We start from the raw sequence: 51072 nt of genomic DNA on the forward strand, positions 1-51072 counted from the left end.
AAACATAGTAGTGTGTAGACCAAAAAATCAAACTTTGGTCTTACCTGACCATTGAATCTTCATTTAAACCTTTGCTGTTTCCCCTACATGAATTCTGGCAAACTGCATTTATTATAGCCTTAAGTGTGACTTTCTTATTTTAATTTTTTCATTAAGGCCCGATATGGGTAGAGCACAGCAAACAATTGTTCTGTCATCAGGTTCTCCTACCTGAGCTGTGGATCTCTGCAGCTCCTCAAGAGTTACTATGGGCCTCTTGGATGTCATGGTAGGTCTGCACTAGTTCCGTAATGAGATTTGTTTACCAATGTTCTCTAACAAACCGCTGAGGCCTCCACAGAACAGCTGGACTTATATTGAGATTAAATTATACACAGAGACACTCTATATACTAGTTAGATGACATCTGAAGGCAATTAGATGCATTGTATTATATTTAGGGGTATCAGAGTGAAGGGGGAGGCAAATACATCTGATTTTGATTTGTAAGAAATGTTGAAACCCATGCATCCTTTTTTCAGTTTACAGCAATGCACTACTTTGTGTTAGTCTATCGCACACAACTAATAAAATTTAAGTTTCTGATTTTAATGTGACTGCATGGTTATCGTTGGTAGCACTGTTGCCTTGCAGCAGGAAAGTTCTGGGTTCGAATCCTGGCCTGGGGGTTTCTTGTTGGAGTTCACATGTTCTCCCCGTGCAAGCGTGGCTTCTCTTGAGCTTCCCCCACAGTCCACAAAAAAAGTGTTATTTCATGCCTAATAATTGAGTAGCGCTGACCTTTCAAATAAAATACGGGGCCGCATTGGCCATCATAAATGCTATATTTAGTGACATCATCTCCCATGAGTCATTTATGCTTTTGAAATAGCCTATGGTTTGTTTCCTGTGCATTTTCACCACTTTTCTTCCATGTTTTACATGGTGTCAGCAGGTTAAATGCATATTGTAGCTGACAGATTGCAGTGGACGGCTGACCCGCTTTGCTGTTCGTCATCGCGCCCCCTTTTTTTTTTTAACCCGTGCGTCCTCCTGCGTATGCATATATGCGACGGTCTGATTTCATAACATGGTGAGGAAGACAGGAATGGGGCTCTGAAACACCGATGAATATCAGCCCATCGGTCGGCCCTGTGCAACGCAGCAGTTGCAGCTATCTCTCCCTGCTGTACGCCGGTGCCATGCAGAGGGTGCACTAAAGGGGATGCGCTATAGCGGAGGCTGCTGATGCTGCTGTTCTTTGCGTCTTGAGCATCATCGCCGCGACGGCCAAAGAGAAAGACGAGGCGGGGGGATCGATCTCCGGAGCCAGGGACACGGTAGACAGGACAGCAGAGGATGGAGTTCAAGCATCTGGTGGAGGCGGCGGAGAAGTGGTGCTCCGAGAACCCGTTCGACCTGATCTTCGCCGAGGAAAACGACGAGAGGCGGCTGGACTTCTACGCAGAGCCCGGGGTCTCTTTCTACGTGCTGTGTCCCGGCGGCACCGACAGCTTTGTAAGCGAGCTTCTGCAGGGCCTCAACTTAGCTAATGTGTGTGTGTGTTCTTCTAGGTGTATATGGGCTGGGTAGGAGGTGGTGATGGTGGTATGAGAGAGGAGGGGGGCTGAGTAGTATGATGTCATTTCAATATGCCTTAGCATCTCTTCACACAAATGTGTTTCATATGTTCCTTCTTAATCATTACCAGCAAAAAAAGATCTAAAACAAAAACAGGTATGTAAATGCGTTATGGTTCTCTACTCGGAGCGTCATCGCTTGGGGATTGGCAGGTGCACTAACAAAAAAAGTTTGCACAGGTTAGAGGATAACATGGGACACCACTTGTTTTTGTTAGTTTTTGCACAAAATGGATTATTTTTTATGATTTTAACATCTTTAACATCCATCCATCTATCCATTCTCTTCCACTTATCCAAGATCGGGTTGCGGGGGCAACAGGTCCCAGAGAGAACCCCAGAAATCCCTCTCCCCAGTGACTCCTCCAGCACATTCTGGGGGATCCCAAGGAGTTCCCAGGCCAGACAGGGTATATTGTCGGTCCAGCATGTTATGGGTCTTCCCCTGGGCCTCCCCCCAGTGGGATGTGCCCAAAGCCCTTCAAAGGCAAGCACCCAGGGGGCATTCCGATCAGATGCTCGAACCACCTTAACTAACTCTTTCTGATGAGAAGCAGTGGCTCTACTTTGAGCTCCCCAAGGCCTCTTGTATTCGGGATCTTGTTCTATCACTCATGATTTATATCCCATGACCAATGGTGAGGGTTGGAATGTAGATGGACGAGTGAATCAAGTGTGAATCATTGCTTTTTGGCTCAGCTCTTTCTTCTCTTCAACAGACAGGAGCAGTGCCCACATTACTGCAGATGAAGCCCCAATAGAAAGATACTTAAACTCCTCCCCTTGAGACAAAGACTGATCCCCAACCTGAAGAGGGAACTCCACCTTTTTTAGGGTAGAGAACCCTGGGTTCACACTTAGAGGAGCTGACTCTCATCCCAGCCGGTTCACACTCAGCAGGGAACCACTCCAGTGCACGCTGGAGGTCGTGGCCTGAAGAAGCCAACAGAACAACGTCATCTGCAAAAAGCAAAGATTAGATTATGAGGTTCCCAAACCAGAGACCCTCCTCTCTACAACTTTACCTTGAGATCCCATCCATGAATCTTTAACATGTCTTTAACATGTCCACACACTCAAGTATGTGGTTGCAACCTACTGTGCTTTTACAATATTGCTTGAAATTAAATGTAACAGGTTACTCCACAGGCTGGCTAAGTTGTAACATATGGATTAGTTTTACAACTAGCTAGAAAACTTTATGTTAATGCATTTCACTCAATAGGAATCCATCTACATTCTACACCTCCCTCTTTAAGTCTTTGTCATGCATCAACCATTCAAGGATTGGTAGTTACGCATAGGCTATTGAGCCGGTGCTTTGTTAATTGAAATAAGAGTGATCAAATCCCAGCTATTCAAATCTAAAACAAAAACAACAAAAAACATTCTTTATCATTTTTTATTAAAATATTGTATGCGTACTTTTTCTGTTATTGGTGTTTAATTTTAATTTTCTAATTTGTATACATATTAACAGTTTACTTTTTACTAATTTGCTTACTGTGTATTTTACTATTTCCGTTTGCTTTTCAAATTCTTATTCACTGAAAATAACTATTAAGGAATAGCTTTATATTATTTAGTATTATACAGTAGAATTGTTTAACGCTCAATAGGGTCTGTTTTAGCACTGTGTTACAAATGATGACTTAGGTCGGCAAATTATGGTCAAGTTTAGCATTTGATATAAAATACTTCACATCTGCTAATTTCTAGACAATAAGACAGTTACCGTGTAACATAGGATAGGCTTGAATGGATCAAGCACACAGCTCATTATTTGAAAATGTCACAATAATAACCAGGCTGTAAACGTGAGGTCTAAAATTTTACCCAAAAAACGTTGGGTTTTACACTATCCTGATAAAACTCAACTACTGAGAAGATCTGAGGTCATTGTCTTTGTCACACGTATTGGCTTTCATATTACGTAAAGAATGAAGAAAGAAAACCAGAATTGGTCAAAATCTAAAGCGGCCCACTTCAAAGAAAACTTTCAAGCGCCTGACTGATGCATCTTTTCTTTGTTGCAGCAGCAACATTTAATAATAATTCTAACAAAACAAAGTCTTATTGTGAAGAACAGAATAATTGCTTCTTCCAATCTTAGTCTCATGGGAGATGTTTGCCTACAGATTAATGAAAACCTGCAAAGTTTTGTTTTGATGTCTTTTCCGTACACATTTTTCCACTTAATCAAGACCGTCTGCTAGACCTCTATGTGTAGATTAATATCAAATGCCTTCTTGAACTTATTTCTGATGGCACATATGTAAAGGCCTTAATGTTAAAATCAGCCTCAAAAATACATTACTGATAAGCTTCTAAAATGCACACATCTTGTATAAATTAAATATCCTAATGGTGGATGCAGCACAACTCTGATCAGCAACAAACTGTTTTTGTGCTCACTGTATCCTGCAGCCATGTGATGCAGTGGTGGAGTTATGGGCCCTAAAGTCCCAGAGGCCCGATCTGCCCCTCCCCCGCTTCCCTGCTCAGTAACATGGCCAGTGGGGCGGGAGCAGATGGAGATGACCCAGGAGTCGGGGCGTCTGTTTAGTCAATAACACATTATGTCACACAGACCGTGCCTCTGTTGTGTTTGCACGCCTCGTCTGGACTCCACAGCCTGCAGAGAAGCGCCACAGTGGGACGCTTAGATAGCTGCTGATGAAATTTTGCTAAAACTTTTTGTCTACATTATCCAACTCTCTTAAGGAGCAGATTCTAATCAAACAAACAAAACAACAGCAGATCCTTTCTGTGATCTGTTGTCTCTTAGCACCACTTTCCTCTTCAGTCTTCTCCTCCTCAAGATCTCCCTTCCGATTTGCCGCTTTCTCTTGCTCTGTAATCTAATCCATGTCAGATGTCTTTGCAGCTCATCCTGCGATGTACTCATCGTCTGCTACATGCACAGCCAAACATTTCAGTGCTGTGCAGTCTCAAACCTGCTGCAATAGCAAGCTGTCACTCTACGGGCCTCTTGAGATCAGAGCCGGTCCAAAACTGAATGGAGACCTCAACAGACCCACATCTACCGTCACTCACCAAAGCTCCACTCATGCCAAAGGATGAATCCTAAAAATGCCCTCTTGTTCTATTTTCATTATGAGATTTTAAATATCTCATACTCGGTTTAAAAGAATCTCATTTCAACCTAAGTATCTTAGACTTTGAACTATAGCTGATCGAAAGCAGTCCAGACTAATTGGAAAAACTGTGAAATAGTCCTTCTCTTTGGGGTAGATAGGAGATGCTAGCTTTAGCATCAGTAGCAGCTAACAATTAGCCAGTTGTAATTTTGTATGTTGCTTCCTTTTTTCTACCGGCTACCTAAAATTCTCCCTCAAGAACAAATTAAGAGTGCCGGTGAGCCTCTTTAATGCTAATGCAGTTAAGTATTTTTGGCCAACAACACAAACTTTTTTGTATTTAGTGCATCCCTCAACAAAACTGGGCTACTCAAGATCTACTATATTTTTTACTTCAAAATAAGAGTCTTGAGCATAAGGACACCAGAGTTTAAAGCACTCACCTTTATGTCCCTGAATGGTAATAGCTTAGACTAACTTTACCAGACACAGACACATGCTAACAGCAACTGAACAGCGTTTCCTGGCACAGGCTCACTTGGATGAGAAATATTGCAGGAAAATAAAAATTAAACAAAACAATAAAGTAAATTCACTGACTCTGCAACCAAATGTGTGTTGCCTGAATGCCTCTTATGATAATAGCACTTGAGATAGTTTTTTTTTTCTTTCATGTTTAAAAAGGGTGAAAGTTCCAAAATTCACATGCAAAAGGCTTGCCAGCTAGGGCTGCAACTAATGATTATTTTGTTAATTGATTAATCTGACGACTTTTTTTTCAATTAATCAATTAATAATCGGATAGCAAAAGGTGTTGATAGGAGATTTTTTTACAGAATTTGAACCAGGTGAAGCTAGAGCTAGGTCACTTGAGGAGTTCTGGATAGAGCACATTTACAGACAAAGAAAGTTTTGCATTTTAAATGCAAAATATATACATATTTTTGTACAATTTTGGGGTAATTACTGCTCTGGGTGGGTTGTTCTTTCAGCAAATGGCATGTTTACTGTATACTGTATACTTCAGTTTACCATTATTCCATTACTTAATTTGCTAATGATTATTTCAATAAGCGATTAATCACAATTATCCAATTAATTGTTTTAGCCCTGTTGTCAGCAATTATCAGGAAGGCCTGATTGCTAAAATGCCAATAATAGTTTTTTTTTCTTTGAAAATTGACAGGCTTATTTTTGTTAAATTGAACATGCCTGCTAAGGCATCTTGGGCCCTGGGTGCCTCCTCTTCCATCAACAGAGCCTTCAGCAGAGCATCACACACACTCTATTCACTCACTGTTTACTCAACTCTTACTGTTTTATATTAAGTAAACTGCTTTAGCTAATACGTTTTCAGATTTAATGATTTAATGAGTGTGAATAAAATTCAGAACTAGCTACCTTGAAAGACTGAATGGTATTTGCTACGTATTGAATAAATGTACTGAATGAATCAATCACAAGTTTAAAGTCTAGTGATAAGTGTGTCTAGTTATAAAATGACCTGATGTTCAGATTGTAGATGATGGGCCAATCAGGAGCACCAAACAACATTTCATAAAAACTGAAACTTGAAAACTTAGACCCAATATTGTCCCTAATACCTTTTGATTTTGATCAGTGTTTTCTTATACTTCCAAACTCCTTCCTGGTAAATACATGTGTAAACGGTTTATCAAATTATATTTAAACCTAACTCTAATCTAGTCTTGATCTTATTTTTACGGTGATCCATAAATGTAAAGAAAACTGAATGACTTAATAGGTTTATGACAACCCAACAGCAAACCTTTGAATATGTACCAATAGTTGCTTAGTTGAATTATTGTAGTGGACTCTATAATCAGAGCTCAACATCACCAAGAAGTCAGATAGTAATTAATATACAGTCAAGGATTACAATACACTATTTACAGATAATTATAGATGTTAAATACCTGTTAATGTATTTCTATATACTTTATAATAATTATCTTCAATAAAAATACATTTTTCAAGAGAACATTTCAGGTCTTCATGCTGATAAATCAAATAAGCCTAAAATAAAACTTCAGACGTCATGATAAGTAGGTAACCTGTGACATGGTTCTCCCTGCAAGCTTGACAGGACACCCTTAATACCACTGAGTAATACATAACCTAACAATGTGCCCTTTAGACTTTGAGAGAAATGAAGTGCGCAAAGTGGCATAGCTCCAGTGGCCTATTACATGCAGCAGTTTTTATAAAAGCCTTGACCAATTTCTTAAGGAAGTTCTATTTAATCACAATAGACATCTTGGATTTGATATCAACTCATCTGTGGTTAGGGTGGATACGTTGTGTATATTAGAAGGGGTCACATCTCTCTCAATAGAGAAGCAGATTCAATTGCTGAGCCTTGCAGCACGTCTAGAGACAAACTTGTTTGGCCCATTCTTCAATGCAAACTATCTGGAGCTCTGTCAAATTGGATGGAGAGATCTATGAACATCAATTTTGAAGTCTTCCTTTGCAGCTCTGGCTGTATGTTTTGGGTCCTCGTCCTGCTGGAGGGAAAACCTCTGCCCCAGTCTTAAGTCTTTTTCTGCCTTCCAGGATTGCCCTGTATTTACGCTCCATCCAGCTTCTCATGAACTCAGACTAGCTTCCCTGTCCATGCTAAAGAAAGCAACCCCACAGCATGATGCTGCCGCCACCATCAGGGGATGTTGTTTTCAGAGTGTTGTGCAGCGTTAGTTTTCCACCACACATAGTGGGATAAAAAATTCAACTTTGGTCCCATCTGACCAGAGCACCTCCTTCCACATTAGCTTTGTCCCCTACGTGGCTTGGAACAAACATTAAACCAGACTATTCATGACTTTGTTTCAGCCCTGCTTTAAATATCTTAACAGACTTGTCCCTGACCTATCTGCTATGTTTCTTGGTCTTTATGATCTGGTTTGTTCACTAATGTCCTTCACAGAACAGCTGTGTTTCCACTTAGATTAAATTAGACCTACAAGGACTCCATTTACTAATTTATTTGAATGAGGCAATTCTTTGGACCGGATTTTATTTTGTGGTATCAGAGTAAAGGGGCAGATTATTCATGTCACACTTCTTAGATTTTATTCTTCAAAAAAAAAAAATAAACTTCTGCTTCACAATTAGACACAACTTTGTTGATCAACTGCATAAAATCCCAAATGTACAAATGTAAAATGTTTAATGCATATTAATACATTTAAAATCCACTGTATATGGATTAAAAATGGAACAAAAATGGTTTTGCATAAGTGCAAGATAAAAGTTGATTTTATCCCAAAAACATGTAAATTGCACTATAAAGTTAACCAGATTCTACATTAAGAATAAGAGCAACAATTTTAGGGGAGGTAATTATGAGGAAAAGGTGTATTTCAACAACAAAAGGAACTATGGTATATAATTCAAATTCATGATTTACAGGATTGTATTGTAGTTTTACCCTAAGAATTAATCTAATTGTTTATCAAAAACATAGAATATTCTTGCTTATTTTGCATTCTTTGCTTATTTTGCATTTAGAACAAATGCCATGTTACACTTAATGATTGTCTCATTTGCTTGCTCTTGATGGGAATTATGTCATTAATCTGAGTTTGCCTGTGTGCGTGCAGCATGTTTGGAGCGAGAGCGAGGATTGCCTTCCTTTTCTGCAGCTGGCCCAGGACTACATTTCCTCCTGTGGGAAAAAGACTCTGCTAGAGGTGTTGGAGAAGGTCTTCACATCCTTCAGGCCTGTAAGGAAACTAAAAACTCAAGATTTACTCTGATACAGTTAACTTTGTAACACACTCCTGCAGCCACAGCACAGTCACTTTGTTTCCCTGTGTCATGACCTTTTTGCAACAACATGAATAAGTGTTGCCTTTCTGGCTTTAACCAAAAGTAATGGATCTATAGAACCAGTTAAACATTTTTTGACTTAAAAAATTGTGTTCATACTGCCATTTGGAGTCTCATACTGGCCCATGCCTACTACTAATATTCTTGTGCCCCTCTTGTTCTCTCTGTTAGCTGTTAGGTCTTCCAGACATTGAAGATGACAGCTTTGAGCACTACCATGCTGACATGGAGGGGGAGCCTGGGCCAGACCACCAGCAGATGGGGGTCAGCCAGCAGTGATGATCCACCGAGAGGACGCCCGAGCCTGGGCATAACTGCTCAAGAAGACTTGCTCCTTGATACCTTTGCTCACTTAACAGCACACACTCTTGCAAACTTATAGTTGACATGCTGAAATATTACCACCTTGTTCTTGAATGTTTCAGTGGCTTTGCTTTCCAAAGAGTGCACTTTGTTGACCTCTCCCCTCCCTTTATCAAAGACACACACACAAGCACACACACACAAGTTTGTATAACCACACAAATTAGGAGTTTCTATTCATTTTAGTAACTGCATTTATGCCAAGTCCTACCACCAACCGGAACCATAACTATTACCAGTGTATTTCTAACCTTAAACCTAATGAAAACTGAATTGACATCATTCCTCTAAACCTAACCCCTAACCATGAAAAAGGTGCTCCGCCGCATTAGCGCCAGGATTCGGTCCCTATAAGGCCTGTTGGTCTTCAAAAGGTTAGTAAATATACCAGAAAATGTCCTAATTAGGCAGCATAAATACGTACACACACACACAAATAACACTACACTCATACTTTGGGGCTACGTGAGTTGTGGCCATGTACAAGGCTATAACAAGTGTTATAATCATTCACCATCCAGTTAGTTAAAGTTCCACAGCACAGCAATATTACATTGGCTTTGTTAAGCAGAAAAACATTTTTGATGTTAAGAACCCCCCCACCCCACAATCTGAATGTGAATATTTTTCTGCCCGACATAAATGTCATATAAATAAACAAGAAAAGGGGAAAGTCTGACAGTTTGTGGCTACGTGAGGCATCTGAAACTAAAAGTCTAGCAGGTGTAGGAAAAAGAAGGGGAAGTGACTAAATGTGCAGTTAGTTGTGACACAGATTCACCCAAACAACGCCGAACATACTGCAGTAAAACAGGTTACAGTGATTCCATCAAAGCAGCCGCTCCTTGTGTGGAATAGAAACTCTGAAGCTTTTTCAGTAGCATGGATCATTTTAACGTGTTTGTTAATGTTTGTAAAGCTGTGCATCGAAAATTAGTTAAAAGCCACCCTATGAAGATCTTTTACCACTGTTGCTATGTTAGGCTTGCCACAATAATAGCCTGCGCTGCAGCTTTAATCCTTTCTTATTTGGGTGTCTTATCACCATGTGACACCCTGCCTCTTGGATGTTGTAGTCTTCCTGTTGGTCCAAAGTCTGCCTCTTTTACTGGGCACCATCTGAGGAGAAACCCTTGTAAAGCTTCCCAAAATTCCTCGTTTCATGAAATGTTTTGAATTTGTTGTCTTATTTAGGGGTTCATCTTAATCATAGGTAAACAAAGGACACCCCCCCAAAGTGCATGGGAGGAAGGTGGCTCTAGATGCTGTTGACCTCCCAGTCTAACCTGTGTTGAACAATAATCAGGCCAAAAACCTGTGACTTTGATGTGTCTTTGATCCGTGTTGTTTGTACGTTGTTTACTGGCTGGTTTTAGGAGGATGTGGTCTCCTGAGCCAGTTTGGTGCCCTACCCACACATTATAACAAAACATTTATAGTTAGGTTCACGTCAACTTCAAGGTTTTTAGGCTTTCAGTATTTTCCGAAATGATTTTTGTATGTGCAAATGTCTAAAAGGTTCCTTAGAAACACAGCATGTCAGGCCTGTATTTGGGGTGTATGTGGGAATGGGGTTGAAGATTAAATTAGAGGTGGTGGCCATGACATCGTTTTAGAATACTTGCGTATTGGTTTTCTACATGAATGTCCGTTAAATTGAACATCACACAGTAATATGGGCTTAAACATATAAAGTACTATGTTTGCAAAACATACCTTCATTAGAGAAAAAAATACATAGTTTGGTTACCCCAAAACGTTGGGGCCCCTGAGCTTCCCTAGTAAGCAGTTTCGTAAGTCCAACCTAGTGATTATATGATTCTGTGCTGATTGGTTGTAGGATAATGTTGCTGATGTGTACTTCATGTACAGACAATGCACAAACATGCTGGTTCACGCAAACAATGCATACTTTGCGTGCTGAAGACACATGAAAAGTCCTGTGTTTTTGCTCCCTTCGGCCTTCCATAATACAACTTTGTCCAATTCTCAGTCAGTGCACTGCAAGGCTTCCTTTTGCTTTCTATGACTAGGTCAACTTAACGGACTAACTACTCCTTTGCCAAATTACTTTGGCTTGTAAATGTTTTGTTATTATTATTAACATCATTTGCCTGTTTGAATGTTTTTCATGCAGTGTATCCTCTGTTTGTCTTCTGACGTGTGTGCCATTGGTCAATAAACGGTGTGAACTGAGAGTTTCTTGCCAGTGTGAGGTTATTGCCACTAAAACGGCCCACAGACACAGAACCACTTTTCGGTTTCGCTTGTGGACCCTCGACCTGGTGCTCTGCTAACAGCCTGCAAGTGTTACTGGAGCTGACTCACGTGACACCTGACGTGCAGCCACTCAGAGCTGCATCAAGGTGTAGCAATAACCGGAAAAAGTCTTGGCTTTCAAAGTAAAGGCATAATGGCTGGAAGGGTATCTAAGAAATGCATAGAGGATTCATTATTTTTACTACAATTACTTTACACAGATTCAGTTTTCCAAACATAACATGATGAGCACCTATTTATATAATTAGCACAATTTATATAATTGTTCCAATAAGCTATTAGTCATAATAAAGAACTTTAAAGTGGTGCTACTTTTACCAAAGTTGGGGCTCTGGATTCTTACCCTAAATCGGCTTAAGTCCTTCTTATAATATTTTTCGGCTGGCTTTTAATTATTGTTTATTAATTATTTTTTTTTATTTATAACTGTACCTACTGGTGTTTAACCAACTTTGATAGTCAACCCATTGCAGCATGCCTTTCTGCGACATTTGCCGATGTTAAGCTGACATGTCAGCACAAAAATGCTTGAATAGTAATTTTGTAGTTTATAAATCTGATGTGATAAACATGTACTTCATCGGGACTTAATTAAAACCTAAATGGACAAAGGACAAGCAGAGCCAGCTTGAGGAATAAGCAGAATGGGCGGTATAAAAGATAAATTGTTCTCAAAATGTTCTCAAGGAAAGATGTAAGAAAATTCAGCCCCATTTACTCTGATACCCCAAAATAAAACCTAGTGCCTTCGAAACTCTCCTAAATAGTAAAGAGAGTCCATCTCTGTACAATTTAATCTGAGTATAAATCCAGCTATTCTGTAAAGATTTCAGATGTTTGTCAGAGAAAATTAGAGAAGAAAACGACATTATGGGGACCAAGGGACACAGCCAAGAAGGCCCTGACAACACCGTGAGAATCTGTTGCCAGGGCAAGACCTAATTGTGCATTCCACAAATCTGGCCTTTGTGGAAGAGTGGCAAGAAAATGGCAATTGTTGAAAGTTTGCCACAAGGTATGCAGGTAAACAGCAAACATGAGGAAGAAGGTGATCGGGTTACATAAGACCAAATAATAACAGAGAATTAATTATAGAGAAAAGTGGTTCTACAAAGTATTGACTCAGGGGCCTGAATACAAATACACGCCACACTTGACCTTGAGATTTTTATAGTTGACGCTTTTACTTTGAAAGGGCGAAGCTTGTTTATCTGATTTACATTTGTGAGTTTGACCTAAGCGCCCCACCAGAGGAGGAGGAGGGCAATCCCTGCTTTTATTTTTTCTTGCTGACGGCCGTAGTTAAGCTCAAAAACAAACTTGGACCAGAAGAGCTTAACGCAAACATTTGGGTTTCAGTGTTCGGCTGCAGAGGAGAGAGTGGAAGAGTGGAACTAAGAAGAGTTTTTTCCTCTTCATTTCTTCTTTGTTAGAAAAAAAGGGGAAGGGCTCCGTTAAGGGGAAAAACAGAACAATTGAATATCAACTTTGTGCGCTGAGAGTGCGCACTTTACGCACAGAGCGCACCGTAAAACTCTTGAGATGTTGGATCATCTCGACGGTCTCGCCCTGCTTCAGCGTGTCTTTATTTCCTTTGTTAGTGTCAGCTCTTCGGAACTCACCGTGAACATGTGTCGTGGCTGAAAAAAGCCAAACTTTCCAGCGCAAAAACAACAACAATAAAACCTTAAAGCCTGTACGGGTACAGCATGGGGGCCAAGCAGAGCAGCCCCGTGTTTGACGGCAGAACTCGGGCTTATTCCAGCTCAGATCTCCAGTCTGGGAACTCCGCCGCGGCGGACGGAATCGCGGGGTTTAGGTATACAAACGGGCCCGATGGCCCGCTGATCCGGTACACGGGTGGAGGGCCAACTAACTCCGGGCTGAGGATTCCGACCGGCAGAAGGTCAGGGTCACACAGTCGGGGTCTGAATGGCCCAGGTGGTGATGAGGGCCAGGTCTCCCCAGAGGCGCACAGGCTGTTTATAGGGTCCTTACCGTCTCACCTGTCCCCTCGCCTGCTGGGAGGTAAGATCCTAAAACACAGATTACACAATCATAACAGCAACACCTGGAAAATAGGAAAAGGGTCATTTAAATGAGGGTGCTGAATGTATATTTGTATGTAATTTTTTTTTATCAGTGTTACACAGAAATGAGAAGCCTAGACATGGAACACCATTTATTGTTAATTATTTGATATTTTTCACTCGAATCTTTGCTTTTTGCACACATGCCTCACAACACTGATTTTTTATTTTTTATTTTATGAGAAAGAACTGCATTTACTTCCTGTTTTTATACTGGCTAATGACTGCAAGTTCAACATATTATATCAGATGTTTTGACACGTCGCATACCGCCAGGGGGCAGTATGTGATTCTCACTAAACACCACGGCTTCACTGTAATGAATACAACGATTTAAAACAAGTGTATAGCATGCTGTAACTGCTTCTTTTTAAGCAGCTCGCCAGTCGGATTGTAGTTTGCCGACCCTGGATCTGAGGAGCATTACCTTTAGTAGAAGCGATTGGTGACGTTTCATTAGTTTACACACTTTGATTCTCCACCAATATTTCCAAACTGCTGAATTTTACTTTCTTGTAAGGGAGGGGAAACAGTTAACTTTCTTTCAGCCAGCTGACCCAGCAATGCGTGGCAACAACGTTTTTCAAATGTGGCTGATTAGCCACATGTATTGTAAACGGACTGAACTTATATAGCGCTTTTCCAGTCATGCAGACCACTCAAAGAGCTTTACACTAGAGCCACATTCACCCAATCACATTCACACATTCATACACCGATACGCAGATTGGTAGGCAACTTGAGGTTAAGTACCTTGCGCAGGGGCACATTGACATAAGGCAGGAGGAAGCTGGAATCAAACCCACAACCTTCTAATTGCAAGACAACTACTCTTCCTACTGAACCACAGTCGCCTGTCTTACTGATTTTTAAAGCATACCTTTACTATTGTTACAGTCATTATTAGTCCTCATTAAAATATTGAGATCATTTTATTGCCGGGACTATCTATGGAAACAAAATAAATAACCTGTTAGAAAATCAGCAAAACTTAAGATACAAGACTACTTTATTTAAGTAAGTAGGACCTCAAACATCCAGACACTTTTACTCAAAAGCAGACTGGGCCGATCCGTTTATTAAGCTTTACTGAATGTAGCAAGCGGTTTTTCAAAGAAACCTACGTCCCATTCTTGTTGCTGAGCACAAACTGAAATATTTTTAAGACCAAGAAAATATAAAACAATCGTCTCCAGAAAATAAAATGTATGTCTAAATTTAAATTCGAGACCCATGCATGTTTGTGGTTGAACACTATTATAAAGTTTGCATGCATGTATGATTTTTATTTTAAACCGTTTTTTGTTTTTGTGGGATACAAATTGTTAAAACTTGGAGATTTTGGCCTGCGTGGTGAAGTGAAGAGTTTGGACACGGCTGATTTGGACCAGGACCAGATAATTCTGCATTGTCATTATATCATGGTTTGTGGATTTTTAGTTTACCCAAAGATATAGTCAAAATCTTTTTTGGTTCTCGTGAAGTCACTGTCGTGTATTGCCTCGTCTTGTGGCTCCTACTCAGGATCATTAGATGTTACAGGTGCAGTCAGGGCTGCTTAGTGTTTTTCCATTTGAAACGCGATACCTGGATATGTTTAATAGCCGTATGATAACTGAGGCTTTGTTCAGATCTCCTGCATATTTATCGTAGCCACAGGTGGCTCTGCTGCCGCTGCGCTGCTTTGCCCTTTGTCTTCCTTCTTCTGCTTTTCTTCTGTTGTGACAAACAGGCCTGCTTTTTTTTTTTTTTTTTTGCACTGAAAGTGAAGAGTGCACTATGTAGGTCAACAGATAAGCGCTTCCTGCTGGTTACACATTCCCTGACATGGACACACACAAACACAGGGTGAAACGCACAGAACACACTCAAACTTCCTGAATCTGCAAGTCCAACAATTTCTTCCAAACGGGTGGGAGTCTCCAGATCCGAGCACAACAAAACAGGAGTTGAACCAGGAGGACGGGGGGAGCTGTAACGCTCATGGGGCTAAAAGAAGAAACACTGCTGCAGCTTTATAAACAGGATCCATACAAATCTAACTGATTCCTTCTTTCTTTGAAGTTTCTGGTGAGGTAATGAGGAAGTCTAATTACTGATAAACTCATCTGCAAACTTTGCCCCATGGGGACCATGTGACTTCGCGGGTCCCACACTGACTTTACAGAGTCCTTCATAAACACATGACAGAAGCATGATGTAGACACCAGGCATGGTGATAGTTGGACAAATGCTGCATTTCTTTATCTTTCTTTAGACTGAACTCTTACTGTGTTCGAAAGGAGGCCAGTTAATCTCAGGTTGAGAAGCTTTTGATTTAATAACATTTGGAAGGAGGAGAAAATGCAGGAGGCTGTGTGCTGTTATAAACTTGCAAAACAATGCGTACCTCTTGAACTGGCAGACAATTTGTCACTTTAAAACCACAAACTTTAACATTGTTATTTATTTATATTTTATGTGACAGAACAACACATTGTATAATTGGAAAGTGAATACCCCTAAATAAAATCTAGTGCAACCTTTTGCCTTTAGATCTCACCTAATTAGTAAATACTCTGCCTGTATTAAATTCTGTCATTCTATAAGCAGAGCTGTTCTGTGAAGGGCTCAGTTTTTTTAAGGGAGCATTATCGCATAAATAGCATCCTGAGTACCGAGGAACAGCAGACAGGTCAGGGAGAAGGTTGTAATGAGTTTTAATGCAGGGTAAGGCTGAAAAACAAACAAATTTTCCAAGCTTTGGACATGCCATGGAGCTATGTTATGAACAGACATGAGGAAGAAGGTGATCTGGTCAAATGAGACCAAAATGTAACTTTTTGGCCTTCATGCAAAAGACACAGAACATTGCCCTGAATACATCATCCCCATGGTGAAACATGGTGGTTGCAGCATCATGCTGTGGGAATGACTTTTATTTAGCAGGCATATGAAAACAGACAACAGTGGACGGGAATATGGATGAAGGTAAATACAGGGCAATCCTGGAAGAAATCCTGATCACCTTTCAGTAGGCAGCATCCCTAAATTTACAAGTCACAATATATTTTGTAAAAGCATATTTATGGCCCAGTCTTAGGTCCAGCACATGCTAACAGTCACACGTCTCTTGGGTATAGTACATCAGTAAGATTCTATGACAGAGCCTCAACTCTGAGCGTCTGCTTCATCAGACTGTCATACAACAACAGTGTCTTCATTAAGAGGCTTCTTCAGATTTGCTGTGACACAAACGGTTACAGGAGACACATCCTGTCCATAGCCGTCCCCACTGATAAGGACGCTTTGAAGAAACCTGCATAATTTGAGTTACTATCACATTGTAGTTCCCTTTCTGAATAATGAAGTGTTTTTTTTTATTGAATATGGGTCCTAATGTTCTTTGTGTTTTTAAACTTCCAGGGTTCCACTGTCCTGTTTGCTCCAAGTTTATGGCAGCGGATGAAATCGAGAAGCACCTGCTCATGTGTTTCAGCAAAGCACGCCTTACCTACAACAGTAAGATCAGTTGTATGATATGATGCAGAAAACTGACATCAGAAAAGACCAGTTTTTACCTGCAAAGCTGAAACATAGACTACAAACCAAACCAAAGACGGCATTATGGATTATAGGCTTGTTGCTTTTGGTTTTATTACTAAAATAAAAGAAAAATACTGTCGTTGTGTGTTTTTAATGTTTTTAAAAAACAAAATCATAGATAATGTTTGAGTTATTTTGAACAGCATCAATTTAAGTTCTGCAGAGGCCTGGTGAGGAAATCCAGACTGGAACTATAAAAAAAGCAGAAGGTGACTGTTGAGACAATAAGCAAGTATAATATATGTATGTTATTAATATTTTGGCAGGGGAAAAAAATCTTCAGCACTGTAAATTCTATTAAAGGCACATAAAGCAAGGCTAATGATTGTCTTTTCAAATTAAATAATAAGAATAATAGAGATAATAATAATACATTTCATTTATAGGCACCTTTAAATACTCTCAAGGTCACCTAGCAATTTGAAAAACACGTTCTCAAACAGAATCCCTGCACACATATACAGAATAAACGACATCTTGCCAAAATACAAAATATAATCATTTAAATAATCAAACTTGCAGTTAAAATACGTTTGTCAGCAAACTCTTAACTAGGTTAGTTCCATTCAACCAAACTACTAAGTGAATTAATGAGATAATAAGGTAAACTAATAGTGACTAATAGTGACTCTTTACCAGTCATCAACTTTCTAAACTTTTTCGCTATTTAGCACAACAAACAAAGCAAACATAATGAGAATAATCAACTGTTGAATTGTTTTTCCCTACATTAATTTTCTCTGCCAAGACACAACCTCTTACTGTGACCCGTTCCGATGAACAGTGGAGCACGTCGGATGGGTCATTGAGTTTAACAGTCCCGATGGGGTGAGTTAGTTGCGTGGCGGACGGCGGCTCTACGCCTATTGCCTCGGGAGAGCATCTTCTCAGGCTAGGACAGGCATGCTGGGCTGGGATGACCGTCTGTTCGGACTGGAGCTGCGGTTTTAGACCTTCTTCTTCAGGCATGGAGGGGTAAAACTGCTTCGTCAACGTAATTAGAGACACAGTCTCCTTCTGGAATCTTTGATTCAGATTCTTTTCTGCAGAACATCAGAAAGAAAGGTTAAGACAGCTATTTTTTTTCATTTTCGGCTGGGTTATTGTCACTGGATGCAAATGCAGGGTGATGAGGAAGCGTTTTGCTGGGTTTCAGAGTTTTGTTAATCCATGACTTCACAGGGATTCCAGCTGTGATTCCTCCTTCCTGGTAGTTGTGCAAGAGGATGGGTTAATGCTTTGCATTCTGGGATTCAGAGTTTTTACCAGTCTCTTTTGTTTTCTGTAGTTTAGTCGTTTTTTGTCTTGTCATGGCTGGACCCCAACATGCTCCTCACTAAAATTTTATTGTTCCTAGTCTACCTTCCTTATAGAGGATCTCATTTTGTTTGGTCAACGTCTAGAGAATAGGGTTTCATGGCGGATTTACGCAAAAGCTCAACCCAGTGTTGTCACATAAAGTTGGATGGGGACGTGATTGTCGATGGAGTACCAAATAAACCAGCCTTTCAAGATGTTTTTGTCATGCACCCCAGTTTTTAGCTTCGGGCACTTGCAGGCTGGAAAACTGTAAGATTCCTTTAAAGGATGTCCATGGTCCTTACGTGCAAAGCACATCGTCATCTGCATATGTGGAATTTATTGTCTGCATGCTATATATTTAGTACATGGAAAAACTCTTCACAAAAAGTCTGTCTTTTGACCCACACATTTGGAAACCCTCAATTTAGACATACATTTTAAAAGATAGCATCACTTGCAGCTTTATATTCCAAATGATTAAAATCATCACCTTTTTTGAGTATGAACTTTACCTGCACACTTATCTGACAGAAGAAATTTGACTAAAATATGCACTTAGCATTTTGCCAAACCACAAAATACGGCAACGGGAAAGATAAAAAAAAAAACTAATACAAATGTGTGATGCAGCTGCATATCTACGCAGCGCGAGCACCTGCACTTAGCAGACAAACAGGAAAGATTTGCAGGCCTGTGGAAAACAGAAGCAGAAAGTTGTCATGAACAAAATTCGGTGCAGACTTGTTTCCTCGTCACTATTGTATTAAGGCCAACGGGAGTGGATTCCTCTTTGTTTTTAAGTGTTGCAATTGTGCATTCGTGCACACACCTACAGCAGTGTGCATGTTGCTGATAAATGTGCAAATCCAGGACATCTGCTGGACAGCGTCAGTTGGCTTATCACAACCATGCAGATGTGAAGGATCAGCACAACTACTACTCTATTCTTTACTCTTGCTAGACTTTATATATAAGTAGTACTTTTGATTAAGTCTGCGTTCTGTTTTATTTTGATAAAACCCAAAAGCAGTTTTTAAAATCTTTCGCTTTTTGTATTTTCTTGAATATGTTTCTAGCTTATTTATAGAATTAATTACATTTAAATATAAAACTTATTCCAAGATTTTCATATTAAGAATCCTACAATTGAAAGTAAAGCTAAGTTTTGTACGTAATACAACCTATTTGGAGTCTTCCATATTCCTCAGGGTGTTCCAAAAGTATTTACCGTCCTTTAAAGTTTTTTCCATTTTGTTATCTGGAGTTTATTCAAACAGAATACAGTTATTTGAAAAAAGTAGGACTGTACATTAAATATTCAGTTCTTTCAAAAGAGCTACTCTCCATTTATTTATCTGGAAAAAATTGATTTAATTAAAGGTTGACATCAAAACTTAACTTTGTTTTCATTAAGCAAAAAATGTAAAAACAAACTTATTTTAACTATGTTAAAGAATCTATCAATAACCCGAAAAACTATTCTCATTTGGGCTGAGGTTTGTGCTTTAACTGGGCCATTCCGAGACAGTTATTTGTTCCAGACTCTGCTGATGCTCATCCCCAAAGCATTTGGTTTGGTCGATGATCTCCTCAGCAACTTGAGAAAAAGCTTGGTTCCATCTGAACAAAAGTAAAGTAACCGCAAAGCATGATGCTGCCATCACCATGTTTCATTGTGGGTATGGTGTTCTGTTGGTGATTTATTTCTCCTTGAATTGTGCAGGATATATGTCACAATGTCATTTAAAGGACAATGCCTTGAAATGATTTAGCAATCATGAATACACGCTTGTATTCAGCTTTATACCCTCATTTAACTTATTTAGTATGTTGTAAAGGACCATTACATATAATACAACTAAGAATACATTTATATTCTAGACTATAAGGTGACAAAACACAGATAATGCCAAGGGGTTGATTACTTTTTGGTGTGTTAAGCAGTTCTTTGCTCAGTTTGCTTCTGTGTGTTTTGTTTCTTTCTCAGAGGACATCCTGTCAAGAGACTCTGGGGAATGTGCAATCTGTTTAGAAGATCTGGAGCAGGGAGACACCATTGCCAGGCTGCCTTGCCTCTGCATTTACCACAAAGGGTAAGCAACATTCTCAAATAGACTCAAATTAGCGTAAGTGAAAAGGAGAAAGTGTCAAACCCATTAAAGGAACACGAGTCAGTCATTTTGATTGTTTATTGCATGCATAAGGAATGCACGTTGTAAAACAAAACGCTTGTTTTTGGTGAAAAATTAACACATTATTTTGGATGTTTACATGAGATTTGAACTGAATACATCTACTGTGTTCCGGTCTGTCAAGTAAAGCATTATAAATCTCTGAAAAGATAGTGGTACAAACAGAATCACACCTTTTTACTTGGCCCTGAACCGTTAAGCAACGTTTAATAAACCTTGTACATACAAATAGAGCTGCACAAAATATCACAAATATATCATCTCAATATCAGTGTACGCATATTTATGATCCAAAAGGATTATTGTGAATGCAGTAATTGTTTGCCAAGATCTTCCAAGTATCATGACTTCTCAGGAGCCCTGGAGTCTCAGAGCAGCACATCTGATACATATTACGGTGCTCAAAGTGTAAAGGCGAGAATTAGGGTTTTAAGCACAGTTGATAAAGACGGACATGAGGAAATGTGGATCTATAACAAACAATACGTTCGCCTCTGGATGATTTTCTAATATTGCACAGCCCTATTCACAAACATACTTCTGTTTACACATGTCAGAAGCATAAGATATTAATACATTTTTTTCACAGCAAACATTATTTAGCAAAAACCTTCTAATTGAATTTCTTACATTTATAGCAGATGTTGAGCATTGTCAAAGATTAACCCCTTACATTGTATCTGGATTTATTTATTTCAACCTGTGAGGTATGGCTAAAGCTAATGCTACAACACATGTTGGAGAAAAACTAAAGGTCAGTAATACTCTTGTAACTGCAACACTGAAGTAGAAACCTCCGAGACGATGTAAGCTAATGCTATCTGTTCAAATATTAGCCTTACGGGCACAAACAGCCCTGTGAAGGTGCTCTGTCGGTTTGAGCTCCCATGTTGAGATGAGTTTCCCAGCTGCAGAGTTCGAACAACGCAACCCTCTAGTCTTTCTTTTTGACTTTATTATGATCAGCAAAAGGGAAAATAGTGCACATCAAGTTAATTAGAATACAGAAAGAAGTACGAAAAAAATTTACGAAAAGGATACAACTTAAGTATACCATAAACACAAAACGCCAGGGGTTTCAAATTGTTCAAACACAAAATTAAAGAAGTATATTAAAATGTTAAAAAAGATGAGGAGTCTTTAAAGCCTTTTTATTCTTGCTGTCCATTATTGAGAAAATATAATGCTTTTGTATACAAAAGTACTTCCATGAAATTTGGCTTACGATTTGAGAACTTGGATTTATGAATATAGAATGTAGACAGTAGAAATAGAAGGTTAATAACAAAAGTTAAAATTTAGTTTACTGTCAATATCTGTGTAACCAAACAAGACATTCTTTAAGCGTAGTGAAAAATTTGGGTATGCATGATCAGAAATAAATTGTGAAAGTTTTGTAAATTTGTTTTGTAAACGAGCAATACCAGAATAAATGAGTCATTGTTTCCCTATTGGCTTCACAAAAAGTTCACAAAAAATGTACATCAATATCACCTTTTAAGTGAAACAGACCAGTTAAATGGTGGAACCAGACCGAAGATACCAATTAGAGCAGAAAAAGTATGAACCCGTAGTAACCTACCCTGCTATCGGTTATCGAAAATGGTATGGAGTATTTTCTTAGTATTGATCACTATGGAAAATATTCTGCAGAATTTGTGGAAAGACAGAAATGGTACAGGGCTGCACCTGCATACAATTGCATAGACCAGATGCTTGTTAACACTATAAAAATGTTTTGTATGCACCAGATGCATGTTTGTTTCGAAAAACAATTTATTTTAGTATAGAATGATTCATTTGGCCCTCAGTGGTAACATTTATTTGTGTCAACATCAAATTGACAGGCAAATGGAATCATACAGTGGCCCAAAAAGGATAAGCATTTATAATAAAATAAAAGGTACACACTTCCATAAAGGATATGGTATCTAGTATCGAGTATTTTCTTAGAATCAGTATGAAGTTTGATATTTTAGTATCATAGCAACCCTAGACCCTCATCAGATTCAAGGCAGCACCCTGTCTGAGCCACTCCAAACATTACTGTCACTTCCAGTCAGGAGATACATGTTGTAAAATTTCAAATATTACTTGAAGTCTAGGGGGATGAATTATTTTGTATAGTCATTCCAGGTAAAACAACAAAGACAAAAACATCACCAATTGGCTCTCTAAGACCCAACAATAACCCCTGAGGCACCCCTCAGGGGTTACTATTGGGACTCCAAACCAAATTCTCTGGCCCGGTCATTTGCTTTCAAGTCAAATTAAATTCAGAAGTAATTTATTAATCCCAGAACAATCTGACACACCTTACATCCAAGATTTTGGACTGTTAGGAAGCCGAAGTACAGCACAGTGCATCCCACAACTTTCATAGTAACCTTGTTAATTCCCTGCAACCGGATTTAATGTTAAATAGGTAGTCAGGTTTCTTGTAATATGTAAGCTTGAATGTTGTTCCTCCCTTGTAAATCAGCTTAGATTGAAGTATCTGCTAATTAATGAGAAAGTACTGTTTTTTTTATTAAACTTAAAAAAAAAGAACAAAAAAGAACCAGGTGTGTTTCCAGAGATCCTTCTTGTCCTTGATCAGAATCAGACCACATTTTTTTTATCATGTTTCTAATCTTTATGCTAAGATAGGGTCATAAAAGATTGGGAGTGACAACGACATAATTCTCTAGCAACAAGCAACTGTTTTGCAGATTTCAATCACAAGATCCAGAATCAACATATGTAAGCCTGCCTAGGTTTTGTGTTTCATCTAAATAAGCCAAAGCGAAAAGCATGACCTGCCAATAAAATAAAATGGGTTATATGGTTTGAGAGAGGCCATGATCAGGAGGAAATGGTATAAAGGTCTCTTCATTTCAGAGAAAGAATTTACTAATAGTGTGCTGAGTGAGAAATTTCTGTATCAAATGCATGCTACAGTGAGTGCATATATTTAGAAGTATGAACAGTGCTTTGTAAGGCTTTTTACATTATCACCACAAATTTCAGTGTACTTTATTGAGATTATATACATATATAGGCAACAGAAAGTTAATGCAATCTTGTGAAGTGGAAACAACATGTTGGTAAAAATTTAAAGATTACTATAAATCAAAATCTGCAAGGAGTTTGAATAATTTTGGATCTAATTGTATGTCTCTACCACCCCTAACCCTTTACACGTCTAGACTCTGAAAAGTGTTTGTGAGCTGCAATTTTCAAGTCCTGCCACAGATTATTCTGTAAATTTAGGACTGGACTTTGACTGGGCCATTCTCACACATAACCGTGTAGATCTAAATCCTTCCACTGTAGCTCCAGCTATATATTTATGGTTCTCCTGCTGAAAGACAAATGTTTGGCCCAGTATCAAATCTTGGGGAGGCCTAGCCCTATCAATCTTCAACATTGACCAACTTATGTGTCCATTATCACAGCATACTTTTGCCGCCACAATGTTTCTCTGTGGAAACTGTGTTTTCAAGGTGATGTGCAATGCAAGTTTTCCACCATACATAGTCTTTTTCTTATAGACCAAACAACTCAGTTTTGGTCTCATATGAGCAAATCAGCTTCTTTTATGTTTGATGTGTCCCTCGCGTGTCTTGTGAAATACTGCAGAGGGGTATTTTAAAGGCTTTCCATTGACAATTACTTACATCTTGCAGCTCTTCCGTGAAGGCCAGATTTGTTGATTGACCAACTAATAAATGCCTATTAACAAGTTCCCCACCTGAGCTGTGGATCTCTGGAGCTCTCCCAGAGTTACCATGATGGTGGATTGAACAATGCTCCCTGATATGTTTGAAGCCTGGGATATTTCTTGTATAACCTAATCCTGCTCTAAACGTCTCCACCGCTTTCTCTCTGACCTCCCTGGTGGGTTGATTCAAGCACACACAAGTGGACTCTTGTTACTAATTAGGTAACTTCTAAAAGCATTTAATGGCACAGGATTTTATTTAGGAGTATGAGAGTAAAGGGGTTAAATACACACCTCAACTTTTATATTTTTATTTGTGAAAATCTCTGAAAGTCATGCATTCCTTCCACTTGGTCTTTAACATAAAATCAAATAAAAAAAACACTAAAGTTTGTGGTTGCACAGAAACAAGATGGTAAAAAAGTGTATTTTAGTGACGTGAACTCAAGAATTGTGGACTGACTGTCTGAAAGAGACATGTTCTTATTGTTCTGAGCAGCCCTGTGCATCAGCTTCTGCCTTAATTGTTAGCTTACCCAGGCTAGCTTATATCATCATCTTTTGTGTTTCCCGAAGCACAAAACACTAGTTACATCTTGTTTTTTTTGTATTGTTTCTTTCAGGTGCATAGATGAGTGGTTTGTGGTGAATCGCTCCTGTCCAGAGCATCCTGCCGAGTAGGTGCTTCACTCTGCAGTTCATCACTGAGGCTGACTATTCACCCTGACCTTATCCCAATGCTGCCTGGTCCAGTTGAGCGTCACGCTTTCCTCAGGGACTGTGGGACATTATGACACGCAGGACTGCTTTTATTGCCTCACTGAACACCGATGGACCTTGGATGTGTTTCTCTATTTGTTGTGATGTTAAAAGAGCCACTGATGGAGACATCTTCTCTCTCCGATTTCCGCGAATGCTCCTATTGCCACCTGTCAGCCTGAAGTGGATGTGTGCAAACTAGATTCTGAGCCAGACAGTTATGTGGAACTGGGTGTGGTTTTGCAGCAGAGGACTTGGTAGATCCAACAGGATGGAAGGAGATTTAGGCTTAGTGACTGCTCCAAGACACTTAGGCAGAATGTTGATGTTGTGCAATATGAAAAATAGCCAAATAGAATTTATAAAACAAAGCCTATATCCGCTTTGAGGAAATGATTGCTGTATCGATGCTAGTCGGTAGTTAGATCGAATTTTTGTTTTCAAATTGGCTACCAATGTCCTTTGTTAAACAATCATGTCTGCTAAACCAAATTGTCTAACATGAGGTTGTTAAGCTCCATTAATCATGTGGCCATTTAGTAGCACAGTGATGTGACTGTGTAATGTAGTGTTGAAGCTAAAGAAAAGTTCAGACATATCTAATGGTGATTTATACTCTCTTAGGAGTGCCATACTGTGCTGCTAAGTCATAGACTGGAAAGTTTTCTTTATCCTTTGAGCCTGTCTGTTGTCTGTCGTTCTTTCTGTTTGTACTGTAATGAATTGCACAACAATAAATGTTTTTATCTTTGACTCTTTTTCTGGTAAAAGAACTGTTTTAGACTTCAGTGTACCAACACATTGAATAAAATAAGTCCTCTTTAATCCAAAAAATGCATGAGTGAATATCCTTGTCACTGAGAGAAGATAAATATTTAAAAACAGGGCAAAGGATGGTTCCTAATTTTAATAAGAGAAATCTGTAAAACATGCAAAGAGTCTTAGACTTAGCTTTTTGTGTTAAATGTATAATTAGATGAACATTTGGTGAAACAAATGCAAGCAGTGTAACAATTATATATTTCTCATTTATTAAATCACATCAAAGTGTAATTCACATTGAAATAGGAACCTAGAACAGTTTAAATAGAATTAAGAGTCAGAAATGTTTTCATAGAAACAATTTCAGTGAACCAATTGGAGCTTTTCTGTTGCTGGAGACCAATCACCTTGTTAATAGCAGTGTAAGACCCGCCCACTGGTTTAATTAATAAAGCTGGCAGATCAAAAATAATTCCTGATGTGCTGCAAAACAGCTGAAATAACTACACATTTTTCACATATGCAGTGGAAATTTACTTCATTTCATGTCTTAATTATTTATGTATTTGATAAGTCGTTAAAATGATAATATATAATAAGTACGTATATTTGTATTGAATATACGCATTCCATTTTTTTAAATGAATTATAACGTGCAATTTTTTTTATCGATTTACTACTTAATGCTTTATACTATTGATTAATAATTTTTATTTCATATAATTTAAATGTTGTTGCTAAACCAGTGTTAATACAATTTACTTAACCGTTGATCCTAAAATCCCAGTTTTCTTTCATTCAAACTTTACTACAGTCAGGGTTTTAGTTTTATAGAAAAGACTGTAGAAAAAACATGACGTATATACGTCGTGTCTACCTTGTCGCTAGTTTGATGACGTACTGGTTACTGGAACGTTTGTTTTGTGCGACGCAACGTCCAGGATAAGCAACATTCAACAAAGCAACAACTTCATTTACGATTACGGAGCTACTTTACGCAATATTTAGGCGTCCATCTCGATATATAACACGCACTTGTTAATTTAAGGTAAGTGTTTTCATGAATTTATTCAGGGTTGTGCTTCCCTCTAGGATTCATTTCCTGTCTCTTCCAGATTTTGTCAGCTAACGCTCACGTAGCTAGCTTTAGGTTTTAGCTGCGTTGCGCTACTCAAACCAGTGCTTTGTGTTTGCTCCTCTCGGTCTTAAAAATCGGATGTGTTGATCTTCAGGTTGGAACTTACTTCCTTTGAATCAAGATGTCGTACATGTTGCCACATCTCCACAATGGCTGGCAGGTGGACCAAGCCATCCTATCTGAGGAGGACCGAGTACTGGTTATCCGCTTCGGACACGACTGGGACCCAACGTGCATGAAAATGGACGAGATTCTTTACAGCATCGCTGAAAAGGTTTGATTAGTTCTTTTGCACGTAGGTCATTAACCCCCCAGCAGAGGTCGCTGTTACCTACGTATTTCAGATTAATATTAGTAGAAAGAATTTGATTAGATTAGATAAAAGAGGAAACGTAGCTGTCGAGGGATTGTTATGCTTTGTAAGAGCAGTCTGCAATCTCACTCTTCAATCACTCACTGGATCAGGCAAACAGCGTGTTAGTGAGATTCTAGCAACAGTAAACAACAATGTTATCTGTCCTGATTTTAAAGGAACAAATTATTTGTACACAGCTCATGTTTTGAGGGAATTAGTTGCAGAACTAAGAGCATGCTAACTAGACCATGCAGTACTTGGCAAATCAATATCACAACATACCCTTTTATAAACAAGGAGTGAGTGCAGTGATTTAAGAACTGGTGTAGTATGAACCACGTTTCTGGTGTCGGTCAACAGAATTATTTTATGTTTAACTTTTTTCCATAAAATGAATTCAACTGTTATAGTAAAAAATGATTTACTTAAAAAACAATTCAAAGTTCCAGAGCTGTCTCTCTCTTTCTGCATCACAGAAAATCTACAAATAGACTGAAATCCTTCAGATTATGGAACAGATTTAATTGTTTAAATAAACCCAAGTATTAATATTCTATGTACACCTCAAAATGTAGAAGTCGCTATGTCACAATATATTCAGTTTTATGATGCAAGATCATTTCTAAAGAAAGCACACTGGTGTCCAACATTATGGTTGAGAAGAAATGGCTCTGACTTTCTGTGAGGTGTTAGATTGCTACATCATTAATTCTTTATCATAGCTTTAAAAGGGTAAAATCACACTGTGTGAGTCAGTGTTACACAGCTCTGCAGTTAAACATCATATCGCTAATCTCGCTCGTATTTCAAAACAAAGATGGAGTGATTTCAAAGTTGATATTTGAATACTACTGATAAGCAAGTTTAAACATTAATAACTAAACATCAGTCTTCTTCTTAGCTGAGAAGCTAACAAAATGCTGCTGCCATTTCCCAACTAAGCATCATCACTGATGGAAAGAAGTAAACTCTCCAAATGGATGAAACGGAAGAACTTTGCTGTACTAGGTTTGGCTTCCTGGTATCTGCTGACGTCTAACTTCCTGTTGTAGGAGCCTGAAAGAACTTCTTCCACCATTTGGGCTTCCTCTGCCTTCATTTATAAACACCATGCTGATACAGAAATTAGCCAACTTTATTTCACTTGGAAACAACCTCCAAACCGAAGAGACTTGTTGCCAGCATGACGTGGTCGCTCTTGTGTAGGCTGCGTTGACTTATTGGGGGGGGGGGGGGGGGGGGGGGGATTATTGATCCAACATGATCTGCTGAGCAACATCCTCCTCAGCTGATGTATTTGGGGCCTCAAAGGAAACAGGCTGAATATTTAACATTTGCTGAGTCACAAAAAATCTTTCAGAAAAGGTAAAGCTATCACTGACTCATTACTCAGTCTGTAGTAATTGAGCTTCATTGATTAATTGCGCAGTATTGCTGAAATGCATACATCATGAGTATGGCACAGTCAGAGCAAGTGGTTCTCAAGGCTGTTTGAGAGAACTTCCTAAATGACTTCATGAATCAGAATCTCTGGTTGCATTTACCCTGCAGATGGAAACATTTAGGTCACGTTACAACCAGCTGGGAGGTAGTGAATGAGCTTCCTCCATCTGATACAGGCTTTCATTAAATCCTGGTCATTCACTGTTTGTTCAGTGCCTTGTGCTTAGATTAAGTAGCCAAACTTGGAGCTATTTTTAGGTTCTACAAAGCTACGTTTTTAACAAAATCATTAGCAAGTTTTACTTTGTAGCTTTTCTTGTTTTCATTGTTCTGCTGGATAAAGTTTCTTTCTCCTGGACAGGTAAAAAACTTTGCCGTCATTTACCTCGTGGACATCACGGAAGTGCCCGATTTCAATAAAATGTACGAGTTGTACGACCCCTGCACGATCATGTTCTTTTTCAGGTAGGACACACCGCAGCATCAGCGTGAATGAATGGAGAGTGGCAACCACTGAGAGATCTTTCTTTCAGTGTTGGAAGATGAAGTTGGTGTGTTTCTTTGTTTCACAGGAACAAACACATCATGATTGATCTGGGCACTGGTAACAACAACAAGATCAACTGGATCATAGAGGACAAGCAGGAGATGATAGACATTGTTGAAACAGTGTACCGAGGAGCACGGAAAGGAAGAGGTTTAGTGGTGTCTCCCAAGGATTATTCCACAAAATACAGATATTGATTCTTCTGTTTCACCTGCCTCCATTATTTCACTATTTTCTCTTCCACTTGGTACTTTGAGGACAAAGAGACAATAAACAACAGAAAGATTTTATTTTTGCTTTGCCCGTGTAGGAGAGGATCCTTATCAAGGGTTTTGTTACTGTTTGCCATCTGTGTTTTCTGTTTTACACCATTGCATGAATATGATGTTGTGTCTCGTGTTTTTCAAAGAGTTATTTCTGTGAAATAAGAGTAAAACGGGTCACACACACTCTGCTGGGCCTCATATTTGACTGTGGTAATAAACATGGATTTCTACCTTTAAAAGCTTGTCAGCCTGTTGATTTTATTTTCATAAAAGGAGTGTAAATAAAACTGGATTATGCAGAATGTGTCAACAAAAAAGCAAAAGGAAATCGTTTCAGGTAAGAAGCTACTGGCAGGACTCAACATGGGAAATGCAGTTGCAACCCATGTTCTGCATACGTCTGTGTGGCGGCTCTTGAAGCTGCAGACCACACCTTTTGAATCTCCCCCAGACGTTTAAGTTTGCTTGCCTTACAATCCCCTCAAGGCTGCAGTTATTCCTGTTGCACCTATTACTTCCACACCTTTTTTCCACTAAACTTTTCACTAAAGCATTCTGAACAGCCAGCTTCTTAAGCAATGATTATTTGTGGCTTACTCTGGCAGTGTCAGTGCTGGAAAACTGTCGGCATTTCTGCATGATTGTGTGGGCCAGAACATGGAAGTAAGATAACATTTCTGTGTTAAAAATCATATTTTTTGTTGTTCTTATGTGATGTTTTAATTTTCTGAGAAAACTTAGTATACAATAGATGTAAGACATAATTATCTAATCTACTAGATATAAGCACTTCAGATATACCACTTTTTGTTCAATGAATCCATTGAGGAATTTCACTTTTTGAATTGAACTCCTGGAATATAAGAGCTTTTCAATGATTTTCAAATCTAGAGGCACCTGTATATTTAAAATCAGTCATTTTTTATACTTCTTCTTCCATTGTAGGTTGTGGGGAAGCTGGTGCCTATCTCCAGCAGTCTATGGGTGGGAGGCGGGGTACACCCTGGACAGGTCGCCAATCAGTATTTAAATTGAACAGGTTATTCGTATTTTGCCACCTTCATATGATTCAACTTTTTCGTTATTGACAGATTAGGCAGACAAATGTACACTTACAAACAATAAAAAAAGGCAATTTCACAGCAGTGGACTCAGATGAAGGTTTTTAAACTGAGTCATGGTTGGATGTCAAAGCATTGACAACCCTTTATTTTTGGACTTTTTACAAACAAAATAAAGGCATCCAAGATCACAAAGTAATATTTTTTAAACTGAACTGATCTCAGTTTCTCCACAAGCAAAAAAAAAAAAAAAGGTGAAATAGCCTTTAAACACTTTGCCGATTCAGAAGAAAATTTCAGTGTTGTGTTTCATGATTTGAGGAATATTCAGATGATAAAATTCATGGATTTTGTTCATGTTTTAGTCTGATACTTAAATAAAATATGCCATAAATGTACAAAACAAATCCTATACCTATACAATCCAAAAATCCAAAATGATTTGATTTAGATTTCTCTTTTGTTCATTCACTGCATTTTGTTAAATGATGAAATAAATGATTAACACTTCCATTATTGAAAGCATTCTTTGCTTACAGCATTTTTTCACACCTGCCTAGAACCTTTGCACAGTACTGTATATTGAGTTTTATTAGTATATACTTTATAAAATGTGTTTCTTTTATTGTGAAATGAAGACAAATCATTTTATTTCCATTTTTAGGTTAAGAGAAAAAACAAAATGTTCACAAGATGGAAGAAATGTGAGTACAATGAGTCCATTTATATTATAATAAAAAAATAATAATAAAGCTCATAGTTTGCAGGCTTGTGATACAGCAGAACTGAATTAAAAGGTATCACTAGTGCCATCTGTTTCAATTTGTTATAAGAAGCAGATATTGCAGAAAACAAAAGAGCTTTTACAACTCATAATTCCTATTGCCTTTATATTATAAAAACATAATTTTCTCTCAAAATTATTAAGAGCCCTTGTGGAGGGTCTAGAGGGCAACGCGTGCCTCTGGGACCCCTGATTCAGTGCATGCAGTTGTTAAAAGATCTCCACAAAAGTACCTTTTACAAACGCATCTCTACAGAAACATTCAAGAGGAAAGATGAATGTGCCTAAAAACTATCCACTAGATGGAGCTAGAGCACTGAACAGTCTTGATTTGATCTTTGTAATACCCACGACTGAGATGATCATTTTTAAATGCTGACAAATACACCGATCAGGTCTTTCTTTGACCAATGAGGATTTTGTTTTTACTTTGAGGTCTGTTCTGTCGATTTCGATTTTGAATGATTTTTTTCTGTACTGTAACACCTGAAAGAAATTAATATGCTGCACGTTGTTTGATTTCAGGTCATTTTGGAATCTGTTACAGAATGAAGGGATTACCGGATTTTCCCCATTTATGCATCAGAGCATTTTTCCTTAACCTTTATTAGATTTTCATTATTCTAACGAAGAAAAAAAAAATGCATCATAGAAACTGCTACTGGTTGATGCTTTAGTATTTCAAAAATGGTAGGAGTTCTTAGTTTTGATGCATTTGATGAATGGAAAAAATACAGATTTTTCATTATTTTATTTGCTGATCAAGAACAAAATGGCCAACTGATTGGTGCAAGGTTTACTGTCTTGAGAAATAAACTCTGTAGAAATTAAATATAGATTAGATACAGATGTTTTTACCTTACCATCAAGCATGTTTAAATAGCAAATGTTAATGAAACAATATGAATGAATATTGTTGTTAAAGTATTGACGTGCCAATTCTTGATTCAAAAGTCCTCTGCAGAAAGAAATTCCCACACATGAACTGTTGGAAAAGGCTGTTAATGCGTTTGGTGATTTACGTGCTGAGAGCATGTTAGGTCTCACTTTTAATATGGAGATGATTTGGACAGATGTGGAAATGTGTGAGCATCCATTAAAACAGGAACACTCATTAGAACATTAGATGCAAGACTGAGCACCTGATTTCAGTTTATTGAGGACAGAAACTAAGTCTATCTTATACTATTTGCTGAAGAGATGCAGCTAGAGAAAACATCAAAAGTTCCTCTCTGAGACAAATAAGAGACAAATTGAAGTAAAAAGATATAAAAAAAAGTAACTCTGTGTGTCTTTACTTTGAGACCTAAGGCAGTGTACACTGACTAACAGCCTCACCGAGGCCTGATTGCTGAGGTGGCAGCAGCTATGTAGAAGAAAGGAGAAGACCGACTACCTTGGCTGCAGCAAAAACAAACAGCAAAAATCCTCAATCCAAATAAAGCATGTGGTTCCATTTTTAGGCACACCAACTGAAAACTGCAGCCATGACCTATTTATTCTAATTTGTGCACCCGGACAGTCAGAAACATGTCTAAAGTTGAAAATTCGTTTTCTCATTTTTGTCTGTGTATACACAACGTTGAGACCCTACAAAACCCCTCTTCAGGTGTCCCATGTCCTTTCCATTTACATGAACCCCGAGTCTGGCATGGCTTGTCTCTGTCTGGCCTGTCCCTGCAGGGCTCATGTACACCATTTCAGAGCCACTGTTTTCATAAGGAGCATGGGGCAAAAGGCCGCTGCCATTGGTCCATTATAATTCACATTATCATGCATTGTTATTCCCTATTAAAGTTAATCATCTCAGGGGAAACAAGACTAGACAATTAGGGGATAGTGACTAACTCCAGTCTAGACATAAGAAGTGTGGTACGATGTACAGTAAGGCTCAGCAAAGGATTTGCTTCGCTGAAGTAAAGACAGATAGAAGAAGAAGTGACTTTCTCCTACGAACTATATGGGGAATATGCATGTTCATGATGTAAAGCTGTTTAATCCTTAATCTGTTTTCAACTGATAGTGTTTCAATAGGGTGGTGGGGGTTGCAGCAGGCGATCCACGAGGATCATCTGGGTGCCAGGGGGAAGACACGCTGGCATCCTGCCATCCCTTGTGCGTCTTGCTTTCCAGGTCTGTCACTATCCATGTGGATACCCAGCCTGGGGGGGGGAACAGGACATTTGCCAGTTTCTGGGACACCCTACCCCCACCTCCCTGCTGTCTTCCATACTGGCACTCACACAGATGCATACACACATAACGTTTTGCCCCCTTGTTTCTACCCAGCAACCATTTGCTCGCTCTGATCTCAACATGCACCACATGAGTCACACACATTTGTCAATATCAGACTGCTATAATTCATCTACAAACAGAGCAATTATAAGACGCAGCATTAAACATGCAAACGAGCGCCTAGTCACTACTAGCATCAGTACTTTTTGTTATGTTACAACCACAACCTGCAATGTAAATTTGGGAGGTTTTACATATTAGACCCAAGGAAGTGCATAACTGTGAAGGTAAAAGTTGCATGGTTTTTAAACAAATTTATCCAGAACCCACGAATGCAGTTGTTCTGTGAAGGTGTCAAAGGTTTGTTAGAGAACATTTCAGAACTTTATAGGCTGAAAATTAACACTGCACATGACCCTAAACACTTCAAAACCCACAGGGAGATACGGGGGAGGCAGCATCATGCTGAGGGGATGCATTTCTTTCAGAGCATCAGGGAAGCTGGTCAGAATGCATAATTTTGAAGTGGGTAGAAAGTAACTTGGTTTGGTGCAGGAGAGAATTATTCAGAGAAGCAGCCAACAGGCCCATGGTATCTCTGAAGGAGATTCATAGGTCCACTGCTCAAGTGGGAGACAGGACAACTATTATTATTGTACTACACAAATCTGATCTTTATCGGACAGTGGCAAGTAGAGATCTGTTGAAAGAAAGAAATTGGAAGTTATGTTTAGAGTTTGCCACAAGCCATGAAGAGGACACAGCAAACATGTGGAAGGAGTTCCTGTGATCAGATATGACAAAATTGATCTTTCTGGCCTACAAGCTAAACATTAAGTGTGGCCGAGAACTGACACTGCGTATAAATCCCTTTAGACACACTATCCCCACCATGAAGCATGGTGCTGGCAGCATAATGCTGTGGGGATGCTTCTCTTCAGTAGGGCCAGTCACTGTTAATTAGTTAATCATTATATTAGTGTCAGTACTAGCGGTTCAATTATTGATTCTTTGGTTGACTACATACAATCTAATTATTCAGTTTCCAATTTAGTTCGAGAATAAATACATTTTCATGATAAATTCCTTTTATTTCTTTCATCAACTTTGCAATTTAGGATCCCTAAGACATATAATTTTCCCTTCAGACAGATTTTAGAGATTTGAGACAGAAAAAAACAAACATTTTATTAAATGAGATGATTTTTCATACATACAGGTCCTTCTCAAAAAATTAGCATATTGTGATAAAGTTAATAATTTTCCCTAATGTCATGATGAATAATGAACATTCATATATTTTAGATTCATTGCACACTAACTGAAATATTTCAGGTCTTTTATTGTCTTAATACGGATGATTTTGGCATACAGCTCATGAAAACCCAAAATTCCTATCTCACAAAATTAGCATATCATTAAAAGGGTCTCTAAACGAGCTATGAACCTAATCATCTGAATCAACAAGTTAACTCTAAACACCTGCAAAAGATTCCTGAGGCCTTTAAAACTCCCAGCCTGGTTCATCACTCAAAACCCCAATCATGGGTAAGACTGCCGACCTGACTGCTGTCCAGAAGGCCACTATTGACACCCTCAAGCAAGATGGTAAGACACAGAAAGAAATTTCTGAATGAATAGGCTGTTCCCAGAGTGCTGTATCAAGGCACTTCAGTGGGAAGTCTGTGGGAAGGAAAAAGTGTGGCAGAAAACGCTGCACAATGAGAAGAGGAAGATTGAGGAGAAGGGCCGATTCCAGACCTTGGGGGACCTGCAGAAGCAGTGGACTGAGTCTGGAGTAGAAACATCCAGAGCCACCGTGCACAGGCGTGTGCAGGAAATGGGCTACAGGTGCCGCATTCCCCAGGTCAAGCCACTTTTGAACCAGAAACAGCGGAAGAAGCGCCTGACCTGGGCTACAGAGAAGCAGCACTGGACTGTTGCTCAGTGGTCCAAAGTACTTTTTTCGGATGAAAGCAAATTCTGCATGTCATTCGGAAATCAAGGTGCCAGAGTCTGGAGGAAGACTGGGGAGAAGGAAATGCCAAAATGCCAGAAGTCCAGTGTCAAGTACCCACAGTCAGTGATGGTCTGGGGTGCCGTGTCAGCTGCTGGTGTTGGTCCACTGTGTTTTATCAAGGGCAGGGTCAATGCAGATAGCTATCAGGAGATTTTGGTGCACTTCATGCTTCCATCTGCTGAAAAGCTTTATGGAGATGAAGATTTCATTTTTCAGCACGACCTGGCACCTGCTCACAGTGCCAAAACCACTGGTAAATGGTTTACTCACCATGGTATCACTGTGCTCAATTGGCCTGCCAACTCTCCTGACCTGAACCCCATAGAGAATCTGTGGGATATTGTGAAGAGAACGTTGAGAGACTCAAGACCCAACACTCTGGATGAGCTAAAGGCCGCTATCGAAGCATCCTGGGCCTCCATAAGACCTCAGCAGTGCCACAGGCTGATTGCCTCCATGTCACGCTGCATTGAAGCAGTCATTTCTGCAAAAGGATTCCCGACCAAGTATTGAGTGCATAAATGTACATGATTATTTGAAGGTTGACGTTTTTTGTATTAAAAACACTTTTCTTTTATTGGTCGGATGAAATATGCTAATTTTGTGAGATAGGAATTTTGGGTTTTCATGAGCTGTATGCCAAAATCATCCGTATTAAGACAATAAAAGACCTGAAATATTTCAGTTAGTGTGCAATGAATCTAAAATATATGAATGTTAAATTTTCATCATTACATTATGGAAAATAATGAACTTTATCACAATATGCTAATTTTTTGAGAAGGACCTGTACATGTGAGTAAGCTTCGGTGACACATTACCCCATCCATCCAGAGCAGTAGTTTGATGATGAAGGTTATTGAGCCCAAATGGGCGAAGATTTTCCTGGTACATGCCCGATGAGCTTGATGAGAGACAGTGGAAGGAGATGCTGCCTCCTGAATCATACTTTCTGTTCGTTATGAATAACTTAGATGGAATGACGCAGAACACCCTGGAGTTATGGGTCATCTGGCGGATCTAGAAGAGGCCCTTAAAGTACACTGAAATCCTCCTTTTGTGAAAGGAAGCGGTCTGAGATTCTGTGAGGCATGTGACAAAGCTGGGTTTTCTGCTGAGCATCTTTATTAATGAGGCTTATGTTTAGAGGATTTTAGGCTTTTATTGTCCTAAAGAAACATTATCAGCTCAGAATTCAACAGACAGATGGCTTTCATTTTCAGTCAAATAAGGAAGGATGCACTCAAATATCAAGGCTCATGTGACCTTCCACTGTGTTGTTTTTGTGAAGCCTTTTTCACATGTCTACAGTCCATTGATGGAAGTATCTTGATAAAGTTCATACCTCATGAACTTTTTGACATTTTATCACTTTACAACTACAATCTTTAGAATATTTTTATTTGGGTCCCTTGTTAGAACAACTGAAGTTTTTGCCCAAATAGCTCAGCCTCAGTCAAACTGAATGCAAAGCATGTATGAACATCAATTTTCACTTTTTGCTAAAAACAATCAATAGCATTTAGCTTTGGGCTTTGACTGTGCCATTTTAACACATCCATTTCCTTTGATCTAAGTTATTGCATTTTACCCCTGACTGTATGTACAGGGTTGTTGTACAGCGGGAACGGGAACATGCACCCCAGTCTCAATTTTCTTTGCAGCCTCTACCCTGCTGCTTCCCTGCCCTACAGAAGAAAGCAATTCCCACAGAATGATACTGCCACCACCATGATTCCCAATGGGGGGGGGCTGTGAATGTTCAGGGTGATGGCCACTGTTGGTTTTCAAACACACATATAGTTTGGCATTGAGTTAAAAAACAGATGTATGTTTTATCAAACCAGAGCAACTTTTTCTACATGCTTGATTTGTCCACAACGGAGCTTGTGAACTCCTCATGGCTTTCTTTCAGCAATGATTTTCCTCTTGCCAGTCTTTGAATAAGGCCAAAATCTGTGGAGTGCACAACGTATGTTGTCCTGTAACAGTCTCTCGCCCCTAAGCTGTAAATTTTCCTGCTAGTCAGGTGAATGTAATATGTCCTTCCACTTCACAGTTATGCACCACTTTGTGTTGATCTATCAAATGACATCCAATAAAACACACTGATGTTGATGTTTTTTAAGTGACATCACATGATAAAGTTCAGATGTGCATTACTACTTCTGCAAAGGCAACATTGTGATTGACAGACTGGTAGGACCTTAAAGTGGCCTTTGACTAGTTCGTTAACCAGCTTTTCAGGGGTTGTGTACATATAATTTTAAATGAGAAGATTACATTAAATGGCTGCTTCTTCCACTTTAACGCCTGTTTTGTGTTCAAGTATCTGCACATATAGAGATCCTGTCAGTGGCTGTTCCATTAGTGTAAAGTGCTGACCTCTTTCCTGCATGGCCTTCAACTTCATCCAGTAAACTTTAACTCTTCTTTTTGGTTATATCACAGCCTCTTTACATAACTGACTCCGCCGGCAGCAACATCAAACCTCATTGCTGTCTCTTCCTTTTCTAATTACTTCAAGGGGAATGTCAGCTAATAGGTTTAGGGATGAGATAGGAGCCGATAGCTCAGTTTTAGCGAGAGCTTATCGTTGAATATCTTCTGAATCAAGACACTGGTTATTCGTATAATCTCTGTATTTTAAGTTGGACTCAGTGGCTGAAGGGTGGCTTTGAGTATTGGCCAACTGAGGGAGGAAATCAGAGTAAACAAACCATCGCCTACAGGCTGACAGAGATTAGCAAGCATGGATGTTTCAGGCTGATAATATCCTGAATTAAACACATACACAAACCCTCCTCCACTTCCTCCATAGATGCTGAGACACTTAGCAGCTGGGTGGTACGTTTGTTTTAGCACCTTGCCCAACCCCCCCCCCCCCCCAACCCCCCCCTTTTCTCTCCACTTGTGACAAAATGGACTTGCAGCTCTCTTCCCGCATAATTCCCAAAAGGGTGCCAGTTGTCCATAAGCAGTAGAAGCTAATGGTCCGCTGAGAGAGGCACAGGAACACAGTGAGGAGGTGTGTTTATGCAGGTTGAGGTAAGATGACTCCCTGGCGTGCCGTACACTACACACTGAACGAACACACGTCACACGAGCGCCTCTTCACATTCATCTCCATCTGAGGGCGGGCATCTCATTCAGAAGCTTCAGACACAATTAGCACCTGCCCCATACCCACAGGCGGGGCAGCCCTTCTGCTGCAAGGGAGGTGTGATGCTGAGAAATGCTATTTGCCTACCTCCAGCTTAAAGCGACAATCCAGTGATTTTACAAATCAACAACAAATCTGGATCACCAGTGTCTCCTTTGAATCCCCCATCCAGTAGGCAAAACATTAAACTCTATATATTGTAATAAGATGCTTTACAATAAATTAAATTATAACCACCCAGAGATTTTAACTAATATTGAGCTTTAGGTTTGATATTCTAGTAATGATCTTTCCACCGGGTCAAAGAGATTCGTTTACAGTACCTTGCAAAAGTATTCATACCCCTTGAACCACAAATTCCATTATATTTTATTGGGATTTTGGAGACAGACCAACAAAAGTATAGGGCATAATTGCTGATGCAGACCTTTAAGATGTTTTGTAGTAAAAATTTGAAAAGTGTGTTGAGTGAATTGATAGTCTATGATCTACACCATAAAATTGAAGCTTTGGCTACATTTTTAGGGTTGTTGTCTTATGCAAGTCTTAAATGGTACCCTGAATTTAGCAAAATCTCATCAAATCGGTTCAGCCTCCCTTTCTCTGCTGAAGAAAAGCATCTTCACACCATGATCCTCCCACTACCGTGTTGCATGGTAATGTGAAGTGTTAGTGTTCTCTCACGCATAATGTTTTGCAAGTAGGGCAAAAAGTTTCATTTTGGTCTGATATGACCAGAGCACCTTCTTCCACATATTTGCTGTGTGCGCTACATGGCTTCTGTCTGATTTGTGGAGTGCATGACTAGATGTTCCGCTGAAGATATTCTCTCTCCTGAAGCTGCTTGCCTCTGCAGCTCCTCCAGAGTTACCATAGCCCTGTTGGCTGCTTCTCTCATTAATCCTCCCATGCCCAGCCTCATTTCAGGTGGACCTTTATGTCTTTGTAAGGATTTCATGTTGGGATGATGGAGCGAACAGTGCTGCGAAAGATGTCTAAAATTTAGGACATTGTTTTATAAACTAACCCTGCTTTAAACTTCTCCACAACTTTATCACTGACCTGTCAGATGTGTTCCTTCGTCTTCATGATGCTTTTTGTTCACAAATGTTCATTCATGTCCTTCGACAAACCTCTGAGACCTTTTGGATTTATACTCAGATTAAATTTACACACATTTACAAATTTGGTGACTTCTGAAGACAATTAGTTACACTGGATTTCATTGAGGGGTTTCAGTGTAAAGGGGAGCTGAACACAAATGTTTCAGATTTTTATTAGACTAACTTAGGGGAAAAAATGTGACAACAATATCCAAGGTGTCGAAAGCATCCGAAAACCATTATTTTAATTAAAATGATTGTGAAAAGAGCTTAAGGTTTAAAATATTTCCCCATAATTTTCAGTTCTCATACATATATGACCTTGATTAGGATGAGACTGAAGGATAATTGTTTGGGCTGTATGGATCAGTTCCTCATTCTTCTAATCAAAGGAGGCCTGGGCTGGTCACATTGCACTAGAAAATCCTCCACACTGAATCCCAGACTCTCACTTCATGACTCTCACTAACCAAATGTTAAGCATTTTGTATGTAAATGAGTATGTGGGCAGCTGCTGAGCTCAGTATGAATACTGACAACATTTAAATTTATGTTTTCAGTGTGGTGTGAATTTTTCTGCTGAAATCTAAAATTTCCAAGTGTTTTCTTTTTTTTTTTTTTGTGTCTCTTAATGCCTCAAAGTGATCCAAAAGAGCATCCCTATTGCTAAATGCATCCACTTGCATCCTCTCATCATCTCTGGTCCAGCCTTTCTCCCTCACCTATCCTCCTTGCCTCCCCCTTTTTTGGGGGGGGGGGGGGATTGGCTGACAGAAAGTGGCAGCTTATCCCTTCTCTACACCCTTTTCCCCTTATGCCCCCATCCCCACCTCACCCTGCCATTACAGTTGATGTGGTCTCCCCGACCCTGCAACACCCCTGCCGAGCTCACATGGTTAGTACAGTCTGCCTGTACTCTCTCCTTATAAGGGCAAAATACACTGACAGAGGCAGAGAGAGGGGGCTGTGCCAGCTCTGGCAGGCAGGTAGGGAGACAGTGGCTCAAGCAGGAGGAAAGCAGACATATGATGAAGAGGAAGCAGCAATGAAGTAGAGTAAATGATGAAGATAGTAAGAGAGAAAAGATGATGGAGGACATTGCGAGAATAAAATTCGTTTAGCTGGGATAATTGGACTTCTGAAAACAAATAGCATGTTTAATATGAAAAGGCAAAAAGCTCATTATCCATAGTATCCATTATTACCCATTCCTATGGTGATTTTATTTCTTTACAGAAAGAAATTTTAAGAAAGTGTGTAGAAGCAAGAACCCTGAAGCTAATGTTTTAAAGGATGATGTTATATTTGACTATATTGTTCAACATTTACATTCAAAACATGTATTTGGTGAACATAAATGGTTGCTAAACAGCAATTAGAGCCTGAATCGCCCCCACAAAACAAATCCGTAACATGATAGTAAAAGTATATTCACAACACTATTGTGATTTATGGCAGAACTGCAAGCCCACCGAGCCATGGTCATTTGGTGAAAAGCAGAGAAATAAGAGCATGGTTACTCTGGATGAGCTGCAGAGCTCCATGGCTCAGGTAGGAGAATCTAATGACAGGACGAATATTATTAGTGCATTCTGCAAATCTGGCCTTTATGGAAGAATGCCATGAGCCGTGTAGGAGACAGACATGTGGAAGAAGGTGTTTTGGTCAGATGAGACCAAATTGAACTATTTTGCCTATAAGTAAAATTGTAAGAGTGGTTTAAAACTAGAATTGTACTTCCCCGAAAACACATCATTGCCCTACTGATACATGGTGGTAGCGGCATCATCCTTTGGGGACACTTTTCTTCAGAAGGTATGGTGGTCAGAATTGTTGGGAAGATGGATGGAGCTGAATACAGGACAATCCTTAAAAACATAGCATACACAGTGTTGCATAAAGCTTGAGATTTGATGGAGCTTCACTTTCCAACAGAATAAAGACCCCGAACATACAGCTGGAGCAACAGTGGAACGGTTTCAGTCAAAGGCTATTCATGCTTTAGAATGGTCCGGTCAAAGTCCAACTGACAAAAATCCAACTGAGAATGTGTGGCAAGACTTGAAAATTGGTGCAAGAAATGGTGCAAAATGACTGTCTCTAGATGCCCAGAGCTGGAAGAAATATGCCTTAAAGACTCACAGCTGTAATTGCAGAAAAAGGTGGTTCTACAAAGTAGTGACTCTGGAGGGGTATACATAATGAAAGCAAACATTTTCAGATTTTTATTTGAAAAGTTTTGAGGATGGTCTATCAAATCCAATCCCGATAAAAACATTTAAGTTTCTAGTAGTAATGTGTAAAAATGAGAAAAGTTAATGGTGCCTGAATACTTTTGCAAGGCACTGTTTCTCATAATTCCTAACAAATGTTAGATATAAATGTATTATCCTTCCCTTTGCAATTTAGAAATTGCCTGTTTCAACTTCTGCCTTTGACAAACATTTGACTAATTTTAGTCCTCAGGTCTTTCAGGTTTACTGGCTTCCTGAAAATGGCTCTGAAAGCGGTTTTACTTGGATGGTACCTGCAGTGAGAGCAAATCAAAAGAGCAAACCACTACCTACAGGTCACTAGTTTCTTTTGATAAAACTATTTTGAGTAGGGGTTATCTGCCAAAGAGCATTTAAAAGACAAGTCTTAAAAAAAGAGGACATTTAAAGAAATATGTTGATTTACAAGCAGAGGTGGCTGGATAAAGCCCTTCCTGTTACTTTCTACTATAGTGAATTGTGAATTTGAACCAGTTTATTCAGCAGCAATGTGTCAACTGCCATAGTTGACTGCAATGATTTGAGAGAACTAAACTTTTAATCTTCTACAATTTGCTTAGATTAAGGAACATTCTAAGCCTAACATTCAAAACCTGGCAAGAAAACTTTACAGTAACAAGTAGGGAGATGCTCTCTAGTTTGCTGCTCAGCAATGCTGCCCTGCACAGTAAGACGCACTGTTGCCTTGCACTAAAAAGGTCCTGAATCTTGGCTGAGCCTTTTCTGCAGGAAGTTGGCAAACTCTCCCTGTAAATACATAGGCTCTCTTCAGGTACAATAACATGCACGTTCAGGTCAATTGGCCACTCTGTGTTTGTTAATTAATTATATGTCTGTCCTGTAACAGACTGGCACCCTGTCCAAGGTATACCCTGGACAGGTTGCCTTGCCCAACGGCCAGCAACAAGGTGTGGATAATGGAAACTACCCATCTTCACAACAGTAGTGGAGCAGCTTTTTATAATAAAATATACTGTTTTACAATGAGACCTGCAAGGTGGAGCAGATGTTAGCATTGTTTCAAATCGGACCTTATATTCTGTAGTCTGCATGCTTTTGGTGTGCATTTGTGAGTTCTCTCCAGGAAGTTGGATTTCCTCCCACAATCCAAAGATATGCATGTTAGGTTGACTGGCCAATCTAAATCAACACTAGATGTGTTTAAAAAGTTGTCCTCCTTTGTCACTTGACCAAAGTGTACACCATGTCTGTCCAATTCACCACCTGAGGCAGACACCAGGCTTACTATACAACCCTCCAAGGGTTAAGCAGGTATAGTAAATGAATGATCAGATGTTTCACTGTGTCTTTGCCCTTTGCATCTATGTCTATTTCTGCACAGATGCCAACTGGTTGAGAGAAAACTGCCTCACATTCTCAAAGTTTTGAGGATGATGGCCACATAAATATTACTTGGACGCAAGGCTTTAGCATTCTTGGTCAGGGTGAACATTCATCATATACTAAGTAGATAATTAAAATACAATTTTAACTTAAATATTTTTGAGCTTCCTTCCACTCGCAGTCTTTTGCCCATATAGCAAAAATGGCACTTGACATCTCATAATTTATAAACAATGACTTAATTGAGACTCAGCTTATTTAAACAGAAACACAACCACCCAACAGTCTCTGCAATTCATGAAATGTAAGCCAACCAGAGGAAATGGATCAAAAAATCATAGACACTGCATAAATAATCCAAGGATGTCTACCTTACACTGACTGGCAATGCTCAAAAACCAGCCTCATCTCTTTTTGTGCCTGACAATTGACCAGGCAAAACAAACTGCTTTAATTCCACGACAGATGTGAATTTAATGAAACACTGAATGCGGTTATTATTAGATGTAGAGCTTGAGAACCTTTCCCCATTAGGCAGGCTTAGCAGTCATTACCTCAGGCTCATTTCACAAAGAGCTGTGTACAGTAGTTATCTTTGTAGGCAAACTGTCCCCAGAAGCTTATGCAAATTGACTTACTCATCATCCACCAGCAGTAACCTTGGATACAAGGAATTTTTCAATTTTGGGTTGTTCTGCAGAAGAGCTGTTATCTTCTAAAACAATGTGCCCACACTAGGTTGTAATAATATCTCTCGGAAGGGGTCTGCACGACCACACGCACAAATATGTTTGTTTCAATAGCCTCATGGAGACGCTTAATTTCCAGTGCATGCCCACCTCCTCTACTATTTCTGCTGAATGTACAAACCACAACATGACTTAGTTCCATCCATCCATCCATCCTCCTGGCCACCAAAGGATGTTCATTAGGGACGTTTATATCCAGGAATGGATTCTTTTAGTCATGATTTATTTCTCATCACCATAAGTAATGGTCAAAATGTAGAAGGACTTGTAAGCAAGAGCTTTGCTGTTTTGCTTAGCTCCTTTATGTGGTCCATCTCCCTGTCCATCTTAACATCTCTTGTGACCTAGACACCAAGATCATTCTTAACAAAGACACCAAGATACTTGGTGAGGCAGAGACTAACTTGGAATAGGCAGTAAAAGTGAGAGCAACTAAGATTCAAGGATCAGAATGAAGCAAAACCACAAAAAAAGTTTAACCTTGTCCAGATTTGGGAACGGTCCAACCTCCTTGACCTAGGCCTAAAGAGGGAGCTCATTGGTGACTGCCTGGTGGTCTAACCTTGGGCCCACTATCTATGTGGGGGGATATTGAGATTGGGTGCAATGCTAGCCAGGTAGCAGGTGAAGGCTACATGTTGGGCGTAATTAAAATCCTTAACCCTAAGACCACATCTTGACTCTGAAATATTACTTTCTGTTTCTGAGGACCATTGTTTATACAAAATTTTTTTAAGAGGACCCCTCAAAATGGTGTCTGTCATGACATGAAAACAAACAGCAAGATTACTTTACCTTTAACAGTATTCTGTGAGATCTGAGCAATGTATCTGTTAACCACACTCAGGATGATTCAACACAAGTTACAGGGTTGAAACGCAACGCCCCCAACACACACACACACACACCAAAGGCAGTGTTCATTAGCAAACACACAAAACTGCCCCAACCTCTCTTTTCTTCTAAACATCTGTTTGGTTGTGTGTTTGAGTCGGGGGTTTTGCTGCTTGGTGAGAAAGTTTCTCACACACATTATGGGCTCCATTTCCCATTAAAATAGCGAAGCACCCTCATTTAAATTTTTTCATTCTTACATTTAAAGATGTATTCCCAGAAGCTGAGGATGTTTTTGCTGATTAGGTGATTTCTAACTTATTGTCCTTTTGTTTCAGTACTGTAGTTAAACCACAGCGATGCTAACTTGCTAAAATGCACCAAATCACAGACACACTTTTGACCATGTCACACACCTTTACTGTGTAAAGTTCAAGCTCTTGCTTTCTTCACGTTTTGTGTACAAAGTGTTATGTGTGGCTGTATACAATAAGGATGAAGTCAGACAGAAACTTGTAAGGCTTGCGTGAGATTACAAGCTGGTCTTGGTTAAGCAATGTTGGACAGGGTTTGGTGATGTGAAAGTAGCACTCAGAAAATCCACTTCTTAGCCACAACCACAAAAACAGGAAGGGCTAAGTGTGATGTTGGACATCTCTCAGTCCCTCTGATTTACATTTAGCTTCTGCTCTTATGTCAGGCTTCAATAGGTCAGGATTAACTAATAAACAGTTTCTTTTGTACAGTTCCTTTTCCACATTGCCCCAATACAAACACATTTCAATGTATTTTAGTGGATTTTTTAATTTGACAGAGGAGACCACTAATCAGAGAAGCAGCCAAGATGCCCATAGTAACTCTGGAGGAACTGCAGAGAATTACAGCTCAGGTAAGAGAATGTATCAGCAGGACATTTACCGACAGCCTCTTTATTTTCTAGAAGAAAGCTATTGTTAAAAGATAATCCTAAGAAGTCCTGTCCCCAAGTTAGGGACAGACACATGGAAGACGTCAGGGAGTCCTTGGCTCCTAGGGCCAAACAAAACTGTTTCCAAAAACGAGAAATAAATTGGGGACCACGATCTGACAAAATGTCTTGAGGTATGCCATGAAGGCGAAAAACATGCTGAACTAACAGCTGAGCAGTTTGGAAAGCACATGGAAGTCTTTTTAGGGGCACAAGGTGACAGGACTTAGAAAAGCAGCCCACGATAGTAAGGATGACTGTATTTCCTTTGGATATGGGCAAACCAGTTAAAAAATTTAGGGCTATGTGTGACCAAGGGCGTTTGGGAGTACTGAGAGGTTGGAGTAACCCATAAGGAGGCTGGTTACCCGATCTTTGCCTGGCACAGACGGAGCAAGCCTGCACATATTCTGTGACATCCTTGTGAAGGGATGGTCACCACAATCGCCTGGAAATGAATGAGATGGTTCTGCTAACCCCTGGATGACCTAAGAATTTGGCAGTATGAAACCAACGGATTAGCCTAAACCTAACAGACGTAGGGACATAAACCCTGTTAAGAGGACCAGTGCCTGGGTCTGGCTCGTTTCGTTTAGCTTTGTTTAAAAGGTCCTCCACTTCCCAAACTAAAGCTCCAAAAGTCCAATGGGATGGTATGATGGGTTCTGCCTCTTTCTCGGTGATGTCCAGTGAGTAAAGCCGGGAAAGAGCATCCAGTTTGAGATTCTTGGAACCAGGCCTGTAAGAGATAGAGAGATCAAAACAAGAGAAAAACAGTGACCAACGTGATTGGCGTGAGTTCAGTCTTTTGGCTGATTGCAAGTAGACCAGATTCTTGTGATCGGTCCATACCAAAATGGGGTGTTTTGCACCCTCCAGCCAATGTCTCCATTCTTACAAAGCTAACTCTATGGCAAGTAACTCTCTATCTCCCACATCATAGTTCTGTTCTGTTAGTTAACCGACGGGAAAAGAAGGCACATGGGTGGAGTTTTCCATCCGTGGGAGACTGCTGAGACAGTACGGCACCAACACCTGTATCTGAGGCGTCAACCTCCAAAATAAACTGCCGGGAGGAGTCAGAGTGAACAAGTATGGGAGTCTGAGAGAACCTCTTTTAATGTCCGAAAAGCCTTGTCTGCCTCTGGTGTCCAGGTGAACACAACGTTAGTGGAGGTCAAGGCGGTGAGTGGGGCGGCTATTAAGCTAAAGTTCTTAATGGACCTACGATAAAAGTTCGCAAATCCAAGGAACCGTTGTAGCTGCTTGCGGGAGTTCAGGACAGGCCACTCCAGTACAGCCTTGATCTTCTCAGGGTCTGAGCGAACCTGTCCACCCTCCAGGATGTATCCCAAAAATGTGACAGATGTTTTATGGAACTCACATTTTTCAGCTTTCACAAACAGTCGATTCTCCAATAATCTCTGGAGGACTAAACGGACGTGACGGGTGTGCTCTTCAATGTCCTTAGAGTAGATCAAGATGTCATCAAGGTAGACAAAAACATTCAAAAAATCCCTAAGAACATCGTTGATTAAAGATTGAAAAACCACTGGTGCGTTACTCAGTCCAAAAGGCATGACCAGGTATTAAAAATTGCCTAATGGGGTTTTAAAGGCGGTCTTCCTCTCATCCCCCTGGCGGATCCTAACTAAGTGGTAGGCGTTACGGAGATCTAATTTACTGAATATAGTTGACCCGTTAACAGGTTCAAAAGCCGAGGAAAGGAGTGGGAGAGGGTATTTATTTTTTACTGTGATTTGGTTAAGTCCCCTATAGTCGATACAAGGGCGGAGAGAACCATCCTTTTTACCCACAAAGAAAAAACCTGCTCCAAGTGGAGATGAAGAGGGGCAAATTAAACCTGTTACCAGTGACTCATTAATACAGTCCTCCATTACTTTTCTTTCTGGTCCTGAGATGTTATAAAGCCTACTGGAAGGTAGTGGGGCACCAGGAAGCAAATCGATTGCGCAGTCATAGGGTCTATGCGGAGGCAATGATAAGGCCTTAGTTTTACTAAAAACTAACCTTAGATCGTGGTACTCTGAAGGAACATTAGAGAGATCGGAAATCTCACATTCTGCTGGAGTTGAATCAGATGGGAGAGAGGCGACTGCTGACTGCAGCCAAGAGGAAAGACAGAGGACCAGGATTCAACTCCGCTTTCGGCCCAGTTAATGTGAGGGTTGTGCTTTTTAAGCCAAGGGAAACCTAAAACAATGGAGTTCAAGGCGATGGGGAACACAAAAAAATAAATCTCCTCCTTGTGATTACCAGAAAGGATTAGAGTCAAAGGTTTGGTTCGATGAGTGATTTGTGGTAAATCTTGCCCATCTAATGATGAAACTAACTGAGGTGCTGGAAGCGGCTCAGTTTTGATCTGAGCCTCACTAACTAACTTCTGATCAATAAGGTTCTGATCGCTTCCAGAGTCAATGAGAGCGGAAAGATTCTGAAAAGGACGGTGTGAAATTAATGAAGCAGGCAAACTGAGTCTGGGGGTAAGTGGACGGTCCGTCAGTCTTCCCTCACTTACTGACAGACCTGGCCTTTTTGGACCCGTGGGACGGAAAGAGCAGTCAGCAAGATGCTCAGACGAGCCACAGTAAAAACACTGGATGTTCTGGCGGTGTCTCAGTCTTTCCTCAGGTGAAAGCTGAGTACGCCCAATCTGCATGGGTTCTACTTCAGTACTACGTGGAATAGAGGTGAGGAGAACAGTTTAAGTGGTTTGGCTAGTAAGTCGGGTCCTAACTGTACTCTGTTCAAGTCGGGATCTTTTTCTCTCTCTCATTCGGTTATCTAGTCTGACGGCTAAGTTGATTAGCTCATTCAAAGTCTTTGGCTCGTTGATTAATGCTGACTCATCCTTTAATGGATCATTTAATGATGGAAAGAAGGCGGCTCTGAGTGCGCAGTCATTCCACCCTGAGGCTGCTGCAAGGTTGCGAAAATCAATTGAAACCTCTGCCACTGACTGGTTTCTCTGTTTAATAGACCATAGACTTCGAGCAGTGGCAGTTAGATTTCACAGGAGAATACCTGTCAAAACCTCTCCTCAAAATCAGAGAATGTACAACCAAAGTCCAAACAGTTCGAAAAACGCGCCTCTGCCCATGTCAGAACATAGGAAATCTTTACAGAATCATGTGGAAAGGACTGTGGGGAGTGATTGAAAAGGCAGGGGTGGTGAAATTGCTTAGAGTGTGCTGAAACAAGGAGGTTAGTTGTTCGATTTGTTGATTAGTTTGTTTCTGCTGTTTGACAAAAGAATGGAGGGAAGAATCATGAGTTAGGATTTGGTGGTGTTGTTCTGAAAGAGTTCTCCTGAATGCTTCTGCTGAGTCAGGTTGGCCAGAGTGTTCTGTCATATTGTTTTTAACAAATTTGACCCACATGTAGAAAGCAATTCAGGAGATTGAGTTTAACGGTAAGGGATTTATTTACAGTGTACTGGAAAGTGCAGGAAACTGGAACCGGGACACAAACTGTAAAATAAACAGAACGGTAAGCAAGGGAAAACTCAGGACCTATATTCTTAAATAATAATTCTGTCTTACTTGATAGATGGGGAGATCCGCCAGAGGGGGTTGGAGAGACCAAAGGGTTGTTTACCTGTGAGACTGGAGACTGTGAATACTGGAGTGCCAGGATGTTAATAGGTCCAAGAGTATCTGATGTTGGTGCAGTGGACAAAGGAGGGTGGACAGGGTTCGCAGAAGGAGGTCCAAGGAACGAAGGAACCAGGAGGCTGCCAGCCGATTTAATCCAATGAAGTAACAGGAGGCTTGAGTCTTTATTCGTGGAGCAGGATAGCGTCTTTCCAGAAGACGGTAATCCAAGCACATTACGATGCTGAGGATGAAATCAGGTTCAGGTAAACCTGCAAGGTAGCAAATCCAAAATTACAAAAGTAACAAGGCAATGTCAAGGCAAAAGCAAAGGTAATGTGGCTTGAGCTATACCACTAAGGGCAACACTCTGGCAATGAGTTGCTGGCAGCCTCCTCCTTAAATACTCCTCTGGTGGTGATCAGGGAGATAGAGAACACCTGTCACCTCTCATCCAGGTTCCAACGCCATCTAGAGGCTAAACACAGTAAACAGCACCAAACAAACAGACATAGCACAGATCCTGACACTTGGGTAGTTTTACCATTTTCTTTAAGCTTAGGAGAACAGTGTGAGCCCCTTTAGGCAAATAGCATCTGACTGCAGGATGGTGTCCTCTTTAACCCGTCAGCCTAGTCAAATATTAACAATGGCCGCAGTGGGAAAACTTCATCAACTGGACTACCCCAAGAGTCACTCCCATGACCTGAACATAAAAGGGCACCACGTCTTTGTAACCCATTCTGGCCCTGATAGGGCACCATAATAAACTGTGGTGAAGCTTTGCACATTAACATTTTGTCCTCAACACCTTCTACTATGTCCCAGTCCTCCGGGTGGGCTGCCACAAGCACTACTCTGAGTACAAGACCTCTAGACAATGGACATTCTGTTCCCCCAAACACATCTAAACACCATTAAATGAGCCATCAGGCATGGCTCACTTAATGTTGCCCTTTTGTCCCGGCTCTGACACTAAAATAGGTGTCCCTAACGGACGATTTCAGAAAGTTCAAACTATTTAGTTGGAATTTTATGCAACGCACAATATTTGTATTTTCTTTTACAAAAAAAAATTGTAAGTCTTGGTTCAGCCCACCTTAGGTAATCTTTAGTGTATTGCAAGTGTTTCACAGTACGCCTTTAATAGCTTTCTAGAGACTGAAACTTTTGCCTTTCTTCTTTGCAAAACATCTCAAGCTCAGTCAGAGCATCTATGATGCTCCTACCTCCTGTGTACCACAAATAATGTTTTGACTTGTCGTAGCTTAGGGTCCTGACCCTGTATAACCTGGCCCTGCTTTAAACCTCTCCTCAGCTTCATCTTTAAACTCTCTGGTGTGTTTCTTGATCTTTATGATGCTGTTTGCCCACTAATGTTTCTTAACAAATCTTTATACTGACATTAAATAACACACATATTAGCTGAATTCTAAAGGTAATTAGTCACTCTTGATTTAATTTAAGGCCATCAGAGCAAAGGTTGGCGAATACAAATGCATTTGACACTTTTCAAAACTAGAAAAACAAGAAAGGTTCAAGGGTTGTGGATACTTTTGTAAAGC

At 39.8% G+C, this 51072-nt stretch overlaps 3 protein-coding genes across 3 annotated transcripts; all 3 read left to right on the forward strand.

The window, feature by feature from the left end:
• Window positions 1–994: 994 nt before the first annotated feature.
• Window positions 995–11133, forward strand: mturn (maturin, neural progenitor differentiation regulator homolog (Xenopus)). The gene is made up of 3 exons (XM_047383197.1): window positions 995–1497; window positions 8344–8466; window positions 8744–11133. The coding sequence occupies exons 1-3, from the start codon at window positions 1339–1341 to the stop codon at window positions 8849–8851; spliced, it is 390 nt and encodes a 129-aa protein (XP_047239153.1). The 5' UTR covers window positions 995–1338; the 3' UTR covers window positions 8852–11133.
• A 1321-nt stretch (window positions 11134–12454) lies between these two features.
• On the forward strand, window positions 12455–25599 carry LOC124879770 (E3 ubiquitin-protein ligase znrf2-like). Its single transcript, XM_047384492.1, has 4 exons — window positions 12455–13243; window positions 16711–16806; window positions 20180–20285; window positions 24711–25599. The coding sequence occupies exons 1-4, from the start codon at window positions 12925–12927 to the stop codon at window positions 24766–24768; spliced, it is 579 nt and encodes a 192-aa protein (XP_047240448.1). The 5' UTR covers window positions 12455–12924; the 3' UTR covers window positions 24769–25599.
• A 906-nt stretch (window positions 25600–26505) lies between these two features.
• txnl4a (thioredoxin-like 4A) lies at window positions 26506–29596 on the forward strand. The gene is made up of 4 exons (XM_047384060.1): window positions 26506–26656; window positions 26841–27020; window positions 28906–29009; window positions 29117–29596. Exons 2-4 carry the CDS (start codon window positions 26868–26870, stop codon window positions 29286–29288), a joined length of 429 nt encoding a protein of 142 aa, XP_047240016.1. The 5' UTR covers window positions 26506–26656; window positions 26841–26867; the 3' UTR covers window positions 29289–29596.
• The last annotated feature ends 21476 nt before the right edge of the window (window positions 29597–51072 follow it).

The sequence above is a fragment of the Girardinichthys multiradiatus genome, chromosome 13 (assembly GCF_021462225.1).
Source record: "Girardinichthys multiradiatus isolate DD_20200921_A chromosome 13, DD_fGirMul_XY1, whole genome shotgun sequence".
Lineage (NCBI taxonomy): Eukaryota > Metazoa > Chordata > Actinopteri > Cyprinodontiformes > Goodeidae > Girardinichthys > Girardinichthys multiradiatus.

Bases quoted from the DNA above. Each gene is read 5' to 3' on its own strand.
- mturn (XM_047383197.1), top strand. From the start codon at position 1,339: ATGGAGTTCAAGCATCTGGTGGAGGCGGCGGAGAAGTGGTGCTCCGAG. The intron at 1,498-8,343 runs GTAAGCGAGCTT...GTGTGCGTGCAG, and splicing joins CCGGCGGCACCGACAGCTTT to CATGTTTGGAGCGAGAGCGA. The intron at 8,467-8,743 runs GTAAGGAAACTA...TCTCTCTGTTAG, and splicing joins TCTTCACATCCTTCAGGCCT to CTGTTAGGTCTTCCAGACAT.
- LOC124879770 (XM_047384492.1), top strand. From the start codon at position 12,925: ATGGGGGCCAAGCAGAGCAGCCCCGTGTTTGACGGCAGAACTCGGGCT. The intron at 13,244-16,710 runs GTAAGATCCTAA...TTAAACTTCCAG, and splicing joins GTCCCCTCGCCTGCTGGGAG to GGTTCCACTGTCCTGTTTGC. The intron at 20,286-24,710 runs GTAAGCAACATT...TGTTTCTTTCAG, and splicing joins CTCTGCATTTACCACAAAGG to GTGCATAGATGAGTGGTTTG.
- txnl4a (XM_047384060.1), top strand. From the start codon at position 26,868: ATGTCGTACATGTTGCCACATCTCCACAATGGCTGGCAGGTGGACCAA. The intron at 27,021-28,905 runs GTTTGATTAGTT...TCTCCTGGACAG, and splicing joins TTTACAGCATCGCTGAAAAG to GTAAAAAACTTTGCCGTCAT. The intron at 29,010-29,116 runs GTAGGACACACC...TTTGTTTCACAG, and splicing joins ACGATCATGTTCTTTTTCAG to GAACAAACACATCATGATTG.